The 70344-nt window shown below is 31.6% G+C and overlaps 11 protein-coding genes and 3 pseudogenes across 17 annotated transcripts in view; 10 read left to right on the plus strand and 4 right to left on the minus strand.

Annotated features, from left to right (window-relative positions):
- The first annotated feature begins 7828 nt into the window (after positions 1–7828).
- On the plus strand, positions 7829–12881 carry LOC104786865 (beta-galactosidase 8). 3 transcript variants are annotated; one of them, XM_010512318.3, is made up of 19 exons: positions 7829–8182; positions 8294–8350; positions 8438–8668; positions 8794–8889; positions 9014–9126; positions 9220–9286; positions 9378–9470; positions 9570–9713; positions 9869–9957; positions 10035–10140; positions 10284–10371; positions 10454–10572; positions 10654–10815; positions 10915–11117; positions 11213–11322; positions 11432–11532; positions 11648–12075; positions 12156–12501; positions 12595–12881. In XM_010512318.3, the coding sequence occupies exons 3-19, from the start codon at positions 8501–8503 to the stop codon at positions 12700–12702; spliced, it is 2541 nt and encodes an 846-aa protein (XP_010510620.2). In that variant the 5' UTR covers positions 7829–8182; positions 8294–8350; positions 8438–8500; the 3' UTR covers positions 12703–12881. The 3 variants fall into 3 exon arrangements, with proteins under 3 accessions (XP_010510620.2, XP_087306207.1, XP_087306206.1); XM_087450080.1 differs by lacking the exon at positions 7829–8182 and having other exon boundaries at positions 8267–8350; XM_087450081.1 differs by lacking the exons at positions 12156–12501; positions 12595–12881 and having other exon boundaries at positions 7922–8182; positions 11648–12079.
- A 1417-nt stretch (positions 12882–14298) lies between these two features.
- LOC104786867 (zinc finger CCCH domain-containing protein 24) lies at positions 14299–19320 on the plus strand. Of its 3 annotated transcripts, XR_015556999.1 has the most exons (14): positions 14299–15147; positions 15264–15356; positions 15438–15629; positions 15723–15795; positions 15941–16073; positions 16149–16302; positions 16385–16468; positions 16559–16681; positions 16796–16972; positions 17054–17188; positions 17367–17464; positions 17548–17864; positions 17969–18211; positions 18596–19320. XR_015556999.1 is itself a non-coding variant. In XM_010512319.3 (13 exons), the coding sequence occupies exons 1-13, from the start codon at positions 14476–14478 to the stop codon at positions 18213–18215; spliced, it is 2496 nt and encodes an 831-aa protein (XP_010510621.2). In that variant the 5' UTR covers positions 14312–14475; the 3' UTR covers positions 18216–18319. The 3 variants fall into 3 exon arrangements, 2 of the variants coding, with proteins under 2 accessions (XP_010510621.2, XP_087306208.1); XM_010512319.3 differs by lacking the exon at positions 18596–19320 and having other exon boundaries at positions 14312–15147; positions 17367–17462; positions 17969–18319; XM_087450082.1 differs by lacking the exons at positions 17969–18211; positions 18596–19320 and having other exon boundaries at positions 14312–15147; positions 17367–17466; positions 17552–17862.
- Positions 18219–18992, minus strand: LOC104786868 (uncharacterized). Its single transcript, XM_010512320.2, has one exon. It carries the CDS (start codon positions 18990–18992, stop codon positions 18360–18362), a length of 633 nt encoding a protein of 210 aa, XP_010510622.2. The 3' UTR covers positions 18219–18359.
- Positions 19321–24939: 5619 nt separating the features above from the next.
- Positions 24940–25847, plus strand: LOC109133101 (uncharacterized). The gene is made up of 3 exons (XM_019245934.2): positions 24940–25067; positions 25171–25290; positions 25504–25847. The coding sequence occupies exons 1-3, from the start codon at positions 25047–25049 to the stop codon at positions 25618–25620; spliced, it is 258 nt and encodes an 85-aa protein (XP_019101479.2). The 5' UTR covers positions 24940–25046; the 3' UTR covers positions 25621–25847.
- Positions 25848–26731: 884 nt separating this feature from the next.
- LOC104786869 (glyoxylase I 4 pseudogene) lies at positions 26732–28155 on the minus strand (annotated as a pseudogene). Its single transcript, XR_015557000.1, has one exon. The product of XR_015557000.1 is annotated as a glyoxylase I 4 pseudogene (transcript).
- Positions 28156–29380: 1225 nt separating this feature from the next.
- Positions 29381–30015, minus strand: LOC104786870 (uncharacterized). Its single transcript, XM_010512323.3, has one exon. It carries the CDS (start codon positions 29925–29927, stop codon positions 29580–29582), a length of 348 nt encoding a protein of 115 aa, XP_010510625.2. The 5' UTR covers positions 29928–30015; the 3' UTR covers positions 29381–29579.
- A 6047-nt stretch (positions 30016–36062) lies between these two features.
- LOC104786871 (protein S40-4 pseudogene) lies at positions 36063–36970 on the plus strand (annotated as a pseudogene). The gene has a single exon (XR_015557001.1). The product of XR_015557001.1 is annotated as a protein S40-4 pseudogene (transcript).
- A 1397-nt stretch (positions 36971–38367) lies between these two features.
- Positions 38368–38479, minus strand: LOC147943751 (uncharacterized; annotated as a pseudogene).
- Positions 38480–51942: 13463 nt separating this feature from the next.
- LOC147943752 (uncharacterized) lies at positions 51943–54242 on the plus strand. Its single transcript, XM_087512352.1, has 8 exons — positions 51943–52071; positions 52176–52287; positions 52525–52634; positions 53165–53245; positions 53335–53516; positions 53636–53726; positions 53807–53965; positions 54057–54242. The coding sequence occupies exons 1-8, from the start codon at positions 51943–51945 to the stop codon at positions 54240–54242; spliced, it is 1050 nt and encodes a 349-aa protein (XP_087368478.1).
- A 3113-nt stretch (positions 54243–57355) lies between these two features.
- Positions 57356–59072, plus strand: LOC147943753 (uncharacterized). The gene is made up of 3 exons (XM_087512353.1): positions 57356–58226; positions 58333–58873; positions 59012–59072. Exons 1-3 carry the CDS (start codon positions 57356–57358, stop codon positions 59070–59072), a joined length of 1473 nt encoding a protein of 490 aa, XP_087368479.1.
- Positions 59073–59717: 645 nt separating this feature from the next.
- On the plus strand, positions 59718–60809 carry LOC147943754 (uncharacterized). Its single transcript, XM_087512354.1, has one exon. The coding sequence runs from the start codon at positions 59718–59720 to the stop codon at positions 60807–60809; it is 1092 nt and encodes a 363-aa protein (XP_087368480.1).
- A 125-nt stretch (positions 60810–60934) lies between these two features.
- Positions 60935–61444, plus strand: LOC147943755 (uncharacterized). Its single transcript, XM_087513097.1, has one exon. The coding sequence runs from the start codon at positions 60935–60937 to the stop codon at positions 61442–61444; it is 510 nt and encodes a 169-aa protein (XP_087369223.1).
- Positions 61445–61918: 474 nt separating this feature from the next.
- LOC147943756 (uncharacterized) lies at positions 61919–65879 on the plus strand. The gene is made up of 8 exons (XM_087512355.1): positions 61919–62047; positions 62143–62209; positions 62795–62873; positions 62960–63102; positions 65243–65330; positions 65420–65562; positions 65661–65745; positions 65825–65879. The coding sequence occupies exons 1-8, from the start codon at positions 61919–61921 to the stop codon at positions 65877–65879; spliced, it is 789 nt and encodes a 262-aa protein (XP_087368481.1).
- Positions 65880–69511: 3632 nt separating this feature from the next.
- Positions 69512–70344, plus strand: part of LOC104786872 (vacuolar fusion protein MON1 homolog) — a 4059-nt gene continuing 3226 nt past the window's right edge. Inside the window, exon 1 of the mRNA XM_010512325.3 lies at positions 69512–70237. Coding sequence (XP_010510627.2) covers positions 69719–70237 — 519 coding nt within the window. The 5' untranslated portion in view covers positions 69512–69718. The remainder of the gene's footprint in view (positions 70238–70344) is intronic.

A 70344-nucleotide genomic window follows, 5' to 3' on the forward strand; every position in this document is an offset into this window, starting at 1 on the left:
GTTGTAGAAATATATCAAACCACTGAACAAGTTGTCTTAGCCCTTTAATTAGCCGAAATTTTTTATAGTAGAGTCAATTAGTCAAAGTATATCAATTTTGTACAACATCAAATTAGTTACTGCTCTCTGTTGTCTCCTTCCTTTTTCCTCATTTTTGACTGTTCATGTCACATTCTTTAGTTTCTCATATTAAAAAGGCAAATTCTATTATTTTCTGAATATTAATTAAAAACATATATAAAACCTAATAATTAGACACCAACATACACATTATTAACAATGAGAATATAAAAAAAAGACAAAATAGTATAAGCACCGACAGATAATTATTAACGTGTTGAAAATTTGGAGTCGATATGTTATTTTTTCTTTCTTTTTTTCTAGATTTTTGACGTGCGTTGAAAACCTGAAATACGATTTTCGATTAAATAATTTACTCTTTTTAAGAGAAAGCAGGTTGCAGTGGGTGATATTGTTGTGTGTCTGAGCCTATGACGCAGTGTACCACCACATTCCATTTTAGTCGTTGGAACAAACACCAATGTGATGCTAAGGTGACATCGGCACACAGCGCCACATACGCATTACGCATTACGCATTACGCATTAAGCCTATGATTTATGTTAGTTTTTTTTTGTTTTTGTAATTTTCTGTACATGATCTAATTATAAGTAACATTGGACTATTGGAGGGTGTTTATGTGTACAAAGATCAAGTTATCGTAAACGATGTATGGAAGGGTGTTTATCCATTCAGTACATATGGGTCAGAAGTCTTTAGTTTCATGTTAATAAAAATAAAATAAAATAAAAAGTTTATTCAATTATAAATCATGAAATTTATCTTTTCTATCATACTATTATTGAAAGATTTTTTTTTTTGGAAAAAGAAATTATAATTAAAGGTTGAATAGTCAGATGTTCACTAAGAAACACATATAAATAAGACTTGCTGAACTAGTTTTAAATTTTTATAGGTTTAAATACTGTCATCCATCGTTAATAAAAAAAAATTAAAAAACCATCTACAGAAAAGCGATTTAAGTCATTTTCCAAAATTATATCGAACTTTGAAACTATTTAGAGCTCAAATAGAAAAGTCATCCCAATTTGTGGAAACAAAAAAGAAAAGTCATCCCATTATAGTAGACTTCGTAGTAATATGGTCGACAGCGAATTTTGGATATGCAAATATTTGAGTACGTTATTTTTTTTTATAAATCCCATTTTGTTTCTAGCAGACTGGCATAAGATTTAAAAAAAAAAAAAATGTAGAAACTATTAATATTCTCTCGATCATTAATAATAGTGGTTGTTGGAATTGATGGATAGTTGAAATTTATGTACTCTATATGTATGAGTATGACTATACTATAAGCTTACAAAATATATCGAGTTTTTTTTTTTGTGTGGTCCGGTCTGGTTCAATGATCACTACTCCATAGATTAGTGGAGTAGTACCTTAGCCTAATTTATGGGTTCGAAAACGAAACCAAAATCAATAAATATTAGGTAACAACCCGCACTATGTATGGGATAAATCAATTTAAAAAAAAATTATTATAAGTAAAATTAATATCTTAGAACCAATATCTGTTTGTATCAAACATAATATGTAACTAAAGTTTTTTATTTATTTATCTAAAGCTGCGTTTTTCGTATAAAAATACATTTTACCCATGAAATCTTTAAATGTATAAGAGGTTTTATGGTAGAAAAAGTATTGATAAAATGTTACTATTTATTGCAATATGTCTTGTGTAGTTTAAAAATCAAATTCATATCTTCTTATGTTTTATCTTGTAATCACAACAATTTTGCATGTTTCTTATATAACCATAACAACATATACTAAATTACTATGTAGTTTAATTATATAATTTTATTATATGTTAAATTTTCTAAAGATAATCTAATTTATTGATTTAATATTTTTTTTTTTTTTTCAACCAAACATTAATCAAATTAAAAAATAACTCCAAGATTGGTTGCCCAAACCGGAGGAAAAGAGTTTACAAAGGAAATTTCAGAGGAAAGCAATCTTGAAGAACGGGCTAGACAATCTGCCCTTACATTGAGCTCTCTAGAGATCCTGATCAGGGAGAACGAGGAAAAACATGGTCTGAGCACAAGAAACTCCTCTAACAGGTTCGAAAAAGATGGCCAATCGTCAGGCGTCTGCACCATCGCCACCAATTCTGCACAGTCTGTCTCAAAGCTTTGACATCCAACTCCAGCCGCCAAGAGTGACTCCATAGCCCAAATCAAGGCTTGTAGCTCTGCATGTAAGGATGTAGGACCGCATCTCTGACTCCGTGCTCCCAAAAGGAGAGTCGCATCATCATCACTACAACACCACCATCCTAGACCCTGCATAGCATCTGACCCTTTCCAAGAACCATCAATCTGACATCGAGGAAACGCTCCCCTATCCTCCACCAGAGGCGTAGTATGCAAATACCTATCCGAATAGGATTTTGCTTCTTCCCATAGTAATTTATCATTATTCGCCTGGTGTAGAATTTCCGTCGGCTCGGCCTGTAACCCCTGAAAAACTTTTTTATTCCTATCTTTCCATAATGTCCAAAGTATCCAAGGAAGACGATTAGCTACATCCGAATCCCCCGACTGAGAGGCTGCCCGCCAAAAAATAAAGTCTAAATTTGCATAAATTGAAGCAAATGGAAAGCCATCGGGGACTAACGAAACTAGGGACAACTCCCAAACATCGAGCGAGCGAGGGCACTCAAAGAGAGCATGATTGATAGTTTCTGGTGCAGCCCCACACCGTTTGCAGAGTGTATCACACCGGATACCCCTAAACGCAAGTCGTTCGAGCACTGGGAGGGTGCCCGACGCAATCTGCCAGAAAAAATGTTGGACCTTTGGGGGAACATCCAGCTTCCACACCTGGGCCCTGAGGGCCATACATGTTGGTCCGTATTCGACTTCCGTCATCAGTTCTCTGGCTAATCTATAACCTGATTTAACCGTATACTTCCCTGACTTGGTAAAATGCCATACTAACCGATCCCGTTGCTGGACCTTACTGACCGACATACGCCGAATAATCGGTATATCCCCCGGATCCAGAAACTCTTCTAGAGTAGGCAAGTGCCAATCCTTCGGCGTATGTCGGTCAGTAATATTTTTGATTTAATATTTTTGATTAGGCTATTTAAATCATTTGAGTTAGTCTTGTTAATATTTTCTTTAAATGTAGGATTATTACCAAAAAAACATTATGAAAAGTTAATGAAATTCCAAAATCAACGTATTCGTGTAAGAATATATTTTACCCGTGAAATATGTGAACATGGTAAAAAAATTATTTATAAAATGTTAAAATTTATGGCAATATATATTTTGTGTGTTTTAAAAATCAAATTTATATTTATGATTTATCGAGTAACTATAACAATTTTGCATAATATACTAATCACTTATTTTAAATATATTATGATTTTTTTTGTTACTAAGTTTATTTATAATGATAAGGGTTATTGTCTCATTCCTTTTTAATAGCACATAGATGAATATACAATTAGAACGTATATTCGTATTTGGTTATCAATATTTCCATTTTTAATGAATAATCACACTAAATGTTGAGATTAATTAGTTTACATACTTAGATATATATAAATAACCACACCTCATGATATCCTCTAATTTTTGTCATTTTTATATTTATTTATGAATATATATAAATCTATATTTATTAGGAATTAAGTTTCTTTTAATGAGTTGGAGATAATTTAGGGGTAGTATACTTCTTTTTATAATCAATTATAATAACTATTGAAAGCTTGTTATCCCCTATATATTAATAGAGAAGCACTCTCTTGAAAAAGCTAATGTTTCGTCGCCAGAGAGCTCGAGACATATTTAGCAAAAACCCCTTAAAATTTCTACTTAATTACATTAACATGCCACTATATTTTTTAAAAAAACAATTAACTAAATAATAATTAGATATGTCATCAATTCTCACACAAATTTAAATATCATATATTAAAACTAATTAAATAATTACATACTATTTTAAGTCAAAATTTCACTAAAATTTACTTACAAATATACAAGTCAAAATTATATTATTTTTGTGAATGAAGTTGAGCGGCCTGAGGAGATTATTCGGGTGGCGGAAGGCGAGGCAACAACTTGGCAGCAGGCCCAGGAGGGGGGTGCAGATGAGGACCTCATTACCATTCAACCTAGCTCTAACCCAATGCTGAGGACGTCTGCAAGCTCTTTGTCTGCTAGTTATTCAGGCTACCGCTGTTTTATTGATGGCTCTTGGAAGGCGGGTGACTCTTTTGCCGGCGCAGGATGGGTTTGTACGCAGCTTCAGGATCCGAGGCCAAACATGGGGGCTAAGAATTTCCGACGGAGTCTTTCTCCCTTGCATGCCGAAGTTGAAGCTTTTTTGTGGGCTATGCGCTATATGATCGGGCATGAATTTCGAGACGTGGCTTTCTACACTGACTGTTCAGACTTGGTGAAGATGGTGTCTTCTCCTCATGACTGGCCAGCTTTTTCGACATACCTCGATGACATCAAGAGTGACAGGGAGGAATTTTCATCTTTCTCTTTATCTTTTGTTTCTAGAAATGCAAATGTAAATGCGGATTGTTTGGCACGCCAAGCGCGTACTTCTCCGCATAATGTTTTGTTTGTAAACAATTTTCCTTCCCATTGGCTCTTATGAGCTAATCCTTTGTTGACAAAAAAAAAAGAACACATAATTTATTAAACATATAAATTATTAACAAAATCATATAAAAAATGTTATTTTTTATGTTAGTATTATTACCATAATAATTTAAATAACAAGCTTTCAATAGTTATTATAATTGATTATAAAAAGAAGTATACTACCCCTAAATTATCTCCAACTCATTAAAAGAAACTTAATTCCTAATAAATATAGATTTATATATATTCATAAATAAATATAAAAATGACAAAAATTAGAGGATATCATGAGGTGTGGTTATTTATATATATCTAAGTATGTAAACTAATTAATCTCAACATTTAGTGTGATTATTCATTAAAAATGGAAATATTGATAACCAAATACGAATATACGTTCTAAGTGTATATTCATCTATGTGCTATTAAAAAGGAATGAGACAATAACCCTTATCATTATAAATAAACTTAGTACCCAAAAAAATCATAATGTATTTAAAATGAGTGATTATTAGATTATGAAAAATTGTTATAGTTACTAGATTAACCATAAATATAAAAATTTAATTTTAAAGCACACAAAAATATATATTTCCGTAAATTGTAATATTTTATATATATTTTCTTTACCGCGTTCACATAATTCACGGGTGAAATGTATTCTTACACGAATACGTTGATTTTGAAATTTCATTAATTTTTTCATAATGGTTTTTTTGGTAATAATCCGTTATTTATAGAAAATAATAACAAACCGACTAACTCAAAATATTTAAATAGCCTAATCACAAATATTAAATCAATAAATAAGGTTATCTTCAGAAAATTTAGTTTAGAATCTGATTGTTACTAACATATAATAAAATTAATTAATTAAACTACCGAATAATTTAGTATATGTTGTTATGGTTACATAAGAAACATGCAAAATTGTTATGATTACAAAATAAAGCATAAAAGATATGAATTTGATTTTTAAACAACACAAAAGACATGTTGCAATAAATAGTGACATTTTATCAATATTTTATCTTCCACATTTAAAGATTTCACGGGTGAAACATATTTTTTACACGAAAAACACAGCTTTGAATAAATCAATAAAATACTTTAGTTACATATTATGTTTGACACAAACAAACATTGGTTCTAGAATAATAATTTTACTTATAATAATTTTCTTTAAATCGATTTATCCCACATATAGTGTGGGTTGTTACCTAGTTTAAATTATTATGATAATAATACTAACATAAATATATCATTTTGTTTTTATATGATTTTGTTAATAAGTTATATGTTCTTTATTTTTATTAATTGATATGTTTTTATAGCCCTTTTAGAATAGTTTACTTATATTGATTTTAAGAAATCAATATTTATATTAATTTTAAGAAATTAATATAATTTTGACATGTATATTTGTAAGTAAATTTTAGTGAAATTTTGCCTTATTATTATTCTGTTAATTGTTTTTAAAATAAATACAATGGTATAGAGCTGTAATTTGTTTTTATATGATTTTGTTAATAAGTTATATGTTCTTTATTTTTATTAACTTTATATTAATTGATATGTTTTTATAGCTCTTTTAGAATATTTTACTTATATTGATTTTAAAAAATCAATATTTATATTAATTTTAAGAAATTAATATAATTTTAACTTGTATATTTATAAGTAAATTTTAGTGAAATTTTTCCTTATTATTATATGTTAATTGTTTTAAAATAAATACAATGGCATAGAGCTGTAACTAGTTAGAAAATTTATGGGTATTTTGTTAAAAAGTGTCTAGAGCCGACACATCAGCTTTTTCTCAAATGTGCTTCTCTATTAATATATAAAGGTTTGAGAATTAAGTTTCTTTTAGGGGGGTGTATTGAAACAATGATTTTGGAGGATTTGATGGGATTTAGTAAATTTGGAATTTCTGTAGATTTTAGGGAAGTTGATATGATTTATAGGAAAATTCTTTCAAATCTCACCTAAAACCATGAGATTTGGATTTCTGTATTTTTAACTAAAAAAATCCTCTCAAATCCTCCAGAATCCCTAAAACTTATTAAAATCCAAATCCACAAACTGTTTTGAATAACAGTGGATTTTAAAGTAGATTTTTAAATCATCAGTTCAATAACAGTAGATTTCAGGAGAGTTTTTAAAATTCATGATTGAATAACATAGGATTTGTAACTTTTACACAAATCACTTAAAATATCAAGTTGAATACACCCCCCTTAATGAGTTGGAGATAATTTAGGGGTAATATACTTCTTTTTATAATCAATTATAATAACTATTTAAAGCTTGTTATTTAAATTATTATGATAATAATACTAACATAAATATATCATTTTGTTTTTATATGATTTTGTTAATAAGTTATATGTTCTTTATTTTTATTAACTTTATATTAATTGATATGTTTTTATAACCCTTTTAGAATAATTTATTTATATTGATTTTAAGAAATCAATATTTATATTAATTTTAAGAAATTCATGTAATTTTGACTGTATATTTGTAAGTAAATTTTCGTGAAATTTTGCCTTATTATTATTATGTTAATTGTTTTTAAAATTAATACAATGATATAGAGCTGTAATTAATTAGAAAATTTAAGAGTATTTTGCTAAAAAGTGTTTGGAGCTCTCTGGCGGTGACACATCAGCTTTTTCTCAAATGTGCTTTTCTATTTATATATAAGGGATTAGGAATTAAGTTTCTTTTGATGAGTTGGAGATAATTTAAGGGTAATATACTTCTTTTTATAATTAATTATAATAATTATTGAAAGCTTGTTATTTAAATTATTACGATAATAATACTAACATAAATATAGTATTTTGTTTTTATATGATTTTGTTAATAATTTATATGTTTTTTTTATTTTTATGAACTTTATATTAATTGATATGTTTTTATAGCCCCTTTAGAATATTTTATTTATAATAATTTTAAGAAATCAATATTTATATTAATTTTAAGAAATCAATATTTACATTAATTTTAAAAAATTAATATAATTTTGACTTGTATATTTATAAGTAAATTTTAGTGAAATTTTACCTTATTATTATTCTGTTAATTGTTTTTAAAATAAATACAATATCATATAGGTATAATCTATTGATATATAGGGATGTCACTGCGCCTAATTTAAACCCACCACGTGTCTCGTCCTGTCCAACTAATTAAAATCATTCATTCCGGTCCACCGTAACAGAACAATGCTGAGAAACACTCGATAACGCCCCCACCACAACACCCTTCTCTTCTTCTCTCCTTTTATATAACTCTTGCGTCTTCTCTCGGCTACTTACTAATACTACCACTACTTATACCCGCGTCTTCTTCATCACTCTTAAAACAAAATCTTAATTAATTAAACACTAATCTTTCGCCATTAATCTCATTAAATCCGACAAGAAAATGCAATCGCAATGCGTATACGCTTGAGCAAACAAAAAAAAAAAAAAGTGGTAAATCAATATAATCATATCCAAAATCCAAACAGTGAAGCAATAGTTTTACCATATCGAAAGCGAAAGCAATTGTTTTACCAATTTTTTTTTTTTTTTTTTTTTTTGAAGAAATCTGTGTAGGTTTGTGAGATAATGCAGTAACACAAAGCGGTGAAGCAACACCAGGTGAAGCCAAAAAGCAAAAAAAAAAAGAAAAAAAACAAATTGATGCTTATCTCTGTTTACAAGCAAATTCGTGTTTATTATATATAGATTTTAGTAAGAGCAACAACGGAATCGAATCAGCATCGATCGATCTCTCAAAGGAAGCAAATAATGGTTAAAGGAGGAAGGAAGATGAAGATGATGTTACTACTTGTTCTTCAGATAGTGGTGGCGGTTACGGCGGCAAATGTAACGTACGACCACCGTGCTTTAGTAATCGACGGGAAACGGAAAATTCTAATCTCTGGCTCTATTCATTATCCTCGGAGTACTCCTGAGGTAACTACAACGCTCTTGTAACGCATGTGACAGCCTGTATAATTAATAACAAACTCTATTTTGTTTTTTTTTTTTCATTTAATTGTGAATTTGTTTTTTTTTTTTTGTTGGTTTTGGTGTTGCAGATGTGGCCAGACCTGATACAGAAATCTAAAGACGGTGGTTTAGATGTTATCGAGACGTACGTGTTCTGGAGTGGTCACGAACCGGAGAAAAACAAGGTCGGTTCGGTTTTTTTTTTTTTTTTGTATTTTTCCCTTGATTATCTTTTTTGGATTTTTCGGATTTTATTTATTTTTTGGATTCTGTAAGTTTTCTCTGATTTTATAATTTTTTTGTTTGCAGTATAATTTTGAAGGAAGATACGATTTAGTGAAATTTGTCAAGTTAGCTGCTAAAGCTGGTCTCTATGTTCATCTACGAATTGGTCCTTACGTCTGTGCTGAATGGAATTACGGGTAAAAAATTCGGGTTAAATCCGTCTTCGGTTTGATTGATTTATTAATATCACTTGAGTGATTGTTTTTTTCTTCTGTGTGTGTGTGCAACAGTGGTTTCCCAGTGTGGCTGCATTTTGTACCTGGGATTAAGTTTCGAACTGACAATGAGCCGTTTAAGGTAAATGGTTTAGGTGATGTGTCATTTAAATTTCGTTTCTTTAGTTGTATAGTTTAGTTGTTAGAAGATGGGTTTGGTTTGTGTGTTGCAGGCGGAAATGCAGAGATTTACCACCAAGATTGTTGATTTGATGAAGCAAGAAAAGCTTTATGCATCACAAGGAGGTCCAATCATTCTCTCTCAGGTTATTATTTATCGGAGAACTAATTGAAAAATCTACTTGTTGTATTGTAACATTTCTTAGGATTCTCATTTTTGTGTTTTTTTTTTTTTTGGATGTTAGATTGAGAATGAATACGGGAATATTGATTCAGCGTATGGTGCCGCGGCGAAAAGTTATATCAAATGGTCTGCTTCTATGGCTCTTTCACTAGATACTGGAGTACCGTGGAACATGTGTCAGCAAGCAGATGCTCCTGATACCATGGTGAGTTTCTAATGATTCTAACTACAGAGTAATTAATTGAATGTGGTAGTAGTAAGTTCTTGGATAGGTAGTGTGTCAAATTTTGTGGTGGTGGTGAGTCTTTCTGATTGAGACTTTCTTGCTGTTTGTTTGCTTTTTTCTTTCTTTCTTGGTAGATCAACACATGCAATGGTTTCTACTGTGACCAGTTTACTCCTAACTCAAAAAATAAACCCAAGATGTGGACAGAGAACTGGAGTGGATGGTGAGTCTCTTGCTTTTTTTTGCCTTAGTAATTTGTTTGTTTCCAAATATGCCATTTGACTTACTTTCTTGTACCAGGTTCCTTGGTTTTGGAGATCCTTCGCCTTACAGGCCAGTTGAAGATCTTGCATTCGCAGTTGCACGGTTTTACCAACGAGGTGGAACTTTCCAAAACTATTACATGGTAATAATAAACACAAGAAGCCAGTTCTTTTCTCTATTAAGTTCCACTTTCTCTACTCTATTGATTACTCTGCCAGAGTTCTGTACAAGGCAATATTGAGAAAAGTGGTTAGATAAGTTTTTTTGGTCTTGTGTCTTGTTCAGTATCACGGTGGAACAAACTTTGATAGAACAAGTGGAGGACCCTTGATCTCTACTAGTTATGACTATGATGCTCCAATTGATGAGTATGGTATGAATTCTAACTGGGGATGTCTTTTGTTTTCCACTAAAGTGTGTGGGTTAGTGAAGAGATGTAATCCATTTTGTTGCAGGACTTCTTAGACAATCAAAATGGGGACACTTGCGAGATCTACACAAGGCTATCAAGCTTTGTGAAGATTCATTGATTGCCACAGAACCTACAATTACATCTTTGGGTTCAAATTTGGAGGTAACTATACCTTCGTGTCACTCGGCTGCTTGGAAATGCTCTGATTTTAATTCGAAATATGTAATATTTTGTCTTTTATAGGCTGCTGTATATAAAACATCTGGATCATGTTCTGCTTTTCTTGCAAATGTTGGCACAAAATCTGATGCAACTGTGACTTTCAATGGACAATCATATCACTTGCCTGCATGGTCCGTAAGCATCTTGCCGGATTGCAAAAATGTAGCTTTCAACACCGCAAAGGTCTGTTTAATACCATCTTAAAACTGTTAAGCTTTTTACCACTTACCATATTGCGCTTAGAAACAACTGACTACTTTTGATATCTCTCTGCATTTCTAGATCAATTCTGCAACTGTGTCTACCGCGTTTGCTCGTCAATCATTGAAGCCTGATGGTGGTTCATCTGCGGAGTTAGGTTCACAATGGAGTTACATTAAAGAACCTATTGGTATTTCAAAGACTGATGCATTCTTGAAACCTGGATTGCTAGAGCAGATCAACACAACAGCTGACAAAAGCGATTACTTGTGGTACTCGCTAAGGTAGAGTAGGCCTAGTCCATTTTCTCAGTAATTTCTCTTCTTCCATTCCTTATGTTAGTTAACAGAGCTTTTCTGTGTGTTTCAATCCGTAACAGGATGGATATTAAAGGCGATGAGACTTTCCTTGATGAAGGATCTAAAGCCGTTCTTCACATTGAATCTATTGGTCAAGTGGTCTATGCTTTTATAAATGGAAAACTTGCAGGTACATTATTATTACTCTGAGCTTTCAAAAGCAGTTGAAATTAAGTTTGGCACTGAGTTTCTTAACTATACCAATGATACGTATTGCCTACACACGTTTGCGGTTGCAGGAAGTGGACATGGCAAACAAAAGATTACTTTAGATATCCCGGTTGATCTTGTATCCGGGAAGAACACAATTGATCTCCTTAGTGTGACCGTAGGGCTTGCGGTACGTTATCTTCGTTTCTAATCTGCAAAACATTTTTTGTTTTGCGTAAGAATGATGGTACAAGATGTTTTCTAGGCAGGGTTAACTCAACCAACGTATTTTACTTATTCCTCAGAACTATGGAGCTTTCTTTGACTTAGTGGGAGCAGGTGTAACCGGACCTGTGACACTTAAAAGCGCAAAAAGTGGTAGCTCAGTAGATTTGGCTTCACAGCAATGGACTTATCAGGTTGGACTCAAAGGGGAAGACACAGGTTTGGCAACTGGAGATTCTCCTGAATGGGTTTCAAAGACTCCTTTGCCCACTAAACAGCCACTAGTTTGGTACAAAACAACATTTGATGCTCCTTCTGGAAGCGAGCCAGTAGCGATAGACTTCACGGGTACAGGAAAGGGTATTGCGTGGGTGAATGGACAGAGCATAGGTAGGTACTGGCCAACCAGTATCGCAGGAAACAACGGTTGCACAGATTCATGTGACTACAGAGGATCTTACCGTGCAAACAAATGCCTCAAGAACTGCGGAAAACCTTCACAGACGTTGTAAGTACTAATCTTCACAGATGTTATCCGGATTAAACGCTTCTATGGTAAGCCTAAGTTACTGCAATGTTCTTTTGTAGGTATCACGTTCCTCGCTCGTGGCTAAAACCGAGCGGGAACACACTTGTTCTCTTGGAAGAGATGGGAGGAGATCCAACACAAATATCATTCACGACAAAACAAACAGGAAGCAGTCTGTGTCTGATGGTGTCACAGTCTCATCCAGCGCCTGTGGACACATGGACTTCGGACTCTAAAATCTCTAAGAAAAAGAGAACCAGGCCGGTTCTTTCCTTACATTGTCCTGTCTCCACTCAGGTCATATCTTCTATAAAATTTGCAAGCTTCGGTACACCAAAAGGCACTTGCGGTAGCTTCACCCATGGCCATTGCAACAGCTCGCGCTCTCTCTCACTTGTTCAAAAGGTCTTAATCTCACTTTTTTCTACTCTTTTTATCTTAACGACATTCATTTCCTCTCGATTTATTTATACTTGGGAGTGTGACATATGATGTCAGGCATGTATTGGTTTGAGGAGTTGCAATCTTGAAGTCTCGACTAGAGTCTTTGGAGAACCTTGTCGTGGCGTTGTGAAGAGCTTAGCTGTTGAAGCTTCTTGTTCATGATCTCCCTAGTTCTTTACCTCCCGCAGATTTGATATTAATGAAGTTTGTAATTGTTGAAAATAAAGCAAATGAAATGGATAATAATATAGCTTTTATTATATGGTCTTTGAATCCAATATTTGTAGATTCTTACACCAAACAAAAGGTTTATAGTTTATACAGTACTACTAGGTTTGATCCCGCGGTGTTTTCAATATATTTTCTTATTTTTTTTATTTTTAAACTTTTAAATATCAGCTGAAGTAATATAATATTTTTTTTTGATGTGTTGGTATATTTTGCACATAATAATTCGTAACTTAATTAATTCTAACATATGTTTATAAATATACGATATTTGAAATAAGTTAATAGTTTAGCGTTGGTTTAATAGTTTAAAGTTCAAATCCATCATGCTACAGACCCATCCCTCAATAGGTTTAAAAATTGTTAGCCCGTAGAAAAATCATCCTACAATTAGTATGTGTTTTTGACCCGTGGAAAATCAAAATATTTGTTTTTATTGAAATATTTAGACTCATAGTTGCATCCACCCAACATACTTTGGTTTAATTAATAGGTGATTAAGATGCGATACAACGTGGTATACCACTTTTCAGTTTAAAACATAATTTATTATTTCAGTACATATTATATTCTTAGAATTAAAAGATGAGCATATGTTATGTTTTTAATATATTTGATGTCATTTACGCTGTTAATTGTAAAAACTATTATAATTGAAAAAGTAAGAATACTATATTTTCAAGTAATAAGTGATAACCAATTAAATTTATTAATTATCTAAAAATCCAATGCTTTTTGCAAAAAAAAAAAGCACAAATTACATGATCCATTTAAAAAAAAAACAGATATTTTGTTCTATTTTTCTGTGCAAATCTTTTGTTCTAAATTCGGTTCAACATAAGATCTAGATTTAAAATAAACAACATCTTTAAAAAAAAAAAAAAATACATGATTCGTTTACAATTTTTGGTTATATGATTTTTAAACTTTATTTCAACACTTATAATATTTTTTTAGTTTAAAATTGAATCATAATACTTGTCATTTAACAATAATACTTGTAATTTAATTTGTTTATCATAATACTTGTAAGTCTAATTTTAAAGCTACTGTTTATGTTTTAATGAAGAAATTTTAAAAAAGTAAAACAATTAAATATGATATACCTACAGCCAATAACAATTGTCCTACATCGATTACACGTTATGACCATATAACTTATATGATAATTAATAAGATTAAATATAAAATATATTATATTTTGTGTTGGGGTAAAATAAAAGTTAGCCGAACAAATAGATACCTAACCAAAATAATAATAGTTTGGTTTTCACAATTAAGGATCCAATTAAACATCCATGCTAAACACGCGGATCTTAGAATCGAGTATTGGATCTTTTAATGAATTTTTGATAACTCAATTATACCCTTGTCAATTTCAATTAGTCATCTCTATTAAGCATAATTGAGTGGCAATTGAAGTAAATAAAACCAACATTTTGGATATATTCAATTTTGTACTTCTCTTTTAATAGTATTTTTAATAGTATTAAGATGTGTCGGTAACTTACTAACTTTAGTAAAATTCTCATACATAAATTACATATGATAAGATTGGGAGACAAAAATTGGTATAGAAACTGTAAAACTAAATCGAAACTAATTAATCAGAAGATTGGACCATCTAAACCGGGTAGGGTTTATGGTCTGAATCTCTGAAACGATTTGAAACTCCTTCACTTTCTCGAGCATCAACCGCCACTACCAATGGCGTCATCACCATCAATCGACGAGCTTCCTTCGTCCGCCGCCGAAACCCTAACCTCCCAGACTCCTTCCACTACCACTGAACCACTTACAATGGAAACATCATCAATCGAAATCAACGAGATTCCATTAGCCACCAAAACCCTAACACCTCCTCCTCCGGCCGAGCCAATTCCAATGGAGACATCATCAATCGAAGATCTTCATCCTGCTCCCGTCAAGCCAATTCAATCGTCCGACTCAAATCCAACGGATAACATCGAAGCCGTCGGGGAGAAACGGAAACGAGCCGATGACGAGAAGACCGATCTCGAATCGTCGGAGACGAAGGTTACTCTTTCGCCGTGGTGGAAGACGAGTCTTTGTTCTTACTTTAGGCGTGAGGCTTCGTGTAGCCATGGAAACGAGTGTAAGTACGCTCACGGTGAGGCAGAGCTCCGGATGAAACCGGATAATACTTGGGATCCGACTTCTGAGCGTGGCAAGAAGGCCAAGGCGATGAAGATGACTGAGCAAGAAGTGAAAGAAGATGAAGAGGTTTTGTTCACTGAGCAGATGATGGAATCAATAGATGATGATGGCAGTGTTTTTGATTTGTCGCTAAGTAAATGTTTGGTGCATTTACCTAGAAAATGGCAATCGGATGAATTGAAGACCTTCTTAGGAGAGCAGGTAAATAAAGTCTTAGTCTTTGGTTTTATATGAATTTGAATCAAAGGTGTTCATGTTAGTGTAGTTAGATAGAACTTTGCGAATTCAGTGATTGATTCATTCATTCATCTTTGTAGGGAGTTCAATATAAGTCTGCAAAGAAAAGAAGAGGAATGATGGTTGGTTTTGTGACATTTGAGAATGCAGAACAATTGCAGATCGGCGTGGAGGTTGTTTATTTTGTTGAGCTTATGTATTTTGAGTTTTATCAGAGAATGTTGTTTCGTTAATCTGTTGAATTTTATTTGCAGATTTTGGATGGGAAAACTGTTAATAGCAATAATTTGAAGATCGCTGATGTTCTTCCCCGTACATTCGACAAAAAGGAAACGAAAAAATCGGTTAAAAGTGCTCGTGAAGCTGTGACACCCTTGGCTGACTTGTCTTATGCGGACCAGCTTGAACAAAAAAAGGCTTCTGTAGCGCAAATGCTGAAAAAACTGGTCAGGAACTTTCTCATGTTTAGTGTGCATTGATGTTTGTTCGTTTTCAACTTCAACAGAGTGATATTAATTGGAAATATAAATTCTTGGCAGGCGAGGAGTGCGCGTAAAGCTTGTCCAAATGGGGGTTCACTTCCAGAATGGGTCCTTACGTCTAGAGACAGAGGTAAGATAACTATCCATTTTTGAGTTCTTGGATTACACTTCTTAGCTGTTTGTTGGTATATCATCTTTGAAGTTTTTAATTGCATCATGGCAAACTGAATACCTGTGATTGGGTGGGTTTTCTAATTCATACATAAAATATATAGGTGGTCTTTCATGCAATCTCGAGGGCATTATAGAATCACCGATAACAGATGGCTACAGGAACAAGTGTGAGTTCTCGGTTGGATTATCTGTTCTTGGGAAGCCAACTGTTGGATTCAGTCTAGGAAACTTTTGGTAGACATACTTTCTTTCCCTGAAACTTGCGTTTTTCATATTGTCACGGGAAAAACTAATGCAAGATATTTCCAGTGCGGGTGTGACAGCAGTCGAGGAGCCTGTGAATTGCCCCAACATCTCTAAAATTGCTATTCAATATGCTTCAATCTTTCAGAAGGTTATAGAAAAATCAAAGCTCCAAGTTTGGAATAGATTTCACCATAGTGGGTTCTGGCGACAGTTCACGGTATGTGTATTGCAGGAAATGCTGTTATGTTATAGCTCAAGCATGAGCATGACTTTTACCTAATTAATACTTTTCTTATTAGGTTCGAGAAGGGAGGAAACCCGGCGTGTTTTCAAATGATGAAGATGCCGTTACAAGAATTGCGGAGGTTATGCTTATTGTTCAGGTTTGTGTCTTGTATGGTATTCGATGTTTTTTCATCCATCCTACTATTATTTCTTGTTTTAATTTCTCTATCTCGTGTGAAACTTTTCAGGTCTGTTTAACTGGTTCTGATGAGGCAGAAGTGGCAACTGAGTTTAAAGAAATGGCGAAAGCGTTTGCTGAAGGAGCTAGAGCAAGCTCTCCAACTCTTCCTCTGACTGTATTAGTTGTTCAGGTGGTTACTTTTCCTCACTTTTTATTTAATCAAATTTAAAGAAAATGTATAATACAGTTTCCTTGTTCTTCAGTCCCATTTTGTTATTAACTGCCTCTATCGCTTCTTTCTCAGAACCACACAGGAATATCAAATGTTGCACCACCTGATGCTCCACTGCAAGTGCTGCCTATTCCAACGTCAGATAATGGGATAAATCAGGAGCAGGACACTAATGTCTTGACCGAAGCTCGGATTCATGATCATATTAACAACCTTCGGTTCAGCATTTCCCCAACAGCATTTTTTCAGGTAATAACTGGATTTTCACTAACAATACATTTCTAAATTCCTTTGAATATTGTTTAATTGATTTGAAAACTAAATATCCAGGTTAATACTGTCACAGCAGAAAAGTTATACTCAGTTGCTGGAGACTGGGCTGACCTTGGTCCCGACACTTTACTCTTCGATGTATGCTGTGGAACTGGAACAATCGGGCTTACACTGGCACATCGTGTTGGCATGGTAAATACTCTCCTATTTGAACTTGCAAAACCGATTAGTACCAATCCTAACCGTGTCTATTGATTTGGTTGAAGCAATTATACTTTTGTTTAACTACATCTGGTGACCAAAACTATAAAAGTGGGTACAACTGGTTCTGTGTTAAAGGTTTTGGTGCTAACCTATTACGATCTTACAGGTAATTGGCATAGAAATGAATGCTTCGGCTGTAGTAGATGCCGAACGGAATGCAACGATCAATGGCATTAGCAACTGCAAGTTCATCTGCGCAAAGGCGTGTATTTGACAATAACATATCTCGTAGTTGGTTCCATTATCTTAATATTTATTCATTGTAGTTTGTTGGCTTTGTTATACAGGCAGAGAGTGTGATGAGCTCTCTACTTAAACAGTACTTCGACGTGACTGAAATGGAAGAAGCTAACGATAAACAAATTCCCTCAACAGAAGAAATGTCAAACTCAGAGCATGTAGCTGATCAAAACCTACCTCCTCCAAACACTGGAGTAGAAGACCTTCAAGATAATGCACAGAAGGATTCCTCGTCCATAGAACCGGAAAACTCTATAAAACCACAGTTCAAAAACGTGGTTGCTATAGTTGATCCACCTCGTTCTGGACTTCATCCAGCTGTAATCAAAGCTCTTAGAACCCATCCCCGGCTAAAGAGGCTTGTGTTAGTCCCTTCTCTAAAAACTCACTACCACAGACTCGGTTACCTCGACTCTGTTTCCTTTCTTTGTTTTAACATTAGAATTGCCGATCTTTGCTTTGACGCAGGTACATTTCATGCAACCCCGAAACGCTAGTGGCAAACGCGATAGAGCTTTGCACGCCATCTTTTGATGAAGCGGATAGAGGAAACAAAAATTACCGAGGGAACAAGAGAATAGGCATTGCCGGTTTGGCTCGACGTAGAGCGCAGTCAATGCCAACTTCTGAGCCTTTTAGACCTGTCAAAGCCATGGCCGTTGACCTTTTTCCCCACACTGACCACTGTGAAATGGTAATGCTCCTTGAGAGGTAAGAATATGCAATAAACTCTTTTAAGAGAATGATGTAGCACCAAACTATTTTTTGTTTTACATAAAACACAGTTTAAGGATTATATATGTTTTACATTTTTGAGAAGTGAAACAAGTTTTTAAAATCCAAAAAAAATATGGCTCTTTTAAAGGAACTCTCCTTCAGTAAAGTAAGTGTAACGTGCTCTGGCCATGTTATCTCTTCGTTTCTTGTAAACAAGAGCTCCGATAACAATCGCTCCTACTCCCAATATTGTTCCAATGGCGATTCCGGCTTTCTTCAATCCACTCATTCCGCTATCTTCACCATTTGTGTCCTCGAATTCATCGCCGCCCTCGTCGCTTGCTTTGATGTCATTTGACATCCCCAATTCCGGTGCAGGAGAAGGAGCATACTCTGTTTCCGGGTCAGAATCATCATTGTCGTCATCGTCATCAGATGGAGCAGGAGCTGGTGCTTGTCCAGGAGATGATGGAGATGGTGACGGAGCGGGGGGAGATTCCGGCTGAGGAGGTGGCGGTGAAGGTGATGGAGAATCTGCGAAGGATTCAGGTGATGAAGCTGGTGGTTGAGGGGAATCTGCTTCTGGTGAAAAAGACGGTGGCAGAGGAGAATCTGCTTCCGTTGATGAAGATGGTGGCAAAGGAGAAGAATCCTTCAAAGATTCATGTCCCGGCGAGACAGCTGGTGACGGAGAATCCTCCTGAGCGTGCGCAAATGCAACAGTTAGGAGGAGATACATTGACAGCATAACAATGAAACCGAGCTTTTTCGCCATTGTGATTCAATGTTTGATCGATCAATACACCAATTGGGGAATTGCTTTTCTTGTTACGGAAGAACAAAGGGGAGGGAGAGAATGATTGATTATGGAAGAAGCTAAATCAAAATAAACAAATACATGTTTCTGTTGAATTGTACAATTAACAACTATGTAAAAAATTATTTTATTTTCTTTGATCCACCCATGTCTAACGCATTACGCAGCGTTCAGATTTCAAACTTGGATGCATGTCTTATTTTTTTTTTCTCCTTTCTATTTATAACACTTTGATGATGTACTTATGCCATTTTTTAATACATTTTTTTTTTTGTCTGTTTATTAAATCTACAAGTCGTGATATATATATATATATACAACCCGAACAAATGTTTTCCTCATAGTATAAACATTCTGACTGCTGATTAGCTTAGCCTTAAGTTTAACTGGTAGGAGTTTTGGAGCTATTATATTGATTCTGTTCTTAAAATTAGTTGTCAAGAAATAGTTTTCATTTATCTCAGTTCGAATTACTAAAAATATATAGATTGGAGAAAGTTAATCATATATTTATTCTGAATTATATCATTCCAAACCATTATGAGGTCTATAACGATAGGCCACAAAATATAGCCCTAATTGATAATAAATTGTGTTTTCCAATTTTCACTATTGATTTTATTATTTTATTATATTTCCACTAATATTCAATATATCTAATATAAAAATCTAAGAAAAATATTTCATATGTGATATAGAAACCTAATTATGTATTTTCAAATATTTTATAAAAGTTTATCTAATAAATTGCCACTTTGAAATTTGAATTATAAATATTTAATTTAGTACATTTTGAAATTTGAATTATAAAATTTTCAAGGCAACTAATTAGCACAATATTCAAAGGAGTTATCTAAACTATTATTAAGTGTCTTCTTACACTTTTCAGATTTTTACATATAAAATCACCGAGTTAACTCTCCATGATCAGACGATCGCTAATAGCAAATATAGTAAAAAATAGTTTAAACAGATATTTTATGCAATAAAATTAGAAACTTCAAAAATTGTATGAATATTTATTTTGGAACTCTCGTATGACTCTATCAGTGACTTTTATTTTATATGATTAAACTTCATATTTACATGCAAAGTACGGTTATTTAGTTATGCCATATAAAAAGATATAATTATACATATCAAATGAAAAATAGGCAGTTGTAAAAAAATGTTTTAAATTAGGGGTGTCAAAATAGGTCAATATTAATGAGCCAACTCAATTCAACTCAACTCATGAACCCTAATGAGTTGAAATTTTTGACCCTAATAAATTGTTGGGTTAAATAAGTTGATGATTAAATAAGTTAATGAGTCAAAGAATTTGGTTATAAAGGGTTTATGAGTTAACCACTAACCCATCAATTTTTTCATTATCAACATAATATCATACTATCATCATCATCATCATAAAACCAACATAATACTATTATCATCATCATCATCATATTACCGTCATGTAACTATCATTGTCATCAACATTGTCATACTATCATCATCATCATCATATCTTCATAATCATATTAACATCACCATCATCATATCAACATATATATATATATATATATATATATATATATATAAACATTTTTGAAGTACATTTTTGGTTTATGCCCTTTAAGTTTTACTTATTTAATTTTTTTTTACAACATTAACCCCTAAAACAATTCCATAAATAACATTACAGAGAAACTCAAATACTAAACTTTCTTAAATTGATCAACATTTGTTACATTTATTGCCATAAAATCTTAACAACATCTATAAATTCCGATTTTTCCAAAAACAACTCTACCCATTAAAGTTTTAACCCATTAAATCTACAAAACTATTTTTATGGATGCTAGAATCTCAAATGTAAATGATATACAACAGATTTTTCATAACAAAAGTTTACAAGTATCCATAATTATATTAACATTAATAAATTTCCTAAACCAAAAATCCAATTATAAAATGTCACATTAAATATGTTGAAAACCCCCATATAATTGAACAATTCTTGGGTTCACTCCTAAAGTGAACCTCTTTCTTCACTTCTCCTATTTTAGCCAATGAGAATCTGACATGTCATAATACATTTAAGAACCTATTCATTCACCTTCTTATAAAATAAGGAAATAAAATCTGTAAAATTAAAAACTTAAACCGTTTATTTATAAACCCAAACCGATATATAATTTCATTCTAATTGTAAAATATAAACCCTAACCATCTCGTTTGTAAACCCAAACCGACATATAATTTTATTCTAATTGTAAAATCTAAACCCTACACATCTCATTTGTAAACCCAAATCGACATATAATTTCGTTCTAATTGTAAAATCTAAACTCTAACCATCTCATTTGTAAACCCAAACCGACATCTAATTTTGTTTGAATTGTAAAATCTAAACCCTAATCACCTTATTTGTAAACCCAAACCGATACATCATTTCATTCTATTTGTAAAATTTAAACCAAGCCAATATTTAACTTTCCTTAAAAAAAGTTATACAGAATTTGTTTCCTTAATCTGTTTTGCGTTTTAATTTAATTTTGATTTATTCTTTTAAATAATATAATGTATAGAAGATTATGATTGGTTGAAACAAGAAGGTTCACCCTAGGAGTGAACCTAAGTATTTCTCCATATAATTTGGTTTATTTTTTATTTTTTGAGGAATTACCAAAAAATTAAAATTCTATTAATTATCATAAACTATATATATATACATGGAAAAATTATAAAATATAAAAATATGCTAATTTGGTAAAACAATTAACATAATTAAAATTAATAAAAAAAACTTATTTTGTTTATTTTTTTTTACGCAAAAATTTATTTTGATTTTGGTGAGACGAGTTGGCATTAATCCCATATAGGGAGTTAAGTGGAATTGTTTTTGCTTTTTAAACACTTTTAGATGTATACCAGGAGATAAATGTATTACTAGACTATACATATACCACACGGGTTAAAACCTTGAAAACACTACAAAAATCCTATACTTTGAATACTTATATCAAATACCTGTAAAATTATATATTTTAAAATTAATAAAACAATAGTAAAATAACAAATAAATTCAATATAAATTTTCAATTTTTAAAATTAAAAATATTGTCCCGCGGTGTACCGCGGGTTAAATCCTAGTATATATATATATAGTCAACAGCATGATGTCATCATCATCATCTATTATAATTTTCCCGCCAAAATCTCAAACACGCAATTTTCTCGCCAAAAACAAACTCGTCATTTCCCGCAAAAAAAACGCAAATTCACAATTTTCCAAACCTACAATTTTCAAAAAAACAAAACCAGATTTTTCCTCCGTAATTTTCCACTAAAATTTATGTGATGTTGATGGTGAAAATGATGATATGATTAATTATTATTATTTTATATTAAATATTAATTAATTTATATTGTAGTGGGTCAACCCAATTATTCATCTAACTCATTTATCTAATTGGATTATAGGTTGATCGAACCCGATTGTTAAATGAGTTGAGTCAACTCATAAACTCATTTAACTTTTAATTCGTTAGATAATGAGTTGAGTTGGGTTGGATTAACCATTTTGACATCCATACTTATGTATCTACAAATACTTTAACCAAACACTGACCTCGATCTCAGCATGCTTGTATCAAAAAATATTCAGCCCTTATATATCTTACCTTTGGGTGTTCTCCTCAACCCGTGAAAAATCTTGCTTAGCTCAATCTTGAGCCTCCTGTTTAACACCATCGACAGTGATCCATTTGAATTTATGCTCAAGCTGTTTTTTTAAGCCAACCGTTCCTACATACAAGAAATACAACAGTCATAATAGACTCTTAAACAAGAACAACGGTTGATGATATCATATTGTAAAGTTTAAAAACTTACAAGAGTATTACTCCTCTTTTTCTCTTCTAAAACCCATTTGTAGATTTTGGTGAAATCACAATCCTCCAAGAATTTCGCCCCTCTCTTCCCCAAGAGATTTGGACCAATCTGCCCAAAAATTCTCAGTGAACTTAGGCTTATGGATGAAATGGGTGAGAGTGAAAGAGGCGAAGAGGGTGGTCATCTCTTCTTGCTCCATGGTGAGCTCCACGGGTTCACCTTTGTACAAGAGTGGAACATGATGCTGCTTGTAGAGGAGAGGGAACAACAACCCTCTGTTGATGAGGGATGTCCATTGTTGAACTTCTTGAAAGCTTTCTGATATTATGTTCCTCTCTGAAACAGTGTAGAAAGGAACTTCCTCCACGACTTGATCATCTACTAGAAAAACAAAATCTTTATAGCAATAGGCCACAAAATATAGCCTTAATTGATAATAAATTATGTTTCCAATTTTCACTATTGATTTTTTATTATTTTAATATTATATTTCTTCTAATATTCAAAATATCTAATATAAAAATTTAAGAAAAATATTTCAAATGTGATATAGAAACCCAATTATATACTTTTCAAATAATTTACAAAAGTTTATCTAATAAATTGCTACTTTGAAATTTGAATTATAAATATTTAGCTTTGAAGTGATTTATCTTTCAAGAAATGTTCTCAAGAAATAAATAAAATTAACGGAAAAAGGAAATAAGAATAGTTGTTTCAGTGTTTTTTTCAGATGTAGCAGCAAGTTAACACCAACAATAGTCGTCTACTATAACAGCAACATAACCATAATACTCAAGGTGGCTAAGTTGATCTATCAAAGTATATGAGAATTTTGAGAAATATTTGGGCAACTTAGCACATTTTTTAAAAGGAGTTATCTAAACTATTGCTAATTGTCATCTTATAGTTTTCAGATTTTTACATATAAAATCACCAAGTTAATTCTCCATGATTAGAAGATCGCTAATAGAAGAATATTGTAAAAAATAGTTTAAACAAATATTTTATGCAATAAAATTAGAAACTCCAAAATTGTATGAATATTTATTTTGGAATTCTTGTATGAATCTATCTATGACTTTTATTTTATATGGTTAAACTTCATATTTACATGCAAAGTACATTAATTTAATTATGCCATATAAAAATATATAATTATACGTATCAAATAAAAAATGGACGGTTGTACAACGCTATAAATACATTTATTTAAAATATATATTCATCACTTATTTAGTGTTCGTTCTAGATATTTCATAAATATGACTTTTAAACTAATTTTCTAATTTATCCTTAATTTAAACTTATTTTTAATTACATTTAAGTCACTAATCACTATAAAGATGAGATATATGTATAATTCATTCTCTTTTTAGTTCGTGTGAAATTTGTCAAAGATAAAACATTTGATATGAAATTTACACAACCCCAAATAAAAAAATGTACTTTTATGTAGTTGTAAATTTCTATTTAAAAGAAAAATAATAACTATGAAAACTTTAACATACTATTTGATGTTTTCCCTTTTTGTAGAAAACAAATTAAAGAGAAGTTTCTGACTTTTGTTGCAAACTGCTGTCGAAATGGTAGGTTCTTTATTCGTCAACGTGAAGCTAGAGGCGTTTACGAAGATGATGTTTTCCCTGTTCAACATTCTAATTCCATATTTGTATATTTTAGTTTAGTCAGACAGACTCCGCCGTCTTCCTCACATAGGCGCTGGTCATTTCGAGTGTTGCTCCAAGAAGTTTGAATGTATCACACTTGGATTTAAAATTCGCTTGAAGACAATCTTTTTTTGCAACACACTCATCACGAGAGGAAGTTTAAAACATATCTTGTTTTTTATTTGGTTATTTTCTTAGTGATTTTTTGTGAGACGGCTCAGTATTTTCGATTAATTATAATAACGTTTTCAAGAATTTTAAAAGGAAAAAATTTTAAGAAAAAGGTTACTTTAACTGTGAAGGGCTAAGGCCCATAATTGGCCCATTTTTATACGTATCTTTATAATTCTCTCGTCTCGTTGCATCGTCGTCTTCCTCAATTTTAATTTATTTTTTCTCGAGAGAAACAAAAGAACCCTTTCCCTCAATCAATCCCAGCCAAAATCGAATTAGAGAGTTTTTCACCATGATCAGCATTCTCGCTCAGGTTTTTTTCTCCTCATCCTCTCATTCTCCAGATTCCTTTACTTGTTTCTTCTAAGAATTGATTTTGTTATATCCGTTGTTGGTTTTAAACCATTCTTCTACAGGAACGTCTTCTTGGTTTCACTCTTGGTAGCGCCTTGACTGGGTTCCTCGTTTACGAGCAGCGAAAGCTCATCCATCAATCTGTTTCTGATCCTAAATCTCAATCCTTCGATCAATCTCAGGTTATTTACAAATCCCTAAAAATATCATTCAATTTAACCTTGAATTGATGAGAATCTAGGTTCCAATTTTAAAAATGGACAACACTATTAAGTTCTTAAGGATTGATCCACTCCATTGAGAGACATTAAGATTTTTGATATTAGGGGTTGTAAGGTTCTTAGAAGGTGCCAGTAGCTTTGAGTTGAAATTTAGGATTGTTTTTGTGTTGTCAGGTGAGAGATCGCATATTCGGGAAGAAGTATCGTATGGAATTTGCATCTCTGTGGAACAAAGCTGTGGATCAGACTTTTGAACCTGCGATTGAGTATCTTAGTTCTCGTAAATGGTAGAGATGGATAAAAGTTCTTTTGCTGGAAATGTGAAACTTCGTCCGCTTTCTTGATACTACGAGTTTGAGATGTAGACAACTTGGTTGTTATGGCCTTATCTGAATACAGCACTGTTCTTGTTTTGTCTACTTTCTTGAGAAGAGAATTGTTGTGTTTTAGTTACTGAAAATGTTAACAAAGGTTATTATTGTTTTGGCTTAATGATTGAAAATCTCAATTTGAGATTATGCTGTGGCGTACCACTTGTTATATTATGCTAGATTTGATTTCTTATTGGCAGGTGATCAGTATTTGATTATGCGGTAAACATTCGAATACTCCGCTATTAACCACTGCAGATGGAAAATTATATATTTGCTGTATCGTGAATCAAGCTTAAACACCAGGCTGAATGGAACTGGAAGTTCTTTGATGATCCCTTTGCAGCCACAGGGAAGGTCAAAGCAGCGGGTTTCAGTGAAAGGGTCTAAATTGGCATCCTGCTTTTTCCTGGTTGTGCGTGAAAGAAGTCAAATGCATTGACAGTTTAGGTATTTCTACTTCCTCTGAAAACTTGTTGGTTTTCATAGTTTCATGGGAGTAGTAATGCAAGAACTGTAGGGGTTATAGGCTTATTATTGTTCAAGTTTGTTTCTCGGTTCATTAGCTTGAATGGTGGTTGATGTTCCTTTTCCAGCCTAGTTCTTGTTTTGATCCTCTCTTTCTTCCCTGAAACTACTCAGGTTTGTTCTTCTAGGCCAAAGTGGCCACTGAGTTTGAACAGATGGCATAAGCATTTGCTAAAGATCAACTTCTTCTGACTACAGTTTGTTGTTCAGGTGATCACTTTTCCTCAATTCATTTCTTTTCTAAGTTCAGCAGATACACTTCTCCCGCGTTTCTTTGTTTGTGCAAATAAGTTGGTCTAATTCGGAGCCACCACAGAGACCCTTTCTAGCAGTTAGGGGTCGGAATTTTAACTTAGCCATACTGAACCAACCGAACCTTACCATTCGAAACCAGTGTTTATGCGTTTACACTTGTTTTAAGTTATATTGATATTCCCAACTTACTCCGAATCACCAACATCACTCTTCATTTTAAAATTTGTTTTGTTATTGATGTTGAGCTATTTTTCTGGACAAAAGCATGTGTTACTATAAAATTTATGGTCGAGCTTACACTGGTTTGAAAAAAAACATGAGAATTTGTTCACATTTTTCAGAACAAACTCAAACAAACCTAACCAAATAGAAACCCAACCAAAGTAACACCAGACCCACTTAAAACCAAATTGAACTAGACTAACCAAGACGAACAAAACCGAAATAACTACGGTTTGAGTTCAGTCAAGTTTTATTAAAAACCAAACCCAAACCGATTCCGAACAAAAAAAAAAAAAACAAAATGGCCTGCCTTACTAGCACACTCATGGTTGGAACGAGTACTCCCGTGCCAAACAAACATTGATTAATAGAGTGGTAGCTTAGCACAACATAGGACTAGGTAGAGACGAAACGAGTAGTATTATGAATTGGGCTGGGGCTTTCTACGGTTGGGTGAGCCAGGGAGGGCAACAGGAGGTGCATGTCGGTCTTCTGGGAGGTGTATAGCGTCTGCTGAATGGCGTGGGACAAGCTCGAGATTCTCACAGTTGCATATCTCCACCATGAAGCCATCGGGGTCGTTGAAGAAGAGCTGGTCGATGGCTGCATCTTTCTGGTCACCCACCGTCCTCTTGATGTACTTCACATTCACTTCCTTGAGCCTCTTTTCCAAAGCTTCCATGTCTTCGCACTGGAAAGAGATGTGGTTATCCATCGGGTCCAAATGGTCCGTGTCGGAAGGTAACTTGTCTTCGTCCTTGACTTGCACCAAGTGGATTCCTACACCGTAGTTGAAAAGCCACGCACCGTCGAAGTTTAACGCCGCTGGACGCTCTATCTCCACAAACCCTAACACCTTCGTGTAGAACTCCAAAGACTTTTTAACGTCTTTACAAAGCCTTGAGACATGGTTCAGCGCCATTAAAGGCGGCTTCGAGTTTGATACATCATCATCACCTTTCTTTTTCTTCTCCATCAGATTCCGACGAGACGCGGCTTTGTTACTTCGCCTAGAAGAAAGTTGATAGTAGTACCTTAAAAACGGGAGCGGCGAGGACTAATTGAAGGACACGTGACGGACGCCTGAATAGGGAGCTTGCATGTATGAACACACATATCGCTCACGTGTCACTCTGACTCTTCGCACACCTTCGCATCATTTTTCTATTGGGCATATGTTAGGTCCAAACCGTAGCAGCGGGACGATGTCGAGCGGCAACACTTATCTTATCCACCCACTCTATTACAAGTGTGGCTAGAGAGCGGTATTAGTCTGTGAAGAAACGAGTTTTTTTTTTTAATTTTGTTTTGTGTTAATTAATAATCCCTCCATCTCACATAGATTGATGTTTTAGATAATTTTATTTGTTCCTCAAAAATTAATTTTTTACAATTTTAAATTAATTAAAGTTAATATTTTGTAAATTTCAAAAAGTAATCATTAAAAGTATTTAATTTTTTGAATTGTTATTGATCTAAAATTAAGTAATATATTTTTAGTGAAAGAAAATAATATAGTTAAAATCAATAATCATTGTTTTCTTAAAATGTGTAAAAACTCCTAAACTGAACAAAGGGAGTACTAATTATCCTTATAACTAAAACATAAAGTTAAGAATAAAAACACTGTTTTGTGACATCATTAGTGATTATGATACTTTGTTGTTCACTTATTTGTTCAAATGAATCTTTAATCGTATACTATTCATGATACTTCAACAAAATGTATTTATTATGTACGAATCCATATATCATCCTACTTTTACAATATACCTACGAACGTACAACCTATATATATATTTTTTTTGAAAAAGAATTTCTAGACAACCCTATATTTCTAAGTCATATTGCACGCACACAACTACATTACCAATTTCCCTTTGTACACAAGAAGAAAAGCGATAATTTTGTCTTCAATAATGTCGTTTCCACAAATGGACAAAAGTGTCAAAATGCATCCCTTTTTTTTCAACAGTTAATTTTACGAAGTGTTTTCAGTCCAAACTTTTTAAATATAATTTCGAAAAATTCTGATCTTCATAAAGTTTGCTTTTATTTTGTTAAAAATTCATATTTTACAAAGTTTCTATATATTTCCTAAAAATTATTTTATAATCAACCATTAATATAATTAACTAAGTATAAAATCTTTACAAGTCCATTATAAGATATGTGTGTGTGTGTAATTCTATATGACACTAAACTAGACTAGAGTTGACAAAAAAAAACTAAATTAGTTTATTTAGTTTTCTATTAATGTGTTTAATATATTTTTAAAAAGGTTAATATGGTTCAGTTATAGAATTCAGAGCCTTTATAGTATTCTACTATTAGATTTGATAATGGTAATGCAATAAACATGGTTATGGCTAGGGAGGGTCATTTGGACTAGTATAAGTATAATAAAAATGAGGGCCTTTTCAATCTAGTTTTTTTTTCTGTTTTTTTTTATCATTTGGTTCTGAAACGATACAAAATATTGAAAATGGTATTTAAAAAAGTCTTAAGACATAATAATAATCCCTTTCTTTTTCTCAAGAAACTCGTCAGCCAAACTTTTGTACTCGAGGTTTCTAACCAAACTCTTTCTATAGATTTAATTGGATTCAAATCTATAGACTCTAGAGTTACACACTTTAACCAATACGCTAAACCAAACTTTTAACTAAAGTGGGTTTCCAAAAGTTTGATATATTTTGGGAGCCTGAGGCTAAAATCCACAAATTTAACCCTTCAAACACGGCCCTGATGGTAAACAGTGAAAATACTCTGCTATTAACCACTGCAGATGGATATTTAGATACAAGCTTCTAGTAAAGGGAAAGCAAAAGCACACATTACAACTCAAAGTCTAGCTATATGCCCTATCATGGTTCACATCAACACAGAAAACGCAAGTCCAAGGATGATCCCAACCACACCACCAGCTCCTATTCCGCTTTTAGAACCAACTGACATTGATGCTACCTCGCTTTCTTGTGCTTTAGCTGAAGCTCCTTGAACCTTTGCAGCCACGGGGAGAGGCGAGCAGCCGGATTCCGCGCAAGGGTCAAAAGTGGCATCAGTGTTTTTTGGTTGCGCGTGAAAGAAGTCAAATGCAGAAGGTGAAAATGCCACTGGAGTCTCGTAAGCCAATCCGTGAGGAGCTCGGTCTTGCGCTAAGGCGAAGTTTGTGAAGATTAGAGAAGAGAAGAAGAAGAAGAGGCAAGTTTTTGAAGTCATTTCTCTAAGTCAGCTTGCGTTGGTTTCTTGAGAGTTGTAAGTTTGAGCAGGTGGTGGAGCTAGTGTAGTGTGTTTTGTTGAGACTTTGAGGAGAAGGTTGGTAACTAATTTATAAGGTGATGTGAAATAAAGTGGTTGTTGTTGCTTGGGATTAATTAAAAATCGGGTGGTGAAAAAGATAAAAAGACATTTACAGATGGGAACTATATGATTTCTCATGATTTCTCTACCTTTTCCCAACATATATTTTTCCTTTTTTTCTGCTTTTATGGTCCTGGAATCTTTTTGGTTCACTGAAAACCCAAAGGTCTTCAGATTTTGCTAAACCAATTTTGGTTTGACGAGCTTGAAAACTAGTGGTGGACAAAAAAATCAAAACAAATTTATCTGTCCGAACTTATTAAGTAATTTAAACATCTATGACATAATTCAAATTAACTTTAACCGAACTCTAAGTCTCTAACCCAAACCAAACCAAGCCACAAACCAATCCGAAATAAAATTTTGTTACTATTTGGTGTTATTTTCCAGATCCAAACAAAACAAATGCCCAGACCTAGTAGTTACAAATTTACAATACAAAGCACAGAGACTGGTTTTACGAAGGTTTGCTGAGTTATACTTCGCCTAAATAATTGCTAATTAGTAAATATGAGTAGATCTGGTCCCATAATACTTAATCACTACCTTTAGTTGTTACTTGTTAATTACCATCCAAAAACTATTAAGGCATAATTAGGACGTAGTAGATGAGAAGTAGGAACCATCATTAAACTTTAGCATCCTATAATTATAAATTCAAGTTCGTCTTCCCTTAAAGGATCAGCAACAATATATATATATATATAACTTTTTAATATTCGAACAGAGTTATGTGAGTGAGTGTAATAATAACACACCTGCATTGGAACACAACATCGATCTCTAATCTATTAATGGCACAAGAGGGGTCAAGCATGCATCTCTTCCCTTCACGCCTTCTATATTTGATTGTGAGATTGATGCACGAGATTGAATCTTGTATCTTACGTTTTATTTCATTAGATATGTTTAAGAATAATGGTTTAATTATATTAATACTATTTGTTATGCGTTTTTATGAAATAATCACCCTAAAAAAGGTCTCAGATTCTCATTTGTGTCCTCCTGATTGGGAATATATTAATATGCACTGATTACATATTATGTCGTTGTTGTTTTTATATTGTCAACTTTAATAATTTAAATTGAACTCTAAATTGGGAAGCCAAACCTCGGAGACAGAGTTGCTGGAATTTTTTAGAGCAAGTAAACATTGCCACCTCTGCATATCCTTAAACATATGAGTTCAAACTCCACATTTTCACTATATTGAGATTTGGCAAAACAATTAGACATTATCAAAAGAATCAGCACTTATCATTTATAATTTGTAACAAAAACACAATTGGGTTCCGTTTTCATTAGCCGCGTCATCAGTTTCATATAGTATTTGTTTCTTTTAAATATTGTATTAATTCATTTTTACGTCCATCAACCTGAGTTTATAGGGACTATTGATTAATTCGATAACCTCTTCTAATCGTTATTAATTGTTTCATGCAGTTTCATGTGTGAAAAGATAGTTTGAGGGGTTGGTACAAGGGTTTTGATTGGTTTCACATGTACCACCATAAGGTCCATAACGTGACTTTTCTCTTCAGCTTTCACTGTTCACACTTCACAGGATTTGTTCTATCGTCCGTTAAAAAGACATTCAAGATTGAATTTTAAAGTTTTCCCATTACTCATGTGAGAGCTCGCGTGATTTTTGTAGATTAACTATGTTCATTCAAATCAAAACACTAGCAGAAGTTTCTTAATTAATTCATAGGCCAATAAACTATATAGCGATGTGCTTTTAAAGAAGATAGGTTGGTTGAATTTGTTTAAATTTAACATTTAACGATGTTTAGTGAATAAGATTCAATTGAAGAACCTGATCTAGAACATTTACTAAACAATCACCCATAGGGAAATTTAACAATCACAAGTAGTGATACCTTTTCCCACATAATTGTACAAAAATACATTTACAAAGACTGATTGCAAATGTTAAGCCAGAAATAGGAGATACTATATTTGGAGACGGGAATCTTCTTTTTTTTAGGTAAAAGAGCCCTGAACTTAGAAAATTCACCAAGCTAAAAATCCTAACTTAAACAAAGGTAAGGTAACTCATTCACGTGAGTTCGAAAAAGAAGACGAAACATGGGCTTTCTCCTACCCCTCGCCTTCGTTTGCTTTCTGTCCATGTAGCCATAGTCAGGGGCAGGGCCGGTCCAAACGGTTTCGAAGGCTTTAACCGAACTGTAAAACATTATATATTTTCATATATGACATCAAAATTTTGTTTGCATTTAACTAATATTATGTCTGAAAAATAAAAATAAAAACTCACAGACCAATATGATTTTAATCACATAAAACAGAAATATTGATTAACAAATTTACAAAAAAAAAGTTTGATTATTGGAATTGAGGATGACAAGTTGACAGAAAAATTGATTTATTTACAGTGTTAGTAAAAATGATGATCATTCGACTCGAAAAAGTTAGTTTAGTACTTAGAATTTCAAGAAATTAGGATAATAAATAAAAATAAATTGGAAAGTTTTTAAAGTTGGTATGAAAGGTACATGACTACATGGTGAAGAAGCACATGCAGAAAATCAATACAATAAAAAAATTTAAGAGTCTTGGCAGCAACAACACCTCAGTTTACTGGAGTGTTTTAGGAGTGCCATATCATTAAAATCATCATCCAATATAAACATTCCGATTAGTGCAACTCATACTTTTCAACCAATAATAATTATTCTCTATTTCACATCAATGTTTATGGATTTTAAGAAACTGACACATCATTCAAATGATATATCCATTCAAATTATAAGAAATAATACACATCATATCAATATTTTCTAAAAACAAATGTTTAACATTATACTTTCATTTTAAACTAGATTAATAAATCATTTACAATTTAAAAAAAATATAATAACGTTAACCAAGTATAATAATCATTATATGGCGTATCATTGTATAATAATGATTTAAAATAAATAAAATGATCTTGAATATGGGTCAAACTAGATCCTTTTCATTCGGAACTTAAAGTGGGTGATAGCTTAAATTAGATTTTTTAATAGTATTTAAAGACATCTAACTTATATAAATATAACTTATTTCGTTTTTATTTTTCAATTTAAAAAAAAAAAATTATATCGTCTAAGGATGAGCAAACACAATCAACTCTCACTCACTATTCTGATTATCTTCACCATTCTTGTGATAGGTTTATATTTACATTTAGAAAATTTTGATGTATTATATATAATCGTTTGAGAAAAATATAATTCTTCCTAATCCAGTTGACAGACAGAAGAGTTTTAGTTAACATCATTCTTTAAAATATCAATTCGCTTATGCTATATGTTATATGAATATATGTCAACCCTTCTTCTGTTCAATATATAATTCCATAATATAAGGTTTGGCTCCTTTTAGGCCAAATTCATACAACAGCTAGACCTATATACCACATTGATACCTAAATATTTTGTTTTGAAATTCCCTGCTTTATAAAGTTATATGGTCTTATCATACTATTGAGAATTATTGTGACATGAACTGATTTCACAATATATAATTTCTTTTTTTGCCAATAATTTTTTTCTTTTTGTAATATTGTAGCAAACTATTTTAAGATAGATATTCCATAAATTTTGGATGTTATGTAGTTTTCGATGTAAATTTATATAATTTTTTAAAAATATATTTTCTGCATAGAAAATAATAACTAAAGTTACCATCCCTACGATACTTTTTCAATACAAATCTTTTTATGGACAAAACAAAACTCTAGGAAATAGGTATCCTCTTAAATACTGAAATTAAGATATAACATTTGAAACAAATTTTGTTTTTTTTAATAGGAGTGGTGGGAGACGTGAGCCAAGGAAGAAAACGTCAGTGTCACAAGACCTATCCGTTCCAGAATTGTGTTGCCAGGGAGTGTATAAATATGTGTATAAAGAAGTATAATAAGAAGGCGGGCGCTATTTGCACAAAACCGAATGAATCAGTTCAAGGATTTAATCACTGTAGATGTCTTTTTCATTGTCGTCCTTAAATTATTTTCATATTACAATAAATTCTAAAGTAATTCATAATTAATAAGACTATAAGAGCCATGTAATAAAGTAACTTAACTTGGGCCTTCTAGGTTAAACATTTATATTATGTTCACTATATATGAATAGTTTCCAATTCTGGTAAAAGGCGTCACGAAATGAGTTCTCCAATAATCAAGTAACTTAGAATAGATAATGCAATTCATTTCTTCGAATTGACATGTCTCCCTATTGATTTTAAGATTTCTATAGATCATTTATGAATGTGGCTAAAAAGATAAATTTTGAAAATGCTATAAAGACGCAAACGGGCTAATACTCAAACGAGTTGGGCCTATTGCAATGGTTCATAAGCATTTGATTAAAATGTGATCTCTTGTTTCTTCACGTAGAGAGCTATACTACGCAGTACGCACACCCTTGCCATTACCCCGACGAATTATTTTGTCTTTAGTAAAGAGTTATCGAAGGATGCGAAAGGCTTTTTGTTATTCGCAAAACCTGATAACGACGTCGTTCTCCACCAATTAGGTTGGAACAATCACGTGCCATCACACGCCACGAGTCGTACACGAAAGCTCATCTCTCCACGTGGATCACAATGATGGTATCGCCACGTGTCTTTTTGGACCGCTTTTAGAATTGTCTTGTTTTGTCTATTTTGTCAGGTTTTAGGGTCTATAAGTGAACCTGAAAACATCTCCCATCTCATCGTACAACTCATTGTCCTGTCTTTTGGATTTTCTACTGTGACGTAATTACAGTTTCATCCATGTTTACTTTACGGATAGTGATGTGTATTCGTGAATTAGTGTCATGGTCTATTTCTCAACACGCGTAAAAATATTCTTGTTTTCTCAATCCCTCCCTCCAAGCAATTTAAATAGTTGTTTATTTTCTGTGTTTTATGATTTCATTTCGATGGAAAGCTTTATACAAATTATAATGTGAACAAAAAAAACATATAACTTAGAAATGAGAACCCTAACTAATTTAGACTATGAAATGCTTTAAGATGATTTAAATAATTGATTAGTACTACAGAAAGTTATCGTTATTGTTGTAAAATCTAATTGATATGATATGGCGGTAGTTTTTAAATATATTTTTCAATATGCACTACTATAAATGCTTTATAATTTATAAATTATAAATAAAAAGCTTAAATTACAAACTGATTTATACACTCCAACATTTGCAACCATTGGAGTCATAAATCTATAAAATTAAGAAACATATAAAGAAACTTATTATTATTATTATTATTATTATTATTATTATTATTATTATTATTATTATTATTATTATTATTATTATTATTATTATAGGTTAAACAAGAAAAATCGATACATTGTCTACTCTTACATCCCCAAAAGTGCGAATTTCGTTCTATACAAACAAGGAGTGCTAATTTAGATTTGCACCCCGATAAAATTCAAATTTCATACATGTAATTATACAATTGAGTCAATTTCAAAGTTCACGTTAACAGATTTAAGTCAATCGTTAAAGGTGCTGACTCATAATCTACATATGTATTAACGTACCATCGAAATCGCAAAAAAACTGTCAAAAATCCACATTCTGATGAGTTAAACACATGTTTGCAGACATAATCAGCGTAGGACGTAACCAGTTGATCCCATAACCATACTGAAAGATACATGAAGTCATGTTAATTTGCCTAAAAAAATTGTTTGAATTCGTGTTAATTTGCCTAAAAGTATTGTTTGATATGATCGTCAGGTGTCAGCAAGGACTTCGGTATATATATTTGGTTTGAAGATAATTTAAAACTTATTAAGCTGATCAACATTAATGAAGATCATCATAGACTAGGTATTAATTCTTATATACAGTATACAATATTGGATGATGAAATTACAACATCTTTTTGTTGGAAATGTCGCAAACGAATTATGTCCATCATGCAAACCTCAATCTTTCGATGAAACTAATCTATCGTCCCTACAGCATTTCGAGGAAAACGCTAATAAACTCCTTTCTATTATACAATTAGAATTAACACATGATTCAAATATTCACGGTATTATTACAAAGAAAACAAAAATCTAATTACCTTCAAGTAAAAAAAAAAAAAAAAAGTATAGGTTCTCGTGTATGACTTTGACAGTCATCGTTTCGTTTGGATAAAAACCGCAAACAAAAATGTTTTAAACTTCCACGAAAGTTCCAAGGGCATATCAGTAATTTCGTAGAAACCTGTGAGTCCATCAAGAAATATATTAACACAGAGGAGAGGTTCAAGTCTATCCATTGACCTTTACACCAAGCCCCAGTTCTGTATTTATATATAAAGCAGCCAAAGCCGAAAGAGAAAGAATCTTAAAACCTTTTAACTAAACCCAAAATAAAAAGTTTTATTCATTTCTTCTTCTTCTTGAAATGGCGACGAGCAAGTGCTACTATCAACGGCCAAGCCACCGTTTCTTCACCACCGACCAACACGTCACCGGAGCTTCCGACTTCGAGCTAGACGAATGGGATCTTTACAACACCGGTTCTGATTCAGCTCCCAGTTTCAGCTTTAGTGATCTTACGATCACTTCCGGTCGAACCAGAACTAACCGGAAAGATTCGGTTTCCGGTGCAGCTGCGTCTTCGTTACCGGTCAACGTACCGGACTGGTCAAAGATTCTTGGGGAAGAGAGTCAAAGACAGAGTCAGGTTTCGAATGAGGAAGAAGAAGAAGAAGTGGACGGAGGTGCACGGCGTGTTCCGCCGCATGAATTGCTAGCGAACCGGAGGATGGCTTCTTTCTCGGTTCATGAAGGTGCTGGTAGGACTTTGAAAGGAAGAGATCTGAGTAGGGTGCGAAATACTATTTTTAAAATTAGAGGGATCGAAGATTAAATTTATCTTTTAAAAAATGGGGGGGGGGGGGTTGGGTTACATATAGAAAACATGAGGGACTAAAATTCGAAACATTTGTAAGAGCTATTTGGATTTATTTCGTTTTTTTTTTTTTTTTACTTAAGAAGATTGTATTGAAATTTTGAGACAACAAATATGAAATTTGACTTGGTATTTCTTATATAATTTTTTTTTACTTCTTCGTCAACTTATTTTTATTTTTATAGTCGTTAATTAGATTCTTCTCTCCCCCTTGGTTTATTTATGATGAAGAACAATATTATCGTCAACGAGAGGTAATTTACAATGACTATGATTGTTACTATTATTTATTTGAGTGGGTTAACAAAGGATTAATATAATTATTAGTTAATCATGTGGCTATGGATTGGGATTATTTGACAGATGGAGACATGGTGCGTTGTCTTTTTAATCATACAATTCTTGGTCGGCATATGTTTCCTCTCTCTTTTGTTTCTTATCAACTAATCCAATTATTCGTAATTGTGTATATAGTAATAAACACAAATCTGGTTGGTTCATTATGGTAAATCAGTATAAGAATTCGTGTGTGCATAACATTACTATATACTATTTTACTACCACCTTAATACCTTATGAATAATGAGATATTTTTTTCGTGTATATTTTGTTAGGTGGAAAAAACTAATCCCTTAAAGTTTTATTATTTTTACGAGTAAATGAAGTAGACCAGACGATAATAATATTGGATAAATGTCTTGGATCGAGTACGCACAACATAATGTTAGGCGTTTCATGTGGATAGATCACTTGTTTGGATAAGATCGATCTGGATAACTAACTAATTGGTTACACATATTACTACTATAACTTTAACGTTTCATTGACGTAACAATTACTCCATTATATTAAAAACCTAGCTCTTGTAATTTAAAATAACTATATATATTTACCCAAAAAAATATATTTGCTACAGTATAAGCTATTTTGCTTTTATTTTTAACATTTTAAATAGAAAACACAAATTTTACATTTTACAACGATATTATTTTTTTCTTAAAAATCACTTTATATTTCATTGCATGTTTGTAAAGTACAAATGCAAATGAAAAACATTTCGGCTGTTTATTTGAGAGGTTTACAGTTAAGAAATGAATTTCGATTAAAACTTTTAAATTTTTGTGTTTATTTGAAAGAAATATATACATATATGTATATATATTATATACCAGGCCGTTTAATATAATAAAAATTGTTCTCATATTCTTATAATATTTATGTTTTGGTTAAAGGGTTTTATTCTTATAATATCAACAAAAAGGAATATCTAAAAACAATACAAAATCCATGTTATACGTTTTAACTTGTAACACTTGTTCTAATAAAGTTTTTAGTTAGAAACCTAAGATAAGCCCAAATTTAACATGGTATCAGAGTCCGATCCGCACATACTCAACCCAATCCACAATCGGTCTGGCCTAATAGTTGGCCCGCCGATTCATGCCCGAACATACCGAGATTCATGCCTAAAGAAGCCATCATCTTGAGGGGGCGTATTAGGGATACAATATCCCACATTGGAAGTTGAATAGGATCTTAAGTAGTATATATAAGATATGGGCCTCTCCACTCATTGCCAATTAGTTTTGAGTTGGAAGCCCACAATTTAACATGGTATCAGAGCCCAAGGTTAAAATTCTGGTGGACCTAGAAAAGTGGATACAGACATGCCTCTTGTTAACCTGAGTAATGGAGGCCCAAGAAGGGGTTTATTGTCGGTCCAAGTGGGATCGGTTCGAGATGGAGTTATCATCTCGAGGAGGCGTGTTAATATCCCACATGTGGTCCTTGGTTTAAAGGGGAGATTGTTGGGATACAAACCAAGTCCCACATCTGAAGTTTAAAGAGATTATCATTAATATATAAAGGGTTAGGGTCAATCTACTAATTGCCAATTGGTTTTTAGTTAGAAACCTAAGATAAGCCCAAATTTAATACATTTAACACATGGCAAATGGCAGAGTAGTATACAAGTAAAATCTAATATATTAAAGGAGAAGTCGAGAGGGCTCACAGCCAATCTCACAAAATTTGACCTCTCTTGCCCTTAATGAAAATTACCCCTGAAAAATTTTCGGACAAGCTTTTGATCTCTATTTAGGTTGCTGAAACGCACCACATTCATCCTCAGACTTAAGATTACTAATTTGCCATTAATGAGAATCCAATCTGGACGTTTTTACCCTTCAAATTAATTTAGAAAATTATAAAAAGTTTAAATAATTAAATATCTAATCTATATAATCGTCAAAACGTGATTAAATAAATTTTAAAACGCTAAAACCTAAAATAATGGGCTTTAGAAAAAACCCAACCAAAATATACCGACCTATTCGAAACCCTAAAATTATAGGTTGTAAACATATATATATATATAGGTATAACCCTAATCATTCTCCATAATCCGAAATCTTTAAAATAAAGAAAACCCTAATTTTCACTCATGTTCTTCAAATTATATATGTATTATAGTTTTGATGATCCCTTATATAGTTCTTCGTATTCGTGTTCGTGTTTTAATGATTCATGTCCTCTTTCTGTAGTATTTGTTTGGAACGCAGGTTCGAGCATTACCAAAACTTTGTGTATGGTTTCATTATTACTTCTTATATTATATTGTATAGGTTTCTTGATTTATTAACTGTTTTGTAAAAACGATTATACTAATTCTTATGTTTCAGGTGAGTTGGTACATGGTCGTGATCTTATTTCTATGTTCTCGGACAATAAATCTAGGTCTTTTATTTATTAATACTTTAAACTTTAATCTTTATAGTTTGATGATGCTAAATAGAAAGACTTATTTCTATAGTTGCAGGAAAGCTTCTCAAGATGATCATAGTGATGAGAGATGTTTGGTAATTTAAATTTTAATAGTAAATTACTCTATCATCTTTATAAAAATTAATTTAAAAGTATGTGGTTCTAACAAATAAATATAAAAAATGAATAGGTGGAGGTGGCGAGGGCTATCGAATTTTTTTATTTGAATTCTGCATCTTCAAATATATTGCTAAAAGGTATATTGCTAAACTTAAAATTCCTTATATTAATATATTTCTAATGATCAAATTAAATTTAAACATTCTTTAGATGAATCTACCAATGATCGTATGGTGAAAACAGGTATTTTTATTTTAAAAGGAAAATTAATTTTATATATAAATATATGTGATTCAGAAAATCATATTAACATTTGCATTTACTGATTATTATTGCAGAAAGACGGTGAATGGTGTTGATAATATCCCAAAAGTTATGGTATATTTTTTAAATAAATTAATAGTTATTGTTTTAAATTAATAACTCTTATTTTCACGGATATAACAACATTTAGTGTGATTAATCAACAGATTAGAGTTTCAGAGTCAGCAGCACAACGTCTTTTGGCTATTGTTCGGTAGTAATTCTATGTTAAAAAGCGTTTTTGACACTAATTATTTGTTTGGATCATCCTCAAACGTTTGGTATTATTATGCAAATCAAAAGTGTTTTGAAGTCATCTTGATACAAAAATTTAATGAAACAAATTATTACCATTTGTCTGTAAATTCTGATCTTAATCCTATTTTTATGAATATTTGCAGAGAAGCTATTGATCGCAAAAAAACAGAGTCGTTTCCGTTCCTTCTAAACTACACGGTAATTATCTTCAAATAATCTCAATCAAATTCCATTATATATAATTTATAACATTGTTATTATTTTTAAAAATAGGCAGCGTATGGAAGAAGATATGATTGTTGTCGTTGCAAAAAATCAGGCGTGAAGAAAGGAGGAAGACGATTTTTCGAGAATAGTAGGATGAATGTTATGCGATCTTATAATCGTATTTTTATTGATATTGTTTTAGATGGTTGAATATTTTATGAGATAGAAATAATCCAATGATAATTTTTTTTAATAATATAAGATTATACTTTAATAATGACGATCAAATGACCGAATACCAGGGTGCTTGATTATTATATAAGAACAAAATAAAACAATAAAATGTTATATTCATAACTATTATTAACATAAAAATGTTTAAAATTATGTCTAATATTTTGAATAATTTTATTAATTAATGAAAACAATCTGCATATGAAGAATAATCCTTGGTGTCGTAGCTCATATTCAGACGTAAGGATAATTTAAGCATGATATTTAGAGAATAGTATTATGAATATTATGATATCTAAACGATCGGTTACTAAGGTTCTTGATTATTATCTCAATTTTGAAAAAAAATAGAGAAAGGACATAATGATGCTAATATTCTTAAAAATGTGATAATTATTATGTTCAAAATTTGTAGATCATTGTTAGAAAAATCTAAAATTGTTATTTTATACCTTATGTAAAGTAGGGTTGAAAATCTTAAGAGATATTCTATATTTAAAACAGTTTAGAATATAGTGTAAGATCATGATTTATTTTTTTTAAACAAAAAAAAATTACGCATTTAAAGCCGTAATGATAATCATTAAGAAGATTACTATTTAACTCAAAAATAAAAGGAAATATAAAGATATATCAATGTCTGGAGATCTTTACAGAATAGTAAAATGATTTAGTAAACAGGAATTTAAAAATATCACTTCCAAAAAAAATGTAAATTGTGAATATATAAAATTGTATATATATACGTCTATTCGACACTTTTGATTTTTAAAACCTAAATCAGAGAAGAAAACCACAGAACACACAAAAAAAGCAAGAAATTATGGTTAGGTATAGCCTTTTCGATGATGTTTCGCGTTTGAACTCTTCAAAATATGAATGGAAAATTCGTGTGAAGGTCTTATGTCTGTGGGAAGATAAAGGTCCAAGTTTGGAGATGGTTTTAACTGATATTAAGGTATTTACTTTAATTTAATTATAAGCTCATTATATATTTCAAACAATAAGTTTATATGCAATTATACCTGAAAGTTACAAATCACAAGGTTTTAAAAATATTTTAAAGACATGTAACAAAATCGTATTATCTGATAATTAATAATACTATGTTTTATTAGGGTGTAAAGGTCCAATGCTCCTTTCGTGGAGATGTTTATGATCGTTTTGTCTTAAAGTTCAAGGTTGGTGATTGGCTTGATTTCGAAGATTTTAAGGTTGTTGAACAGAATGGTTCATGTTTAGCTACTACACATCGTTACAAAATTGTTATTTTGTACAATACCAAGATAAGAGAGAATTCAATTGTTGGAGGGGAAGAATTCTATGATTTCGTCGATTTCAAACTCATCCATGATGGTACCCAATGTGAAGATTACTTAATCGGCAAGGGAATAATTCAGTTTTTTAAAAAAGAAATTTCAAATACTATTTGAGATTCATTATATTTGAACTAATGTAAATTTTATACAGACATTATTGGTGAGGTTGTAAATGTTGGCGAATTCAGATGTAATTTCAGAGAATTACAACAAAAAGAGGAAATCAAAGGGGTGGAAAATAATGGAAAACATGAGGATGTCACACAAAGTGATAATATCCGTATGTTATTTAAGTATTGTACTCGATATGGTTCAAATCAAAAGAAAAACACTACTTTTCATGATCAATATGAAACAGATTGCACGATCTTTGAAGACTCTGATGATGACATTGATGTTGGAGATCAGGACGATGATGATTATAAAGAAGATGAAGAAGAGGATGATACTGAGGAAGAAACTGATGATGATAGCGAATACCAAACAGATAACAGTGGTAACAATGATCAAGATGACCAAGATTATGTCCAAGATTTTGAAGAAGATGAAAAAGATGATGAGCTGGAAAGTACTGAAGATAATCTTAAAATTAATAAAAAGGAGAGGATATCTCAATTAATCACAAAATCTCATTTGATCTTCGTGATTTCAGGTAAATTTTAAAACTCATATATATTTTATATTATACATAATCATACTCTTAAACCATTATTTTAAATCACACAAATTTTAATTCTTTAATTTTAGTGGAACCCTACTAAGGTGTGAATTATTCGAAAAAACGGCTGCGGAATTCTACGATGCTTTAAAATCATTCCAGGGTGAACGTTTAATTTGTGTTATTCGTTGGGGTGTTATTGAAGATTTCCAAGGTATATTTCCAAGGTATAATTTGTGTTATTGCATATTTATGATGATCGTGTATTTAAAGGATTAAATAAATTTTGTTAAAACTTTGCAGGAAAAAGAAGTATATCTTCTACAGTTTGTACGCGAATAACACTCAATCCTTGCAATTCTGAGGTTGCGAAAATGATGGAATTGTAAGAATAACATCTTAGTTCATGCTATAAAATAGATGAAAACAAAATTCGTTTATAAACTTTTTCACGTTCTACTTAATTGAATTATAGGAGATCGAGGAAGAGGACTCGCGGATAGAAGACTGGCTTCCATGAATTTTTTATGGCGTTCTAGGGATTTTATGGGATTTTAATTATTTTATATTTAGTTAGTAGTTGGATTTTTAAAAATTCTTGCTTTGATTTAAAATGAAATATTTTAATTATTTATTTACATATAATGAGCTAAACAAATTAGTTACATATAACGAATTATGTTTTAAAAAACCAGTAGTTTTCTTTAAACATAAATTTTAAAATTAGCTACATATAAATTACTTAAAATGAAATATGAAGTGGAAGACTTTTAGTTTTCCAATGAAGTTTCAACAAAAGTCTTAGTAATAAAAAACGATAGTCCAATGCATCATAATTAAAGATGTCAGCATGCAAGTTGAAAATAAGAAAGGGAAGGCATGCAGTCTTGAATTTAGAGTTTCAACCGTCCAGTTTATTTTTTAAAAAAAATAAAGTATTCTGAAAATACGAAAACATTGATTAATTCATATCAAACAGATACTCATGCAGCTTTCCCTGTTTTGAGCACGGGTTTTAATACAATCTACACAAATATTTAACTGTAATTGTAAAAATCCTTATTTTCCTTTGTCTATTAATATTTGAAGTACAACAAATTGAAAGTTCTCTCTGATACTTATTCTAGCTTCTAAATACACGCAAAAAAAAGTCCAATCGGGATGGTGCTGTACTTGAAAGATCTGAATCCTACTTTACGTAACCCGAAAGTTGCTGTGAAAATACTTCGAGAATGGCCACCGCATTTTATACAAGGACAGCCTTTTTATCAAAGTTTGATTTTGGTCGACGAAAGGGTAAATTTTCTTCCTCATCCCATTTAGCAGTTTTAGCAAATATCAATCGAGTTATACAACAAAAAAAAAATCAATGGAATGCTAAATTATGTTTATATTTTAGGGAACTAGGATTGATGCCAAGATAGATGCGGAACTTTATGTAGACTGTTACTATGGAAAGCTCAATGAAGGAGACTGGTACGAGATTTCTGGAATTAAGGTGATTGAAGGTCAACAATCATCCCGAAATTCAAACCATCCGTTTGAGATCCTGATCCAGGAAAAAACAAAAATGGTTCCACGAATGCAAAATGCAACGCCTGACGAGAATGCAAAATGCAACGCCTGACGAGAAGAATTGTTGTGTAGGTAAGTTTTTATACTCAATTCATGTTCATACATCCATCTTAATTTTACTATATTTAATAAACATTAAAATTATTTTTTATATTAGATGTCTTAGGAATGGTGGTACATGTAAACAATTCGCAGATGATTGATTTCCTCGATCATCAAAATGGCTATATTTCAGAGAATGAAGTTGTGACCTTCACTATCCTTGAACACAAGTAATATATTTTAAAAAACTTTATATAACATTGTAAATACATAGAAATTTTATTTTAAACAGTTCTTTATTAAATTATATACAATCATTTTGTTTTTCTGAACGTGGCCAAGAGATTGAATGTGTTGCTGTTGGTTCTGTTTGTACTGCATTTCTTGAGAAACGGAAACAAATTATGTCTTCGCCTACCTATACTACTAATCAACCAATAATGTGTACTCTTCTGTTTTGGAGGATCTCTGTTTACAAAGGTACTGTTCAATATTAGTCTCATATACCATCCAAAATATCATTTTACTTAAATTCTACTTTGCTAGGTATGCAATGTTTGATGTCTCAGTTGCGATGCTCAAAGGTCATTCTTGAAGATGAAGTGGATGGAATTAATACTGGCGATATGCTGTAAGTTCATTAATTTAATAAATTGAAAAAAGGTATAATCAAAATTATGTGGGAAGTTTAATCCTGAATTGTTTTTATTTTTTCAGACGTTGGCTAAACGTTGATTCCAGTGATGAAGATGATGAAGATGAAGATGATGAATAATTTCGTCATACGAGCATCAATCTATAGTTTGATGAAACTTTGGGCATGAATAATTATTTAATTTATTTAAATATGTTTCGGAATTTTTGTTTAACTTTTATTAAGTATTTTCTAAAATAATAATTATCTTCACAAGTAGACTCACGTGAATTTAATTAATTTAAAATCTAATAAAATTTGACAGAGAGTATCAAATGTTTTTCTTGGTTGAATTATATGGGCCTGGCCTTAATAGATGCCAATTAGAAAACCATCGCGACTCTTAGAACTAATATTTAAGCATTCTAAGTCTTTATATTATTATTATTATCGTGACTTTTTGTTTTCCCCTGTCAAGAAAGAAAGATAAAAATAAAAGCTTATTATCATCCATAACCTTGTGGTAAGATCCCAAACGATATTCATTAAATTTTTTCGTACCATCAGTTCTTTGTTTGAAAGTTTAAAGATCTTTATATTTTTTTTTTCAAAATCATAGATGGAAGGTGAAAGTTCTAGGAAACGGAAAGAGCCTATGTCAGAATTCGGGTGGGAAGATGGAGCAATCGACATAGTTAAACAAGCGTTCCGCAAATCGAGAGACGTGGTTCTAAAAGAAACGACGAAACATTTCACTGCGATTATTGATATGTTGAAAGAGTACATCAACAAAAAAGAAGAATCTGTCGGCTTAAACTGTCAGCTTGAAATAATCGATGCTCAGATCTCGCTAATAGACGATATCTTGGAGGGACGAATCGACTTGATTGAAGAGTGAAACAGACTAGAAGATGTTAGGGTTGTTATTGAGAAAGATGAAAAAGAATGTGTTGTTCCTAAAATTGATTGGGATAAACTTCGTGTTCCCTTTATAAATCATTAACAATGTTAAGAATTTTATCTTAATCGTTTGCTGTTCTTGAATTTTAAATTATTATTATCTGACATAAAATATAAAAGATCCTTTATTTTATTATTCTAAAACCCGAAAGTTCGTTAAATCGATAATATAAACTAGAGATATTGACCTAATTACGAAATCTAAAATTAGTTTAAAGTTATTCTGATAAATCGTAAAGAAAACATATCTTAGTCTTGGACTTTAAAGTTATTCTCATAAATCGTAAAAAAAAATGGTATGCAATGTTTGATATATAGTTCCTATTTTCGTTGAGTGATATATTTTTATAAATATTTAAAACTTTTAAAAATCGTAAGTTTCTTAAAAGATTATGTAAATAATTTAAGTTTATGTAAATAAACAAATCTATTGGTGATTACTGAGAATGAATATATACCATCGAATTTATCTAATGGTAAGTAATATTGAGATTTGATGATATCATAAATATACATTTTCCAGAAAAAAAAAAAATAATGTATATATATATATATATATTTTTCCGATTACAAGTTGAAAAAATCAAGATCGTAGGTTTAGTTTTACCATAAATTTTTATTCTCTTTTATAAACATGGCATGCCTGCTGTTCGATCCCATTAAAAAAAGAACGGAAAGAGAGACTATTTTTACGATGTGGAAGACCTAAACCCTTTTGTTCATGAGTGGACGGTTAACGTCAAAATACTGAGGAAGTTTGAGGTGTGTCATCCTAATTTTAAATCATCTGACTTGATTGTAGTCGATAATAAGGTAATTTCAAATTGTGTATCCCGTATGATAATTTTCAAACAAAAAAAAACATATTATGTTGCTTATATATTTTTTTAATAATATAGGGTAAAAAAATTCAAGTGATGATGCGTCCTTCTTATCGTGACATCTTTTTAAACGATATGGAAGAAGGTGACTGGATAACGTTATCAAGATTCTCACTAACCATTGTTGATGGTGTTTTTAAGTTAACTGATCATCGTTTTATGATACATTGGGGAGACAAAACATGGTTTAAAAAAATCCATCCTTTGTCTTCCAAGCAGTTTTATTCTTTTGTATCATTTAATGATATCAAAAGAGGGAAATTAGACCCTGATCATTGTGTAGGTGAGATTAAAATAATTATATAAATTTTTTTTAAAAATACCTGAAAAATAATTTCTAATGCAATTCTTATGAACAGACATTATTGGAAGAGTGTACACTGTTGGAAATCGTTCTGATGAAGGTCCTCCATATAAAGAATGGGATGAGTTGTACGTCGTTCTGGAAAATATTGAGTAAGTCATTCTATTAACGAAATATGATTTAACAATATGTTCGTGTTCGTTAATGACTCTAATTCTACATAACGTAAAATTGTAGGTTTGAACGATTATCATGTCGTTTACCAAAAGACTACGCGAATGTCTTTTTCAATGACTGGATACATTGTGATTTTGATATAATATGTGTGTTACGTTTTGCCAAACTTGAGACTATCAAAGGTTTGAATTATTTATACACGCTGGAAATATTATTGTTTATAATTGAAAAAATATAAATTAATTATTTATTGTTAATGTAGATACATGGATGGCAACAACGGTACACAATTGTACAATGGTCATGATCAATCCTGGATGTTCTCAAGTCACGCAGATGTTTGAGGATTTTGCCTTAATGGAGAACTGATATTGATAATAATTAAAGTGTAATTTGATATATCATAAAAAATCTATTGTATTTGATCTCGGCCTTTTAATTGATTTTTAAATTTATGAAATAACCGATTTGGTGATTATCATATAAAAAACTTATTTTGAAGAAATTCTCAGCGAGTTTTGTATAAATAATATTAACAGATTATTTGACTTAGAGATTGAATGAGTTTAATTAAATAATTTGAAACTGAGTATTATAATTATAGTATGATCAAATCAAAGAATTCTATTGTATTAGATATATATATATATATATATATAGATATCTAATTATGTTATTTACGGATAACTAATTATGTTAATTACATAAAAATATGTAGATAATATAAAATATAGCTGTGAAAATAATAATATTTTGTTAATAAGCTTTGCAGTCAGTATAAATTAATGAATAATTTAATTTTTATCATGCGGAAATTTTGGTGGTTATAACATAATTTGGAATGTAGATATCTGAAAAATATTGAATACTTATACAAAATAGAAATTTTATAAAAATGACGGGAAACATGACAATAATGATTTACTAATTTATGATTGTTTTACAAATACCATTAAAGTTTTCACGATGATAAATATAAAGAATATTTGATAATATCTTTAGATGTAAATATTCGAAAACAGATTTATGTATTATGTATATATAAATATGTTTGACAGACAGAACTCTCTAAGAATTCTTTGGAAAAAAAGATTATTATGGCTAACCTCCTATCCAACGCTATTAAAAAAAAGTTCGGGAAGAGAGACTATTTTTTCGATGTGGATGACCTAAACCCCTTCGTTCATGAGTGGAAAATTAACGTAAAAATTCTGAGGAAATTTGAGTGTCGTCATCCTCTTTTCAAGTCAACAGACTTAATCGTAGTAGATGAGAAGGTATATTTATATTATATAATGTTTTATAAATTTAAATTTAGTTTTATTTACTTATGTATAACGTTTACGTAGGGTACAAAAATCCATGTATTGATGGGTTCTCCTTATCGTGACATCTTTCTTAACGATTTGGAAGAAGGTGAATGGATTATGTTATCAAGTTTCTCATTAAGCAATGTTGATGGCGGTTTTAGGCCAACTGACCATCGTTTCAGAATACATTGGAGAGATGGGACATGGTTTAAGAAAATACTTCCTTTGTCTTCAGATCAATTTTACTCTTTCGTATCATTCAGTGATATTAAAAGTGGATATTTTGATTCTGAATATTGTGTAGGTAAGGGTATCAATTTATTTTTATATTATATGTTAAGTTTAAAGTGCTTGATTAGTTAAATTATTGTATAAATTTTCGTAGATCTTATCGGAAGAGTCTTTAGTGTTGGAAATACCATGGAACAAGGTCCACCATACAAAGAATGGAATGAGTTATTCGTTGTTCTTGAAAATATTGAGTAAGTTGCTCTCAATTATTGAGCTTTATAATTTAAATTTCAATGATTTGAGAAGTTCTGAGTGATGATAAATTGTAGGGGTGAACATTTCTCATGTCGTTTACCAAAAGACTACGCGAACAGCTTCTATGACCATTGGATACATCGTCACAATGATATTATCATATGTGTATTACGTTTTGCCAAGCTCGAAAGTAATAAAGGTTCAGACCATTTCTTGCTGATAAATCTATAATTGCTTTTTTAATAAAAAGTTAACTAATTATCAAATTTTATTAATGTAGATACATGGATGGCTACCACAGTGCACAATTGTACCAGTGTCATGATCAATCCTCCATGTCCTCAAGTCACATAGATGTTGGATGCCTTTGCTGATATGGAAATTTGAAATTGATTTTTTAAAGTGCATGACTTTTATACTTCATATTTATAAGATAAAAATAATACTTTAATCCTCTATGATAATATGATTGGATTTTAATTTGATTTATAATATTATTCAATTATTAATTAATTCATAAAACGAAAATATATTATATTAATTACCTTTTGTATTCAAAATAGACATCCCCACTGATTTTTACATATTCATGAACCTTTCAATTATGTAGTTAAAAGGTGTGGATGGTAACACCCCTTCGAGTCGATACTTTTTATGCAACCATTAACACCTTATAAATTCTTATAGTCGAATTTAAAAACTTAAAACCAAACTACTGTCTTTTCAACTTCTTCATTTCACTCTCTTACTAAACTTCTCTCTAACTAAAATACTTTTTTTTAAAGACAAACAAAAAAAAAAATGGCGAGATTTGTGATGCTCGACAAATTGTGTCCTTGGACAATGGGATGGAAGATTCGTGTCAAAGTTTTCCGTTCATGGAGAGTGAGAGATCGTTCGAATGATGTATCGACAGAACTAATCTTGGTAGACGAAGAGGTATGTTATACAGAATTATTTCGTTGTTACTTCATATGTATTCGTGTGTCTAAATACTTTGGTAAATCATTCTCTGAATTAGGGTACATTTGGACATGCTACTATCCTGGCATCACTCAATGGTGTTCCGGAATTTAAATTGTCGGAGGATCGAACTTATGTTATAGAGAAGTTCGAAGTCAAGAGTGACAGAGAACAGATCCAGAAAACTAAAAACGGTTATCGGATCTTCTTCACAGACAAAACTATAATCAGTTTTGCAAGAGATCCTATCATTTCCAAATCTTTTAATAATCTAGATTTTAAACGTGTTTATGATAATGCGTTTCATGGAAGATGGCCTTACGGTAAATCGGACTTTATAATGGATTGTTTTATAAAAGATTAATTTGTTATTTTTAACACATATTATTCGTTTTTATGGCAGTTAATCTGATTGGATGCATCACCAATATGGGTGAAATCAAGAGTTTCAAAAAAGAAGATGGTGTCTATCGTTGGAGCTTGATGGATCGCTACATAAAATTCACTATCGAGTCGATTGAGTAAGTTTATATATGAATAATAATATTTTAAAAAACTGTTTTAAGTGCTTGATAAAATACGTAGATTGACATTATTATATCAACAAACCTTTTTCCAAAGGGGATATGTACTTGACTGCTTCGCAACAGGAGTCTATGCTAATCATATGTTCAAAACTTTCAAACTGCGTAACAGGAAGAGGGTCTGTCTGTTCAAAATGTGGAAAGCAGTAAGATTCGGAGGTGATTACGTTTGTTTATAGATAATTAGTTTAGTAATTCAGTACAGTTTATTATGATAATGAATAATTTGTTTATTTAACATCGGTAATGTTAGATGATAATGTTCTCCTAACCAACGGCGATGGATGCTCGGAGATTGTCGAGGACCCGAAGAGTGCAGAATTTGCAGACTACATGTTCATGTAAGTCAGAGAATTACTTTGGATGGTCTTTCGATTATATATTTTAGAAATATGTGGATGTATCTGACTAACTTTAAATATTTAGGTACAATTACGTTGATCATGGTGAGTCAAGAATCAAAGATTTGGATGATACCGACTATAGGTTCGATTTAGACCTAAGGTAATAGTAAAATTTTACTTTATTTGATTAATGATTAGCTGATATGAAAAAATACTGATTAGAATTTATCCTTCTGCAAAATACAGAGATTCACTTGACTCCTATATTCATCTTGCTGTTGAGGACTCCTTTGAGAAGCATCGAAGACCTTATTGATAACTATGCTCAAAACCGTTCTACGAAATTCTGTATTTTTTGAAAATTATTGAAAAACACTTTTGTAATTTTATATTTGATGATTTTTTTGGGATTTAATAAATAATTAAAATATTATTTTCTGTATTATTATTAAATTTAGTTAGTTGCAAATTTTAACATATAGAAATTTGTTTAAATAAAAATATTAAAAACTATTATTATAATTTACAAAATAACATTTATTTTAATAACGATATATGGTAATTTACAACTGCTTGATGAATTTCATTAAATCTGAAAGAATAAAAAAATGTTAAATATACTTTTTTAATAATGATAATAAACATATCGAGAATATTCATAAATGATATGTTTACATTCCTCATCATTATCGTTTTAACAAAATTAAGTAAGAAAATATTCTAAAAAATAAAAAATCAAGTCGGTTGTATAACATCTCTATAAATATTGTTCCGCTAATGTGTTTATGAGTTGTATGCTCAATTCAATATGACTTCTAAAAAGATGAACGTTCGACCTTTTGTTCAGTTAGACAATCTCAACCCTGCTTTAGACCATCAAAAGATAAGAGTCCGTATCATAAGACTTTGGAAATCATTCAAGTCCCTTCAGATGGTCTTCGTTGATAGTGATGTAAGTTCTAATTTTAAATTGAAGCGTCATGTTTATTTGAATTATCTATGAAATTTTTAGTGAAACTGGATATTAGTTTTATAACTTTAAATCGTTATATATAGGGTACAAGGATACATGCATCTATTGAAGATGGTTTGGTCAGCAGGTTTCAAAATCAACTTGCTGTCGGCGAGTCTAAAATAGTCGATACGTTCAGCTTAGTGGATTATGATAGTAATTTTAAGACAAGTTCTTTGGGATTTAAAATCGTCTTTTATAGAACCACTGTTGTGAAACCATGTGATGAATTCCCAGTTCGTGTTCCAGTAAAGTATTTTCAGGCGTTTACTACTATCTTATCTGGAGAATTAGATAAGAATATATTGTTTGGTGAGTTATTAATTAACTTTGTTTTTAAAAGTTATATTTACATGTAAAAAACAAAATATTAATTCATGTTTTTTCTCGTAGATGTAATCGGCCAAATCATCAGTGTTGGAAATCTTGATAGCGTCAAAACGAAAGGGAAGGATAATGTCAAATTGAGCTTCGATTTGCAAGATTTAACGTATGTAACTTTAGTAAATATTTTGAAAATTAATTTAATCTAAAATAAATAACTAAATTTTATTATTTTTCATGCATTCGTAATATAGTGGAACCCGGTTAAATTGCACGGTGTGGGGGGATCTTGCAAAGGACTTTGATAAACAAATAAAAGAACATCAAGATACTGTTGTCGTTTGTGTAATACGATTTGCATGCCTGAAGGAATGGAAAGGTAATATCTTACTTTCAGAAAAAACAAAACTTAAAGCTTATAATTGTCAAATCTAACGTTGCCAATTAAATCCATGTTACAGGAAATTATAGTATTTCCAATGCGTTCAACTCTACCGATATTCTCATAAATCCAGTTATGTCTGAAGTAGACGCATTTCGAAATAAGTAAGTATACATATATGTATATATATGAATATATATATCCTTTCTATATTATTCTGCACGACATGCTTAAATCATACACATATTCTTATTATTATCATAACTATATAGGTTGCCTACTGATGCTATTGATTTAGTACAACTTGATGATGACCCAAGCCCTCAGAAACCCAAGGTGACATTATATGAGGAGTTTTTCATTGTGAACGAAAAGAGTACTATGGACCAAATCGTTTATGCACTTGAGGTAATGATTCAAACGTAAAATTGATATCGTGATCTTATTGTTTTCTGAATTATAATTGGGATAATAAATGTTTGATTAATTCTTTACAGGCGCGAACATGTGTGACAATCGCGACAATTCATTCTGTTGAAGTGTTGCCCAAATGGTATTATATTGCCTGTAAAGTTTGCAATAAGAAGGTGCAGCCATATCCACCAGAATCTCAAGCTGGAAAGGATTTACTATATAGTTGTGGAGTTTGTGATTCTGATGTTATGGAAGTTGATTACAAGTAAGTACCAAATGTCTCTTAAATTTTTAAAAGAATTGTGGATTATAACTATACGCACATTTAAGTCGTACCAAACTGTCTATAAGGTATAAACTCATACTTCATGTTGGGTACGGAAGTTCACAAAAGATTAAGCTGCTCTTCTTTGACGGTCTTGCCCAACTATTTATTGGAAAAAAAGCAGAAGAACTAGCTTTGGAAAAACCTAAAGTAAGTATAGTATCATTTGAATTCTTTTTGGTTTAAAGTTATAAAAATAAGTATTAAATCAAGATTTGACATTTGTTCAGGATGATACTGCACCTATTCCTGGAAGTCTCTCTGCCTTGGTTGGGAGGACTATGCTGTTTAAAATTTCGATTACAATCGAGAATTTAAAAAGCGACAAGTCTGCTTATGTTGTTGAAAAGTTTTGGGAAAAGGAACACATGGTTGTGCAATTTGGAAAGGTACTAAAGTAAACAAAAAAAAAACATATATCCATAATATCATTATGAATTCTATACCTTTTAAATCTCAATGTATGTAATTTCAATGTAGGAACTATATGGAAGGAATGAACTTTCGAATAATTCTTTGGATCTCGACGACCATAAGTTGCAAATTGCACCAGCTGAAATGAATTTGACTTCATCTAAGAGAGATTATACAGACAGCAATATTGGATCGACCAGGGGTCATAGCATGATGACAAGGAAAAAAATCAAATCCGAACCCCGAGATTGAAAAAGTTGCGTCATTTCAAAACATGATATCGGTTAATTTTTATTTTCATCTTTATGTTTTATTTTTTTGAATTGAAATTTTTAATTATTTTGAACAATTAAGAACGCTTTTAAGCTTCTTAGCGTATTTGTATTGGTCAAACTTTAATTCTTTCAATTACTATAATTATGTTACAATAAACGAAAATTAAAAATATATACAATATAATTTAATAAATATCATACTATAAAATCATTTGGGAAATTTTAATAGTTAGAATATCTCTAAACCCCAACCTAAATCTTTTTAAACATATTTCAAAATTCCATAAATAATGATAATATGTTAAAAATAAAAGGCCAAATTTAATGGTCTGAATATTCAATACGATAATTTAAGAAAATGACCATTAACGATTATGTTAACAAAAAATTTTACATTAAAAACTTAATGGTAATCCTAAATATTTTGCTTTTTCAAAACAAAATTTTAGGAAATATAATTTTATCAAATGTGTAAACTTATTTTATACATTTTATATGTATATATATAAGTCTTATTAATTTACCATGTCAACTAGAAAAAAAAAAAAAAAACTGAACCAATTTTTAAGTTCTTGCTGTTTGACGTATAAGGTAAAACAAAAATCAAGCTTTTCATTATTTTGTATTATTGAAATTACATTCACATGTTTCAAATGTATACGTGCAGAATCATAATGAACCGTTTATCTGGAGTTCGTCGAACCACCAAGAAAAGATCAGGACCTGATGAAGGTGCGGTCCGTTCGCAAATTCAACAAGAACAATTTGTTTCCTTTTGTGAGGATCGCATTGCTGAACCAGTTCAAAAAAAAGTCAGGAAAGCCGGAAAAGAATCAATTTCTTCTGAAGATAACTCATTGGCGCATCTTGACGTTCAAAATACTGTTGTTGACGGTGAAAATAGTATTTTGAAATCAGCGAACAAGAAATCTCAATTTCAATCCTGGATGGAATACAATGTCATGCCTAACAATGAGCCAATCTACACATATGATAAGGATGTTTCCGGATACTTCTGGTGTGTGAAAAACAAGAAATATGTACGCAAAGATATATCATGAAAAAGGATGCACCTTAGAATGTCGTTTATGAATTTTAGTTTCATATTTTGATATTCAATAATAATAACTATTTTTATTTCTGATTATCACCACGATGTTATTATAATTCGTTATGTTTTTAAAAGGGATTTTATCACTTTTTAATGTTTATCAAATGTTAGTTTTATAACATAATGAAATTATCTTCCTAATTAATAATAATTATGATATGACAATTCAGCGGAAAGTTCGTTAATAGTATAATATTTATAATGGAAGAAAAATATTTAGTTTAACATGTTTTAAAATTTTGTTACAAAAAAATATAATATAAGAATTGAAAATATATAAAAAAAAACTAGATATTCAGTAATGACCCGATAATGATCTACAAGATTATGGAAATATAACAAAAAAAGATAAAAAAAAAATTAAATAAATAAAATATTGTCAAAGATCAAGAAAGTAAATTTCAAAAAATACGTATTAAAGATCTCCATACATAATAGAAAGATAAATAATGTATTTTTAAAAAAAATATTCAAAAAGTTAAGATGATATATAGATACATATGTCAATATTCGTATATATCAATAATTAGTACATTTTAGATGGCATCATATATACGGCACCATCTTCCAATATAAACAAACCTAACAGCGAATTTTAGAATAAAATTGTCAGAATTACTCGATTATATGAATTCTTGATCGTACTTTGAATTTCATTTTGCAGATTACTACACTTGACGTATTATAATGAGACCTTCGAAGATTCCATATCGGAGGAAGAATGAAACGACACATGCCGTCTCTAGAAAACGTACAGACATTTTATATTCTTTACATTACGATATATGTTACATTCGAAACTAATAGATTGCACTTAACAACATTATAAAACTACAGGTGTTAGTTCTACGATAAATCTTCCTGCTTTTACGAATGCACTGAATTTTCAGTATCCTGATCCACATAAGATGGCAAGGTTGAAAAGAATGCAAATACTGAAGTCTAAACGGGCACAAAGGAAGAAAAAAGGTAATATCTTCGGGAAGGGATTTCAAAATGAGAATATATATAAAAAATATATATATAAATGCTAAAACTAATCCAATTGTTGACTATGCAGAAAATTTCCTTCTTCCCGGATTACAGGAAGATTTCGCATGTTTCGTCGCAACTGATTCGGATACGAACGATGAAAGTGATTCAGACAGCTCTACTGATGGGATTTCATTCGATACTAATGAAAGCAATGCGACATCTGAGATGTTTCTTGGCTTTCCTCCCATAAAAGCTAAGTTATTAAATAATGGTATATCTCGATGCATATCTGATTCGTTATACGACTGTTTTGTAAATAAGTATGTATATCTAACATATATTTGAAATAATAATTTTTAAAAAAATGTATATGTAAGTTATTATGATGATGGAGATCCTTATTTTTTATGTGATAATTGTGGAGCATATATGTGGTATGGAGAACGGGTGAACAAACGGACTAAAAAGGCAAAGCCGGATTTTTCACTGTGTTGCCATCGCGGCAAAGTAATACTTCCTACTTTGAAGACTGCGCCTAAAACATTATTATCGTTGTTTTATAATAATGACGATAGGGGTAAAAACTTCCGCGATAACATACGAGCGTACAACATGATGTTTTCGTTCACATCATTAGGTGGGAAAATTAACCATTCAATAAATAATGGTAGAGGGCCGTATTTATTTCAGATGTGCGGAGAAAACTATCACCGTATCGGTGATATCTTGCCAGAACCTGGAAAGGAACCAATGTTTTTGCAATTATATATACATGACGTATGTAACGAGATAACAAATAGAATTTCTGCATTTAGGTAATTATATATATTGATAAATATGTATTTAAATATTTTCCATATCTTAATTATTAGTTAAATATCTTTAGCATAATTCGATGTATCTACTAATCATTATTATTATTAATTTTTGTGTTTTGTTCTTGATATAGATCATCAGGATCTTCTGGAGATTTAAAACATGAGATTGTTGGACTATTAAAAAAAATGCTTGATAGTCATAATCCGCATGTTAAGGCGTTTAGATCGGCACGTGAAAGATTTAATATGGAAGAAGGTAGCGAAGGTCTGCGATTAATCTTACCTTCAGACAGAACTACTGATGCAAGAACTCATAATCTTCCTACCAGTAAAGAGGTCGCTGCTTTAATTCCCAGAGATTTTACGGCTGGTGTGAATAAACGTGACATTGTTATAGAAAGTCGTTCGGGTAATTTACAGAGAATAAGTGAGCTTCATCCCGCATACTTGCCTTTACAGTACCCATTGTTGTTCCCTTATGGTGAAGATGGTTTCAGATTAGGTATCGATATAGGTTTCATGGATACCCGTGGACGTAAAAGGAAAACCGTAACCATGAGGGAATTTTATGCGTATAGAATATTTGAAAGATATGAAGAGTCTTCGACTATTGTTATGGCAGGCAAATTATTCCAGCAGTTTTTAGTCGATGCATTCACTACCATCGAGTCGAACAGGTTGAACTACATATGGATGAACCAAAGCAAACTCCGAACTGAAAGAGTCGATAAGATAATTGAAGCTGCTGAAAAAGGACATGAAGACCTTGCACAACATGGAAAAAGAATATTTATTCCGTCATCGTTTACTGGTGGAAAAAGATATATGATGCAACATTATCTTGACGCCATGGCTACTTGCAAGTATTTTGGATTTCCTGATCTTTTCATAACTTTTACGTGCAACCCAAGGTGGCCTGAAATTGATCGTTATCTAGCAATACATCGTCTTAGTAAAGAAGATAGACCTGATATATGTAGCCGAGTTTTCAAGATGAAACTTGATAAATTAATGGACCAAGTGAGAAAGGAAAAAACTTTTGGTATCGTAAATTCTGGTATGTATTTAAAAAGTTTTAATTATTATTATTTATAATAGTCTTTGGAAAAAAAATATCTTATTAATGTTTTTTAAAAATAATTATTTGTTTTAGAAAATTTCAGCGATGTATACAATAGAATTCCAGAAGAGGGGTCTGCCTCATGCGCACATGATTCTGTTTTTACACCCAGACAATAAGATGCGTACATCAGACGATATTGATAAATACATAAGCGCTGAAATTCCTGATAAAGAGGTGGATAAGTATTTGTACGAAGTTGTTTCTGATGTGATGATCCATGGCCCGTGTGGTCATATGAACAGCGATAGTGTCTGCATGAATAATGGGCAATGCACTAAATTCTTCCCAAAACCATTCATGGATAATACTGTTGTCGACGATGCTGGCTATCCAATATATAGACGACGTAACTATGGGAGAATCGTGGAGAAAAGAGGATTTCAATACGATAATAGTTACGTTATTCCCTATAATCGTGATTTATCACTCCGTTTTCGTGCTCATATAAATGTTGAGTGGTGCAACCAGACACGTTCAGTTAAATATTTGTTCAAGTACATCACTAAAGGTCCGGACTATGTTAGAGCCAAAGTAGGAGAAGAAGATCAGGAAAATGAAATTAAAAAGTTTTTCAATTGCAGGTAACAACTTAATAGGATTGTCAAATATTCTCATATTAAATTATACGTGACAAACTAATCCAATATTTTTTAGGTATGTATCTGCATGTGAGGCTTCTTGGCGAATTTTTGCTTTCCCGATTTGTTATCGTACTACAGCCGTAGAAAAACTCCCGTTTCATCTTCCAGGGCAAGAATTGGCTATTTACAATCAGGATGATCCAATAGAAGATGTATTGCAACGTACAACAAATAGAACTTCTAAATTTTTGGGCTGGATGGAATGCAACAAGATTTATCCCCAGGCCAGAGCACTTACGTATGCTGAATTTCCATCTAAATTTGTGTGGAATAAGAGAGAAAAACTTTGGAAGCCAAGATCAGAGAAACGGAAAAGTTTTGCAATAGGCAGAATTACGTATGTACCGCCTTCTGTAGGACAAGCCTATTACTTGCGAGTACTGCTTAATAAAATTCCAGGACCAACAAGTTTTGACTATTTAAAAACAGTCAATGGTATACTTTATAGTGATTTCCAAGAAGCTTGCTATGCTTTGGGATTATTGGATGATGATAAGGAGTACATTGCAGCTATAAACGAAGCAGGTGAATGGTGTTTTGGGGAATTTTTAAGAAAGTTATTTGCGATCCTACTGCATACAAAGAGTTTAACTATTCCTCTTGAAGTTTGTAATAAAACGAAAGACATCTTGTGTGAGGATATTTTGTTTAAAGAAAGGAGAAACAGGAACGATCCAGGTATTTCAAAAACTTATTTTCTTTTATCAAAATATTCCGTTTTCGAAGAAAAAAATATATATATTTATATATAATAAAATGTTTAAAATTTTCTCTGGTAGGTCTAATGTTGTCACGGACTCAGATAGAAAATATATGTTTAACTGAAATAGAACTTATGTTACGATCGAATGGGACATCTCTTACGGCCTTCGAGACAATGCCTAGACCAGATGATAGTATAATGAACACAAGAGAAAATAGGCTTATCGCAGATGAGAGAATATATAAACCTCAAAAACAACAGGAATTGTACAATAAGTTGTTACCTATGCTAACTGATGAGCAGAGACGTGTTTATGAAGAAATTATTCACTCTGTGAATCACAATAAAGGTGGTATGTTTTTTGTCCATGGTTTCAGAGGTACTGGAAAAACTTTTATGTGGACTATTCTTGGTGCTGATATAAGGTCTAAAGGTAATATTGTTCTTAATGTTGCTTCGAGTGGTATAGCTGCTTTGCTTTTGGAAGGTGGTAGAACGGCTCATTCAAGATTTGGTATTCCAATCAATCTTAATGAATATTCTGTTTGTTTGATAGATGCTGAATCTGATCTTGCTGATTTAATTAGAGAAGCAAAGCTCATAATATGGGACGAGGCTCCAATGATGAACAAGCTTTGTTATGAGACTTTAGATAGGAGCTTGCGAGATATCATGAAATGTGACCAGATTTTTGGAGGTAAAGTTGTTGTGTTAGGAGGTGACTTTAGACAGATTTTACCAGTTATTACGGAAGGTGGAAGGGTAGCCACAGTTTTAGCATCTATCAACTCATCTGTTCTTTGGAATAGTTGTAAAGTTCTTAAACTTACCGAAAATTTGAGACTTCGCAAAGCACGTAATAGTATGGATGCGGGTGCTCTTGCTACTTTTTCTAAGTGGCTTCTTGATATCGGAGATGGTAAAATTAACGAGTCAGATAGTGGGGATGTAGAGATAGAAATTCCGGATGATTTATTAATTAATACAAGTGGAAATCCTATTGAAGCAATAGTTAAAGAGATCTACGGAGAACAATTTACAAGGAGGACTGACCCAAAATTCTTTAGTGAAAGAGCTATTCTAAGTCCAAGAAATGACGATGTTGATAAGAAAAATCAGTTTATGCTCACTAAGCTTCCAGGTATGCAAATTAAAAAGGAGATAGAAATTTAATTTTTTGAAAATTTTCTAATATTCAAAACATATACGAAATTTAATTTTTAAATTTTGCAGGTGAGGAAAGACGATATCTTAGCTCTGATAGTATTGAAACGTCTGATACGAGCGGACTTGATGATATGATCTACACTCAGGAATTCCTAAACAGTATTCAAGTTTCTGGACTGCCAAGCCATATTTTAGCTTTGAGAAAAGGAGCACCTGTCATGTTGTTAAGGAATATAGATCCTAAGGGAGGTTTATGTAACGGTACGAGGCTGATTATTACTCAGATGGCCAATCATGTAATCGAAGCAAGAATCGTGACAGGAAAAAAGGTTGGAGATAAGGTACTTATCCCTAGGATGTATGTTAGTCCACCTGATGCAAAGTTTCCCTTTCGTATGAGACGACGACAGTTTCCTATTACCGTGGCGTTTGCAATTACTATAAACAAGAGTCAGGGTCAGACGCTAGAACATGTTGGATTGTTTCTTCCGAAGCCGGTTTTCACACATGGACAGCTTTATGTTGCATTCTCTCGAGTGACAACCAGAAAAGGATTGAAGGTGTTAATTACTGATAAAGATGGAAAATGCCAGAACAAAACACTTAATGTTGTTTTCAAAGAGGTTTTTGAGACTGTTTAATTATTATGTTTTTAATTGAACATTGTTTTGGAATTTTAGATTAAATTTTATTTTCTATAATTAGTTAAACAAATTTTTATGAACTTTGAAATACAATGTTACTCATAATATTCATTACAATTATCTGTAATATAATTAAAATTGTGGTATTTTGCTATGTAATTAGAATAGAAAATATAATTACGTAATGGTAAAAATTATTGTTTAAGGTATGATAAAGTCTTAATTTAAACAATTAAATCTCAAACACATTTAAATTAGAACCTTGCGAAATATATCTATTAAAAACGAATCCTGTCTTTCATTTTGTTATCATAATTTAAATAATAATATATAATAGTGAAAAAAAAAGTTATAACGCTAAATGTTAATAAGCAACGTTTAATCGTGACTCTTTGATTTCTTACAGTTCCGAAATCCCCTTTTCGTCTCCGACAAAGAGAGAAAATAGAAAAACCCTAATTCGATAGAATCATGAATATCGATTATATTTCTGATCTTCATCGGGGAAAAACCAACTGGTGTATCCAAGTCAAGGTCTTGAATTCTTGGTATGTCTACGAATTCTTCAGCAAACGAGTTCTTCTACTTATGGATGAAAGGGTTAGAGAATTTCCCAAATGATAATTTCTACTGATATTTGATATTTTAAAAGTCTTATATATTAGATTACTAACACAATTTATCAATTTTTGAAGGGTGACACAATTGAGGTGGCCTTTGTTCCAACAACACTGAAAAAGCTCCAGAAGTATATTTATGAGGGTAAATGGTATGAGATTAGGACTTTCAAAATCATCGATCCAACCCTAAGGGAGAGGAATACTCATCATCCTTTCCAAATCAAGTTTACGGAAGAATCAACCATGATCAATTGGAATCAGTAAATTCGAAAAACTATTTCCGATTCGAAGATTTGGGTGATATATATCGTTCAAGAATCCATCATCCCATTTCTTTTGGTACGTTTTAAATATACGGTTTAAAAAAAATTTCAATTATACCCTGTGGATAAAGATTTTTGCTATCTTTGAGTTGTTTAATCTTTAGACTTTTAATAATTTTGGAACTTTGTGGATTGGTCCTCCCATATAAAGTACAAATATAGAACTTATACATAAGTAGTTTTATGTGGATGATAGATTCAGAAACAATTATTCTTAGATATTGCTATCTTTGTGTTGGTGAATCTTTATACTTTACATAATTTTAGAACTTTGATAATTGGTTCTTCCCATATAAAAGTACAAACAGAACTTAGAAACTAAATAGTTTTATGTATATGATAGATTTGGAAACAATTTTTCATCTTTTTGAAATAAAAAAATGTCTTTTTATGGCAAAAAATAGATGTTTGCGGATATGTAGTAGCTGTAACTGACAACAGAGAACATGCTGGCAAAGTTGTTTTCACGCTATTAAATGGCAGGTAAGACACATTTATTCTACATTTGATGTTGCTAAGATTTTTAAGTCTCACTCTTTAAAAAATGTTTGTATTAACTTCATCTGTAGGTATGAATCTATCAAGTGCCGTGCAGTAAACAACTATGCTACCCTTTTCATGTATTCATGGGAGTCGTCAGGATGCCATCTCACATATCGTAACGAACCAGTGTTTTGTGTTCTGCGTTTCTGGAGGGTTGGAGAGTATGAAGGTATGACTGTTAATAGGACTTACAAGTTTTAATAAATGTTAAAGACTATCTATTTTCTATACTCATTTACAAAACTTTTATAACACTTTAAACATCTCTAGGTGAACCGTGTATTGAAAACACATTGGCCTCCTCCAAGATCTTTTTAAAACCGGATTTTGAAGGTCTTGAGCATCACAAGACTATGTAAGTTTAAATGTTTATTAATACCATGTAGTATATCATGCTAGGGTTTAACTTATGAATTTGCTTTCTATACTTAGCTCCGAATTTGCTGGACGCTACTACATAAATCGTATGATGGAGCATGAAGAATAATCGTATAAGGGGCTTAAGGTGAAGGCAGGTTATTTAAATAAAAATTATTATGAATATGTAAACTTTATAACTATTTGTAATGTTTGTATGACCTATAATTTATATTACTTTCAAAAATAATTTCTATTGTCTAAACGTAGTAAATTAATGTGACGCAAATCTTTATCCATCGTGATTTAATTAACCATACCGATTGTATTGGGCTCATCAAATTCATGAAAATTGAAAATGGGCTTCAAAAAAAATATATAAAAGTTTACATATTTATTAGAATAATATATATTAAATAAATGAGTCCATTTTTTAAAAAGTGAAATAAAATTCTTAAGGTACAACTTAACTGCTAATTTAGTATAATTCTAAAAATAGTAACCAATTAATCTATTATTGATAAAATTCCGACTTACCTATCTTCAAGAAACAAAAATTTAAAAGGTTTGAAACAATTGTTCTATATTGGTAAAAACATTATTTCTTAAAAAGTCTTATAAACCTATTATATGGAAGACAAAAATAATCAGACGACAATATCCATCACCATAGAATATTCTTAACTAAGAATATATAGTCATGTACAGTATTGTAAATAGATGAGTTTCAAATGATACTATTTAAGAATATAATGTCTCTAGCTAAAACTCAAGTAAGACTTCTAATTAATTGTCATCTATTTTGTAATATGAATATTCCTCATATTTTTATTGCAGTAACAACTTTAATTCAAGCAAATTGTATAATTGAATATAGTGCATTATAAATATGAATTAATCAATTATGTATTATAGTTTCGATTTAAAAAATTATTATATTATCAAAATTAACCAATGCATGTATGGATGCAAGGACAAAAAAAAAAGTGTTATTCTCAAAGTCTTAGCATTGATTAACATCAAATATACCGACTATAAAAAATACTACTAATCTGTAATTATAATCATAATTATACCTATTAAAATTACAAATACTAAAAAACAAAAAAAAAGACACTCAAACGATTAAGACGCAACGCTACGTTTAATCGTGACTGTTTATATTCTTACAAATCCGAAATCCCATTTTCGTCTTCGAAAACAGTGAAGCAAGAGTAAGAAACCCTAATTTGGTAAAATCATGAGAATCGATTACATTTCTGATCTTCATCGAGGACGAACGAACTGGTGTATTCACGCTAAAGTCTTGAATTCTTGGCATGTCACCGAGTTCTTCACAAAACGAGTTCTTCTTCTTGTGGATACGAAGGTTAGAGCAATTAATCGAAAATCGATTTTACATAAATCTTTATTTTAATAGTGTTTATATGCTAGATTACTCACACGATTTTAAACAAACCTTGAAGGGTGACACGATTGAGGTCGCCTTTGTCCCAACTATACTTAAAAAGCTCCGGAAGTATCTTTACGAGGGCGAATGGTATCAGATTCGAAATTTCCAAATCATCAATCCAACCCTCAGGGAGAGGAATACTCATCATCCTTTACAGATCAAGTTTACGGATGATTCAACCATGTTCCCCCTCGAATCAATCAACTCCAAAAATTACGTCTGATTCGAAGATTTGGATGATATATATCGTGGAAGGATCAATCATCACATATCTTTCGGTACGTTTTTCGAAATTTAATTGTAATTTATTTATTTTAACATAGTATAACCAAATTGGAATGGATTGTTTTTTAGTTTTGTGTTGAGTTATCTAGAAACTCTAAAAGAATTTTGGAACTTTGTGTATTGGTACCTCAATAGAAAAGTACAAATTGAACTTTTACCAAAAGCTTTGGATACAAACATTCTAAAAATATTCTTGACTTTTTTCCAAAAATAGATGTTTGCGGATGTATAGTAGCTGTTGATGACAGAAGAAATCATGGAAATGGTGTTTCTGAAGTTGTTTTAACACTATTAAATGGCAGGTAAGTCACATTTATTGCATCTTTACTCATATTAAGATTTATAAGTCTGACTTTATTTTGTAGAGTGTAACAAGTATATTCATTTGTAGGAATGAAACTGTAAAGTGTTGTGCAATGGATTACTATGCTAACCTTTTCATGTCTTCATGGGTGTCAACTGGATGCCATCTCACATATCAAACTGAACCGGTGTTTTGTGTACTGCGTTTCTGGAGGGTTGGAGAGTATGAAGGTATGTACTATTAATAGAACTTGCTAGATTGTAAAAATTCTTAAGAGTAGGTTGTATACTCATCTAAATAATCTTTTTAACACTTAAAACATTCCTAGGTGAACCGTGTATTGTAAACACATTGGCCTCCTCCAAGATCTATTTAAAACCGGAGTTTGTAGGACTTGAGAATCACAAGGCTATGTAAGTTTTAATGTTCAAAAATATCAAGTGGTGTATCATGTTAGGGTCTAACTTATGGATGTGTTTTCTATTTTTTTAGCTCGGAATTTGCTGGACGTTATTACATTAAGCATATAATGCAGCATGAAGGGTAAACTGGAGAAGTTTAAGCTGAAGGCATATTTGTTAACAATCTTTTGTATATGCTAACTTTATAATTATTTTGAAGGTTTGTATGATCAAGTACTATAAACCCTTCTAAGGGTTGCTTTCCAAATTTTCTTGATGGTTTAAACGAAATATTAAATTATTCTGACCCAACTTCTATCTAATTTAAATTAACCAAATAATATGGATCAGGCTCAATGGATTTTTCCCATTTTGCAAATGGGCTTAACATTTTTTAAAACAAAATAATATATATTGAAAGTCCATTTAGAAATGTCAGATTAAAAGTTTAAAATACAAAATTAATTACAATTTTGAACATATTTAAAAAGAAAACAAAACTAATTTAAAAATAGGTTTTTTTTTTTGACATTTTGATTTTATTTAACTCTTGTCCGCACAAGCGTGCGGGTAACTCTCCTAGTATACAGTTAAAGCCAATGTCAAAAAAACGTGATTCGTGAACGATGTTCTCGCTAGTTTCAAGCCATGTATAAGGAGAATTAAAATGATTAATTTGTGAGACAATGGTTTGAAACTTTCACTGAAAATTATATATGTGTCTAGATATTTTAGGTCTATATAAAAAAAATTCAAATGGATCATTTACTAATTTTGGAATTAAAATTGTTCATATACAGTAGAATTTTAATAAATAACTCGCAAGCTCATTCTTCGACATTTTCGGAAGATGACTACACCACGAGCGATGACAAAATCACTTTGGAATACCGATGTGATGTCTACCGGAGTTGGCTTACGTACGCTCTAACTAGTTCAAGTTTTGAAAAGTTTAAAGAAGAGTGACGACAACCACATGCTACATAGCCTACATGCATGGGGTGATATGCTAATATTGTTCTAAGATATAAGTGTTAGGTTATGGCTTAAGAGTATATATATAAGTTGTTATTGATTTGCCTGGACCCGGATTTGATTCATCTTCATTATGAGATACCTATGAAATATTTACAAACGATAACAAAGCTTTATTGGGAAATTATATCAATAACTCTTTAGGACAAATAAGATTGTTTACTTGTTAGTCTTTTGGCATAAAATACATAGAGAATAGGATTAACACAACTAGTTTTTCTAGAAAACATCATAAAATATTAAAATTAAAGAAAGGGTTTCAAGTAACTAGGTAGAAATAATTATAATCTCTTTTGTTAAAAGTAGTAGGCCATGCATATCAAAAAACATACACACGATCATGCGTTCTATTATCTACTAAAATTCCCAAGAAATAGTAGTAGAATTCATATGTTTGTTAATTATGATACTGACAAATATACGTGGAAGGGAAATCTTAAACTTCTACAAGTTAATACAATTCACACATATACTGTATCATATCGTAATAAGTGAATTCCCTATAATAAATGATTTTTTACATCTAAAAAACAAAAACAAGAGGATTTTTATATCTTTTAACAATGGATTTCAACCCTTTTTCAAAAGAAAATATATATATTCATCTCATTTTCGTTTATCGAGTATACATAACACGTTCATTTTTATTTTTATTTTCTTTTTTGATTTGAAGATATAATACAAAAACACGTCTTATAATGTGCACAAACGGTTAAAAATGTTTGCGTATATGAAAAACAAAAGCTCGTGGGTCGTGGCCATATTTAGTTTGGTAATGGACAATGTCAATTTCTAAACGTAACCAAGGCAGTGGCAAAGCGGTAATATTCGGGTAAACGTACCTCTCAAGTGCAAGCCCCACACAGATGCGATGCCGTAATCCTTTATAGTATTTCCCAACGTAAGTGATGACTGAACAACACACAAGTCGAGTCGTTCGGCGTTTTATGTGCGTTGGTCTTGTCGTTTTTGTACTCTCTTTGTCTTTTTCCTCCTTCTAGGTTTTTTTAGCTTTTACCAAAGCGACGAATCGAGTATAAATTGGTATATTATCGGTACAATCCAAAATTCCAACTTAACAAAACGTCAAATTTGAATTTCTTTTTTTCTTGTCTTTTTAAAATACTAGAATTTCATCGGCACATTTTTAGGTACGTCTCTTTCACGTGTTTGGTTATAATATTATTAGTTTATTTTAGCTAATTATGCATCCCTCACATGTCCAAAATATTGACTATAGAAACAAGCTAAGAGATACAAAAGCTTTTGGTAGTTGGCGAAAACAAAATAAAAAGGCATTTGGTCAAATGGAAGCAAAACAGTTGAGAAAATGAAAGTCAATGTTGAGTTTTTAAGGCCCAACAATAAAAGGAATCAAAAAGTTTGACATGGAGAATGTGAAGTTCGTTCATCTGCACGACTTTATTAATAGATTGAACCGACGAGGGATCAGATTTGGAGTTCGAACGTAGTTGGACAACTTGAGCGTTAACAAGAACCACATTAGTGACAATCAATTATTTTACTCACAATATATGATCATATATATTGCTCTTGTAACAAGTCACATAAACCATTGTTTTGTTATTCTTTCCAACCTCTTCTTCATCAACTTTTCCAATAGATTGAATTCACACATGCAAGAACATCAATCTTGAGTTCGGACTATAGTGTGTTGTTTCCCTCGACTCTTAAAATCACACATAGATTTTGTTTGTATTAATATTGTTGTCGAGTATAATTTAATACCATAATAGTTTATAGTACCAAACGAAGGTTGAGTAAAATCACGGGTTATATCGTTTTTCGGTCAGCTAAATTAAGACAACCATAAAAGGTTATAAAAATTTCGAAAAGAAAAGAGAGTAAATTTATAGATTGTAGAACAAAACAGTATTATAACTATTTTGAATTGTACATATATATTATTTTTTCCGCTAAATCATTTTCATTCTTAAGTTATGGAAACATAAAACAAATCCCCTATATATTAATAGAGAAGCATTCTCAAAAAAATGCTGATGTGTTGTTGTTAGAGAGTTTGAGACACCAATGAATTTATTGCCTTCATTTTTAAGGATATTTACACATAATTGCTATTGAATAATTAAAGAATATTCTTTTTTAATTAATTATAAAAAAATAAAACATATATATTATAAAATTTATTTTAATCATTTTTATAACATATTTAATTATTAAGATATAAAATTATTAGATTAAAACGTTTTCAAAGCCTGAAATTATTCACCTATTAAAAAATTGATTACTATTCACATATTTAAAGTTTCCAAAATAAAATTATCATAATAATCATTATTATAAAGACTTGACTTATTTTATACCATTAGTATAATATTTCACGGGTGAAATATATTCTTAAAAATAAAAGAAAATTTAAACAAAATATAAAATCTTGTATAGATTGAAGAAAGAATAGATTATATGATCAATTGATACATAATAGTTTGATTTAAACATATTCTCACGGGTTATATATTTTGTTTTTGTATAAACAAATCTTTTATCCTAGAAAATAAATTTACTCATAACTTTAATTTTACTGCATAGATTTATCCCGCATATAGTGCGGGTTGTTACCTAGTCAATAAAACTACTTGATGGTATCCACCGGCTTCCACTATTGGGCAGAAAATAGGCCCAAGGCTCATACTAAGTAGTGAGATCTGAGCCCCCCTCTCTCTCTTCGATTATATCCTCTCGCGAAAAAGCCCAATAAGACGGGTCACAAAGCGGGTCGAATATATCTAACTGAAACTTGGATCGGATCCGTTGGTGAATCATCCTCCTCCTCAATGCGAGTGGTGGACAAAGTGAATTTGCAGAGAAGCAAATGAACACGACTTGCCATTAGAGGAGGAGACCATCATCAAATCCTCTCCTCTCTTTCGGAAAAATCCCTAAAAATAACTCTACACGATTTCCTGCAATGGCGACTTCGGATTCGAGCTCTTCACAATCATCATCATCATCAGGCACCGAATTCGCCGATCCAAACCCTAGTACCGATCCCGAGACGAATTCGGGGCGTGTTCAAAGTCAATTGGAGTCAATGAATCTCTCTCAACCTAGCGAAGTCTCTGATGTCACCACTCGCACCGATTACAGCGGCGGCGATGATGATGATGACGACAACGACGAGGTTGCATCGGCCAACGGGAACGAAGGCGGAGTTAGCAATGGTGGTTTATTGCATGAAGCTGTGGCGGGAGCTAGCGGAGGAGAGGAAATAGAGGCGGAGAATCCTGTGGAAATGGAGGCAGGGGAAGAGCCGCCGAGTCCGACTAGTAGCGGTTACGATGGGGAGAGAGGGAGTAGCGGTGGAGCTACCTCTACTTATAAAGCTGATGATGCTAGCGAAGGTGAGATTCGGGAAGCTAATGTGGATGTTGACACCGCTTCGCAGCATGAAGCCGCTTGGTTGCCTGGAAAACGCCATGTTGATGAGGTCAGTTTGATTTAGCTCCTTCACTTTAGTGCCATATTCATGCATTAGAGGAGAGAACAAGGATGAATTAGTAGATTGGGTCTAAGTTCTAGGAATGTGGTTGAATT

Source organism: Camelina sativa, chromosome 5, assembly GCF_030686135.1.
Source record: "Camelina sativa cultivar CO46 ecotype springtype chromosome 5, ASM3068613v1".
Lineage (NCBI taxonomy): Eukaryota > Viridiplantae > Streptophyta > Magnoliopsida > Brassicales > Brassicaceae > Camelina > Camelina sativa.

Coding starts and splice junctions, on each gene's coding strand:
- LOC104786865 (XM_010512318.3), top strand. CDS start 8,501: ATGGTTAAAGGAGGAAGGAAGATGAAGATGATGTTACTACTTGTTCTT. Junction 10,372..10,453: donor TGCTCCAATTGATGAGTATG/GTATGAATTCTA, acceptor ATTTTGTTGCAG/GACTTCTTAGACAATCAAAA. Junction 11,533..11,647: donor GTGTGACCGTAGGGCTTGCG/GTACGTTATCTT, acceptor CTTATTCCTCAG/AACTATGGAGCTTTCTTTGA.
- LOC104786867 (XM_010512319.3), top strand. CDS start 14,476: ATGGCGTCATCACCATCAATCGACGAGCTTCCTTCGTCCGCCGCCGAA. Junction 15,630..15,722: donor CGCAAATGCTGAAAAAACTG/GTCAGGAACTTT, acceptor AATTCTTGGCAG/GCGAGGAGTGCGCGTAAAGC. Junction 15,796..15,940: donor CCTTACGTCTAGAGACAGAG/GTAAGATAACTA, acceptor TAAAATATATAG/GTGGTCTTTCATGCAATCTC.
- LOC104786868 (XM_010512320.2), bottom strand. CDS start 18,992: ATGGCGAAAAAGCTCGGTTTCATTGTTATGCTGTCAATGTATCTCCTC.
- LOC109133101 (XM_019245934.2), top strand. CDS start 25,047: ATGATCAGCATTCTCGCTCAG. Junction 25,068..25,170: donor TGATCAGCATTCTCGCTCAG/GTTTTTTTCTCC, acceptor ATTCTTCTACAG/GAACGTCTTCTTGGTTTCAC. Junction 25,291..25,503: donor AATCCTTCGATCAATCTCAG/GTTATTTACAAA, acceptor TTGTGTTGTCAG/GTGAGAGATCGCATATTCGG.
- LOC104786870 (XM_010512323.3), bottom strand. CDS start 29,927: ATGACTTCAAAAACTTGCCTCTTCTTCTTCTTCTCTTCTCTAATCTTC.
- LOC147943752 (XM_087512352.1), top strand. CDS start 51,943: ATGAACGTTCGACCTTTTGTTCAGTTAGACAATCTCAACCCTGCTTTA. Junction 52,288..52,524: donor CAGCTTAGTGGATTATGATA/GTAATTTTAAGA, acceptor TTTTTCTCGTAG/ATGTAATCGGCCAAATCATC. Junction 53,966..54,056: donor TGGTTGTGCAATTTGGAAAG/GTACTAAAGTAA, acceptor ATTTCAATGTAG/GAACTATATGGAAGGAATGA.
- LOC147943753 (XM_087512353.1), top strand. CDS start 57,356: ATGCTTGATAGTCATAATCCGCATGTTAAGGCGTTTAGATCGGCACGT. Junction 58,227..58,332: donor TTTTGGTATCGTAAATTCTG/GTATGTATTTAA, acceptor AGAAAATTTCAG/CGATGTATACAATAGAATTC. Junction 58,874..59,011: donor AAAAAGTTTTTCAATTGCAG/GTAACAACTTAA, acceptor ATCGTACTACAG/CCGTAGAAAAACTCCCGTTT.
- LOC147943754 (XM_087512354.1), top strand. CDS start 59,718: ATGTTGTCACGGACTCAGATAGAAAATATATGTTTAACTGAAATAGAA.
- LOC147943755 (XM_087513097.1), top strand. CDS start 60,935: ATGATCTACACTCAGGAATTCCTAAACAGTATTCAAGTTTCTGGACTG.
- LOC147943756 (XM_087512355.1), top strand. CDS start 61,919: ATGAATATCGATTATATTTCTGATCTTCATCGGGGAAAAACCAACTGG. Junction 62,874..62,959: donor TTCACGCTATTAAATGGCAG/GTAAGACACATT, acceptor CTTCATCTGTAG/GTATGAATCTATCAAGTGCC. Junction 65,746..65,824: donor CTTGAGAATCACAAGGCTAT/GTAAGTTTTAAT, acceptor CTATTTTTTTAG/CTCGGAATTTGCTGGACGTT.